The sequence below is a fragment of the Antechinus flavipes genome, chromosome 1 (assembly GCF_016432865.1).
Source record: "Antechinus flavipes isolate AdamAnt ecotype Samford, QLD, Australia chromosome 1, AdamAnt_v2, whole genome shotgun sequence".
NCBI classification, from domain to species: Eukaryota; Metazoa; Chordata; class Mammalia; order Dasyuromorphia; family Dasyuridae; genus Antechinus; species Antechinus flavipes.
The window spans coordinates 716,145,482-716,206,429 of NC_067398.1; the positions used below are offsets into that span (position 1 = coordinate 716,145,482).

A 60,948-nucleotide genomic window follows, 5' to 3' on the forward strand; every position below is an offset into this window, starting at 1 on the left:
ATCATATAGTATTGTTGTTGAAGTGTATAATGATCTTCTGGTCCTGCTTATTTCACTCAGAATCAGTTCATGTAAGTTTCTCTAGGCCTCTCTGAAATCCTCCTGCTGGTCACTTACAGAACAATAATATTCCATAATATTCATATACCACAATTTATTCAGCCATTCTCCAACTGATGGGCATCCACTCAGTTTCCAGTTTCTGACCACTACAAAGAGACCTGCCACAAACATTCATGCACATACAGGTCCCTTTCCCTTCTTTAAGATCCCTTTGGGATATAAGCCCAGTAGAGACACTGCTGGATCAAAGGGTATGCCCATTTTGATAACTTTTTGAGCATAGTTCCAAATTGCTCTCCAGAATGGCTGGATGTGTTCGCAATTCCACCAACAATGTATGAGTGTCCTTGTTTTCCTACATCCCTTCCAACATTGCACATTATCTTTCCCTGTCATTCTAGCCAATCTGACAGGTGTGTAGTGGTATCTCAGAGTTGTCTTAATTTGCATTTCTCCAATTAATAATGACTTGGAGCATCTTTTCATATGGCTAGAAATAGTTTCAATTTCTTCGTCTGAGAATTGTCTGTTCATATCCTTTGACCATTTATCAATTGGAGAATGGCTTGATTTCTTATAAATTAGACCCAGTTCCCTATATATTTTGGAAATGAGACCTTTGTCAGAACCTTTGACTGTAAAAATGTTATTGCTTCCCTTCTAATCTTGTCTGTATTAGTTTTGTTTGTACAAAACCTTTTCAATTTGATATAATCAAAATTTTCTATTTTGTGATCAATAATGATCTCTAGTTCTTCTTGGGTCATAAATTCCTTCCTCTTCCACAGGTCTGAGAGGTAAACTATCCTATGCTCTTCCGATTTATCTATAATCTCATTCTTTATGCCTAGGTCATGAACCCATTTTGACCTTATCTTGGTGTATGGTGTTAAGTGTGGGTCAATAAGGCCAGTTAATCTTAATTTGGGTTTATCATTCCCCTCTCTGTTCTTCAAATTCCTCATTAGGAAAACTGGGATAATATTATTCTAAACATCTAGCTCTTACAGGTAGGTGATGGAGTGAAGAAAATAGATTATTATCTCCATTTTAACAATGAAGAAATAAAATGAGAAAGACACACACACACACACACACACACACACACAGAGTTGCCCAAGTTCCCATCATTCTCCATTTCCAGTCTTTAGTTTCCTCACCTGTCAAATGGAGACATGGTAAACAGTGAGCCAGACTTGTGGTTAGGAAGAGATCTCAAGACCCACTTCTGACACATATTGGCTTTCTGATCCTGAGTAAGTCACTTAACTTCTTAGAACCCCTGGACAACACTCCAAGACTATAAAACAAGACTAAAGGTTTCTCATTTATTTGAATCAGTGGAGGATGTTTCTATGCACTGATAAAATTTTAGCCATCCACTAAAAACAGCAGCAGTAATAAACAAAGTCATCTACCTCACAAGGTTATTGTGACAAAAGTGCTTTATAAATTATGAGGGACTATAGAAATGAGGGACAATATACACATACATATATGTATATGTATATATACATATATAAAATACAACTATATATAGCAGATTTGAAAAGGAGTTATTGATATGCTTGTGATGTTAAGAGAAACCAAAGATGGCCTCCAGGGGCCACCTTTGGTATACCCCAACCCCTGAGCCATGGCAAACATATGGGATACCATTAATGAATGTTACAGATGGTGAGACAGATGGTGAGGACTGACTCTTGATCTGTATTTTTGGAGAGAATATTCACATCAGTGAGTCTATAGGGCCCCTAGAGATGCTAGAATTGAAAATGTTTTCCTCCTCCATAAACCTTTGTGCTCTGCTAATAATTTTGGTTCTCAAGTCAGAAAAAACACAAGTTTCACATCAGTTAGTGGAAAATGAATGCTGTTGCCAAAGCAAATACTTCCTTGATATCTAGAACTGATAGTGATATTATCTGCTGAGGTAAATATCTCTGTGGGTTTCATCAAAGAATACTATCCTGCTGTTTAGGCTAATAGGGCAATTATGGCCTTTGATATTCGAGAAAATATGTAGATCAGAGATGTTGTCTTTGAAGACTAGACTTCAAAGCAGTTCACTTTGAGCCTTAGATATCTCATTTGCTACTGTGTCAGTGGCTTCTTTCCAGGCTAACGGCCTTCTGTGAAAAATAGCTAGAAGCCCTGTGGTGTGCCTAGGTTTCCCCAACTACCTACAGATGACTTCAGAGTTGGGTCTTTGCTGCTTAGCAACTGAGACAGGAGTCTAAGCAATGTCCAGGTCCAGCTTAGAACCCCCCAATCAATCTGAGCTTAAACTCTCCCCCAGTCTCTGGAGACAGGGGTGCCTGGTGGTGAAGGCTAGGGTGAGAAATGCAAGGGAGAGCTCCAAATGGGACTGGAGGTGAGAGAATGAGTACGGAATAGAAGCCATGGTCCAACTCTCTCCTGTGGCTCCCAGAAGCTGTAGCATGCACAGGGGCCGTACTACAGAAAATCATCTGGGCAGACAGGCTAAACTGGGTTGAGAGAAACCAACAGACTTCAAACCCATCAGCAAGGTAGGGGAGTGTCTACCTGAAGCATACGAGGACTTCCCCCAACAGAACACTGGAGAAAAACAATCTGTTCCAACGGCCATGAAAGTGGCTGAAGCGGGAAGCTTGGTTAGACATCAGAGACTCCCGATTCATCTGCTACGTCCTGGCCAGCCCCTGGTCATCCTGGCTTTTGTCCTGCCACCGGACTGCAATGATTCAGGAAGAGAGAGTGGGCTTGCAATTCTGGGCAACTCTGCCTCCCTTACATCCAATTCATTCATGAATCCAAACATCAACCTGTGATGTTACTGGTTCTCTTCGGAAGTGAAGGACAAACAACAATCGAACATCCAATTATAGAAAATCCATAACAGGACCTGACTTCATTGTTACTATTATTTTTTTATTTTTGTTAATGTAATAGCAAATAACTGAATAGCATGAAATAGTAGATATGATATCAATATGATATCATCCTAGGCTTCCTCCTTCTCCCTCTCCTTCTCCCCCTCCCTTTCACTTTCCCTTTCCCTCTCCCCCTTTCTGTCTCCCTCTCTCCCTCTCTCTCTCTCCTTCTTTCTCTCTCTCTCTCTCTCCCTCTGTCTCTATTTCTGTCTCTGTCTCCCCCTTCCCTTTTCCTCTCTCTCTCCCTCTCCTCCCCCTCTCCATCTCCCTCTCTCCATCTCTCCCTCTCCCCCTCCGTCTCCCTCTTTCCCTTTCTCCCTTTCTCTCTCCCTCTGTCTCTCTGTCTCTCATCCATTTTCTTTCCCCTTCCCCTATAGCCAACTCATTGCCAAAAACTCTTGATTTTACCTTCATAACACCTCTCCTACATATCCCTTTCTCTGCTCTGACACTGTCCCTCGTCTGGTGCAGATCCTCACCACCTCACACCTGGACTATTTTATTTTATTTTATTTTATTTTTGTTATAGCTTTTTATTTACAAGATGTATGCATGGGTAATTTTTCAGCATTGACAATTGCCAGACCTTTTGTTCCAATTTTTCCCTCCTTCCCACACTCTCCCCCAGATGGCAGGATGACCAATACATGTTAAATAAGTTAAAGTATATGTTAAAATGCAATATATGTATACATGTCCTAACAGTTATTTTGCTGCACAAGAAGAATCGGACTCTGAAATAGTGTACAATTAGCCTCTGAAGGAAATTAAAAATGTAGGCAGACAAAGATAGAGGGATTGGGGATTCTATGTAGTGGTTCCTAGTCATCTCCCAGAGTTCTTTCGCTGGGTGTCGCTGGTTCAGTTCATTACTGCTCTATTGGAACTGATTTGGTTCCTCTCATTGTTGAAGAGGGCCACGTCCATCAGAATTGATCATCATATAGTATTGTTGTTGAAGTAAATAATGATCTTCTGGTCCTGCTCATTTCACTCATCATTTGTGTAAGTCTCTCCAGGCCTCTCTGAAATCATCTTATTGGTCATTTCTTACAGAACAATAATATTCCATAATAATCATATACCACAATTTTTTCAGCCGTTCTCCAATTGATGGGCATCCACTCAGTTTCCAGTTTCTGGCCACTACAAAGAGGGTTGTAACAAACATTCTTGCACATACAGATCCCTTTCCCTTCTTTGGTGTCTCTTTGGGATATAATAACACTGCTGGATCAAAGGGTATGTCCAGTTTGATAACTTTTTGAGCATAGTTTCAAATTGCTCTTCAGAATGGCTGGATGTATTCACAATTCCACCAACAATGTATCAGTGTTCCTGTTCTCCCACATCCCCTCCCGCATTCCGCATTATTTTTCCCTGTCATTCTAGCCAATCTGACAGGTGTGTAGTACATCGGGACTATTTTAATCACCTGCTGGTTAGTCTCTCCCCTATTCCAGCCCATCCTTTATGTAACTGCCAAGGTGCTCTTCAGAAACCACAGGTTTAACCTTGTAACAGCCCTGCCACCTCTTCAATAAACCCTACTAGCTTCCTAACAATATCAAATATGAAATCATCTGGTTTTTATAGCCCTTCAAAGACTGCCTCTCCCCATTAGCAAGGAATAGTTTATCCAATAGATGTATGGATAAGGGAAGAATTTATGAATTACATTAAATTTAAAGGTTAGAAGGAAAGCAAAAAACTGGAGAAAAGAATTTTCTCGGATAAAGGCCTCGTGTCTCAAAGATATAGAGAACTGAATCAAATTTATAAGAATTCAAATTGGTAATTGGTAAATTGAAGGTTGTCAACAAGCAGTTTTCAGATAAAGAAATCAAGTCTTTCTTTTTTATGTTATACATGTCAAAATATATGTTAAATCCAATGTGTGCAAACGTATTCATACAAATTCTCTTGCTGCACAAAATCAGATCAAAAAGAGAAGTAAATGAGCAAGAAAACAAAATGCAAGTGAACAACAACAAAAAGAGTGAGCATGCTATGTTGTGATCCACACTCAGTTCCCACAGTCCTCTCTCTGGGAGCAGACGCTCTCTCCATCACAGGATCCTTGGAACTGGCCTGAATCATCTCATTGTTGAAGAGAGCCATATCCATCAGAATTGATCGTTGTATAATCTTGCTATTGCCGTATGTAGTGATCTCCTGGCCATTTCACTCAGCATCAGTTCATGTAAGTCTCTCCAGCCTCTCTGTATTCATCCTCCTGATCATTTCTTGTACAACCATAATATTCCACAACACTCATATACCATAACTTATTCAGCCATTCCCCAGCAAATGGGCATCCATTCAGTTTTCAGTTTTTGGCCACTACAAAGAGGGCTGCCACAAACATTTTTGCAGATGAATCAAATCTTTCTATAGTATGGAATAGGTATGGAAATAAAGGTGCAGGAAAGATGCTATAAGTCACTATGGATTAGAGTAATGCAAATTAAAACAACTCATTTATTTATCAGATTAGCTAATGTGACAGAAAAGGAAAATGACAAATGTTGAAAGATATGTGGGAAAACTGGGCTACTAGTACATCTATGTCATGCTAGGTATAAGTTTAAAGAACCAGGAATTATTATCCTGAAAAAATACAAAACAACTTAGTGCAAGAAAGAGACTATCGTCCTAATATCTGACCCTCTAGCCGATGGCAAAGGGACCAGATTTGTTTTTGGCCCCAGAGGATGGGACTAGCATGAGGTTCCTAGAGGATGTGGAGGAGCAAGTTTAGGCTTGATGTCAGGAAAAAAAATATCCCCACAATGAAAATGTTTCCACACCAGAATGGGATGCTCAGAAGGATGTGGGACAGGGTAAAGGTACTGGGTAAAGGTGAATGACCACTTGTTGGATGTTGGAGAAGGGAATCTTGCTTAAGGACAGGTTAGACCAGGTAGCTTCTGAGGTCCCTCCCAGTTCTATGAATCTGTGAAAGTAATAGTGAGAATAGCAATATTCCCATTGTATGGATATGGAAAGTGAGATGAGTGTTATCATTTGTGAAAATAATAAGGTTCCATCTTTAAGGTTTAGAGGTGGAAAAAATGAGGTTCAGAGGTTAAGTGACTGAAAAGTCATAAGTCTGCCAGAGGTGACAGAACTGGGACTTAGAGTCAGAATTCCCAACTCCCAAGTCCAGAAGTCTTTCCATTAAATCATGGAGCTCATTAAATTAAATGTGGAAGGAAAAGAGGAAGAGAGGTAAGAAGAAGGCAGGCAAGCAGAAAGAAAGAAAGGAAGGAAGAGAGGGAAGATAGAAGAGAGGGAAAGAGGAAGGGAGGGAGGGAAGGAGGGAGAGAGGGAGGGAAGAAAGAAATGATGTATCTTCTTGGCTGTCATGAATCAGTGCCCAAATGATCACCATATGGCCAGGAAGCCTACAGGGCCATTTTACCACTTGGTACCAAAGGGCTTTGGCACTAGGGGATCTATATTGGCTCTGACTACCAGCCCGACCCACCTGTCTTCAGGCCAAGCTGTTGCAAGTCGGATCCCATCCAGTCCTGGAAGGTTCCCTGGGCTTTTCCACTCCTAATGTGGAGCTATTCTGTTTTTGGCTTCACTCTCTGTCCTTGTCCTTGGGCACAACAGTACAAGCAGGAAGGCTGGGACTTGCTCCTTCCCTCGCTCCTATTCCTGGGCACTTTCCCCATTTACAAAGAATCTCAGTGAGTTTGAGAGCAAATCAGTGTTTTGCAGCAGCTTGGTCTCTCGGTAAATGTTTTCATTCTTGGGCCATTACACATTCTGGCCCCAGTGCCATATTGGTCTGAAGATAGCACCATGCTCTCCCCAACCAAATCTGGCTGATAGAAAACTTGGCCGGCCTGTGATCGGTGTGATATTTTAGTATGTTCCTGTGTGTGTTTTATTCCCCAGGAGACTAAGAGCTGGAATGAACCTCAAAAGCATCAAGTCCAACTCAGATCTGAGCAAGAATCTTCCATCCAACTTTCCCAACAAATGGTCAACCAGATTCTGCTTGAAGGGGGAAAAGAAACAAGCATTTAGATAGCACCTACTATGTGCCAGGCACTGAGCTGAAAGAACTCCAGGGAAGGGGAGCCCCTACCTCCTAACGTAGCTCATTCCACTTGGGAATAACGCAGATTTTCAGGAAGTTTTTTTCTTACATCTCGAATGAATTTGTCTTCTTTCCCCACCGTACCCCAAATTGTACCTAATTTTCCCCTCACGGTCCAAACCGTGTCCAAACAGAACAAATCTGATCCATCTTTCAAATACTTTGGCCATCTAATCTCAATAGCTTAGCTTATTATAATTGTGTGCTCTGAGATCATAAGCCCATGGATCTAGAGCTGGAAGTGACTTCAAAGGGTTTAGATCCCAAATCCCAAATTTTATAGGTGAAGGACTGAGGCCCAAGGAGGTGATGGGATTTTTTCAAAGTCATTTTTCAGTTAAAGACTCCATTTGGGGTTTTCTTGACAGAGATACTAGAGGATTTTTGCCATCTCTTTCTCCAGCTGATTTCAGAGAGGAAAACTGAGGCAAACAGGGTGAAGTGTCTTGCCAGGTCACACAGCTGGTATCTGAGGTAGGATTTGAACTCAGGAAGAGAAGTCTTCCTGACTCCAGGCTTGGCACTCTGTCCACTGCGCCTAGCTCCCCTCTGTTAATAATAGTCAAATGCTAGAAGCCAGTTTTAAACTCATTTAATGCAAATGTTCTGACTCCTGAGACAAGATTTTTAGTATCATCCTTTCAAAAAGATCTCCCTTCAGAGGCGTGGTCTCCGTCTCTGTCTTTCTGTCTCTCTCTTTACACACACACACACACACACACTCAGAATAATATGGCATTGGTGAATAGGAATTGAGGACCAAATGTCACAGAATCTTTGAAGCCATGTGGTCCAAACAATTTTATCTAAGCAGAAATCCACTTGGCAACAGTCTGGAGCAGCAATAAATCCTTTTCTGTACTGAGATAGGACATAGGGCTGGGGGAATCCTTAGAAATGATCCAGTAATCCAACCCCTTAATTTTATAGATGGGGGAATCGAGACTCAGAGAGTGAGTTGCTTGAGTAGAGGAAAGTCAAAGATCTTGAATTCAAATCCTATCTTTGCTATTTATTACCTATGTAGTACCTCAGGTCACTGTCCTTTCCCTGGGCCTCAGTTCCTGCATTTGTGAAATGAGAGGGTTGGATTCTGTGATCTCCAAGTTCTCCCCCACTTGGAATCTCTAATTGTCTAAAAATATCCGGGTCCTGGCTGTATCCTCAAATACCACACTGCTTCCCCTTCTCTTGGGCTGTTTTTTGGTTCACTCCTAGTGACTGGACCAGATGATCTCTGACTCTGATTTGAAAGCCAACAAAACCCCAAATGGAGTCTTTAACTAAAAAATGACTTTGAAAAAATTCCATCACCTTCTTGGGTCTCAGGTACTTCACCTGTAAAATTTGGGACTTGGGATCTAAACCCTCTGAAGTCAAATCCCCTCCTTCTCCTTCTCTTCCTTCTCCCTTCTCTCCTCTTCCTCCTTTTCCTTCTCCTTTTTCTTCTCCTTCTCTTCTTCCTCTTTTTCTTCTTCTTCCTTCTCCTCCTTCCTGTCCTCTTCTCTCTCTTCCTCCTTTTCCTCTCCCTCCTCCTTCACAAAGTATCATGTAGATTCTTTTTCCCTTTTTTGTTTCATTATTTTTTCCAAAAAGATGGGGCAATGAATTCCTTAACTTATGGAGTTTTCATTTATGATTTCTTCCAATAAGGCTCTAAAAAACAGATTTTGAAGAAGATCATTGTGATTCAAATTGAGCTACTTGACTGCACCTTTAATCCCAAATCACTCTGGTTTTCATTGAAGGGTCCTCCCAGACCCTTCTTGCTCATTGTTTGGGTTTTGATGGCTCAGAATCAATATAAATAGCACTCTTGGCCAGAAACTCTGAGGATCTTCTCCTAGAGTGACTTTTTTGGGGGTTATATTCCATGAGTAATTCGTAAGTATAATAACCAGATAGAATATAAGATCCAAATATAAATCCCAGAGTGATTTTTTTGTGATGGCAAACTAGGCCACATTTTGTCTCAATTCTTACCTATCCCTTAATTACTGATTGGGTGTTGCCTCAGACATGCTGAGACCTGGAAAAGATCTTAGTTGTTTTGTTTGTTTGTTTTTTTGCTGAGGCAATTGGGATTAAATGACTTGCCTAGGGTCATACAACTAGAAAGTGTTAAGTGTCTGAGGCCAAATTTGGACTCGGCTCCTCCTGATTTCAGGGCTGGTGCTTCATCCACTGCGCCACCTAGCGCCACCTAAAGTCCTAAGATTTAGTTTAAAAAGGCCCAAATCTCCTACTGCCTCCGGAGCCATAACTGGTAGTCTCGACTTATGTCTTGCCACTAGACTCTGAGGAGTCTAGAGGAGAGAGTGAAGCTGGAAACTTTGGGCAGCTCTACCTCACCTCCAATTCACAGGCAAAACAAGATAAAACAAGCCTTGGGATTTCATTGGTCCTCTTAGAGAATGAAGGATGAACAACTGATGACAATAACAGACAATCTATGTCCTGGGACAAGCTATCTTCTGCTGGTCATATGGAGTTGAGCTATTCAGCCTTGGACCCTTTATAAGGTGGGAAGGAGTTTTATATTTACGCCCCCAAATAGATCACCTTTATAATTTACCATCTCTATTTTTGCTTCTTTGACCTTCAAGTCCAAATTTGGACTGATAAGGTCTCCAGAAGGTAGATGGGTATTAGCAGAAAAAATCTGAAGCATTAATAATACAATAGGCAAGCAGGGAGGGGAGGGGATCAGCCTTAAGTGAGTCTTTTGTTCTAAAGTAGGTTTTTTGTTCAAGTGGACTATTGATTACAGTCCCACCCCATGTGGGGATTTCTAGAAATCCCCGCCTTTCCCTATCTGATCCGAAAGCCAAGTTATGATGTCAACTCCTCAGGTTATATTTCCCCTATAAAAGATTTGTTCATACTATAGAGCTTAGCTAACTTCTTTTCAAAAGTAGCTCACTATGGAGTATTCTCTCTCACTTCAAAGTTTCTTCCTTTTAATGGCTTTTAAAAAAATTAATTGGTCATAATTTCTTTATGGCACAAACTGATTCTCTACTTTTTTATTTTTATGATTTTTATTTTTAAAATAATATTCTTCTATTTTTATTTTTTGTTATAATATGGGAGCCATCTCCCAGTGGCTGCTGGAGGTCTAACTCATAGCTATAGAATGGATCTCTTCATGTGAGAGGATGATGGTGATACAAGGAGACTGAGAGGCAGCTGCTGTTCTCTGACCCCTCTCTCCTCTTCCCTCTGCTTCCAATTTATTTCATTCCCAGTCCACAAGCAACACCTGTGTCAGCAAAGACTGCCCTGAAATTCCTTCAGATGTTCACAGCTGTGGAGACTCTCAGAGACTTGATCTGACCCTTCACCTAGGCATGGTCCTTAACAATTCCCTGTTTTTTTGTTTTATGAATATTCCCCCCCACAGCATGGTCAGTAAGTTTGTGCATTTGCTGTTACCTGAGTCTGCACACTGAGGCATGAAAGCAGCATTATCACCTCTGGATGGTTGTAGGATGAGATACTATCGCAGGTGTTGATCTTGTGAGATGTCATGGAGGCAAACTTTCAAAAGGAGAAGAGGATTGTAGTCAGAACAAGTCGGTCTCCTGGCTCGGCCTTTTGATGTGTTGCCTCATTTATTTACCTCAACTAAAAAAATCTTACCGGGGCTCTTCTCCCTTTCCTTCTCCAAGGATTACCAAAGAAAGTCTGAAGCATTCTACTCACAAACAGCTCTCGAATGTTGCTGGTTCTTCTTGTAATTCTTGTGTCCCATGTTCAGGGTGCCATATGTTGTAACGGGAGCCACCTACCAGTAGTTGCTGGAGGTCTAACTCATAGCTGTAGAATGGATCTCTTCCTGTGAGAGAACAATGATGATACAAGGAGACTGAGAGGCTGTTCTCTGACCTCCCTCCTCTTCCCTCTGCTTCCAATTTATCTCATCCCCAGTCCACAACACTTGTCAACAAAGGCAGTCCTGAAACTCCTTCAGATGCTGTGATCCACAACTGTGGAGGATCTGGGGGAATTGATCTGCCCCTTCACTTAGGCATGATCCTTAACAATTTTTTATAATTATTATTTTTATAATATTCTTCTTTAATTATACTCTCCCAAATCAATTGTTTTCCTGGTTCTATCTCTATTTATGAGGCCTGGAACCTATTTACCACTTCACTTAAGTGAAGACCAAATAAAATTGTGATCTGATCAGCTCCTGTGGATTCAATGATCATCTCTAAGCCAAAAACTGTCAAACCTCTGTCTCTCACCCTGGCCACTCTCCTTGGCTCTTGTCCCTAGCTCTAGTCTATATCACCGACTGTAGGACATTTCTACTTGGATGCTAGAACTCAAGATGCTAAAATGGAACTAATCATCTTTTCTCCCTAAACCTGTCTTCTACTAGGATTCCTTATTTCTTTTGAGGTTACTATTCTTTACACTGTTGCCCAGGTGTATTTGAAAATTTTTATCTTTATTGATCTCTTTTGGTATCATATCACTTTTATTTCAAAGACCTTGAAGCCCCCAATGAAGACCTACTATCTCCTGAGACAATCTATTCCATTTAGGACGATTCTAATTAGCAAGTTTTCCTCTAAGATCAAAGAAAACAATCGTAATACATCTTCCAAGAGAAAATCCTTCAAGAATTTGAAAACAGCTATTATATTCCCCTGATTCTTCTCTTTTCCAGGCTAAATTTCCCATTTTTTTCAACTAATTTTATATATAGGTCACAGAGGAGCAATAGCAATTTATAATAATAGTTAGCAAAGTGTGTGTGTGTGTGTGTGTGTGTGTGTGTGTGTGTAGTGCTTTAGAGACCCACAACGTGCTTTATAGAGTTTCTTATTTGATTATATTTTATTATAATATAATAATACATAATATTATATAATATTAGGCTTGGAATGAAAAAATCTGGGTTTGAATTCTGCCTTGATACCCACTAAATATTTGTATGACCAAAGGCAACTTGTCTGAGCCTCAGTTTCTCTATTTGTAGTATTATAATATAACATAATAATATATAATATCATATTGGGCTTGGAATGAGAAAATCTGGGTTTAAATCCTGCCTCTGACATTCACGAAACATTTGTATGACCAAAGGCAACTTCTCTGAGCCTCAGTTTCTCTACTTGTAGTACCTACCTTGCATGTCATTGTGAGGTTCAAATAAGATAATGTAAATCAAGTACTAAGTCCTATATAAATTTGAGATATTGAATCATCATTGGAAATATACTACAGTCTACTTGAATCCATCATATATATTGCATTTCGATCATATGCAACTTTAGTTCTGGGCCTTGGTCAATAAATATCGAATTTAATTGCACAAAATATACCACACTGTGAAGTAGATAAATGAATTCTTTCTTATTAAGGAAACACTTTGGAGAATTGGTAGCTTGGTGGCAAGGACACTGTGGGAATCAAGCACCTGAATTTTAGGTCCAACTCTATCATTTGCTAGTTTGGTGATCTTATCGAATATCAGTTTTTTTACTAATGCTTACTCTGAAAGGCTTGTTTGCAATATCTGTTTTCTTTCATTTATGTAAAGCACAATGATTCTATTCTAGCCCCTCATGTTAATTTTGTGTCATCCTTTCCTTCCTCTAGAATATTTTAAATTTGTTTAATTTGGGATTTGTCCATAAGCCTCATTTTTACTCTCAAAATAAAAATTTTATACACCACCAACCTTTTCTCCTCCTTGTATCACGTAAGCATTGATTTATTTACTTATTTTTTTAATGATACATAGATTTGTTAATTCTTCTTAAATTCATTTTGTTGAAAGAATCTGTTTATCAAATGCTTCTCTTCTCATTTATTTAGTGGGAATGATTCAAAGTCTCTCACTGAACTCAAAATCTTTTTTTTTTTTTTTAACTTATTGATGGCTAAGCTCAACTTTTCAGGACAAGTTATTTGAACAAAGAAAGCTGATTTCTACTACTTTTTGGACTGTTCCAGAATGTTCTTTATTTCTCATGGTCAGTGATTCTTACTGTTTTTTCTTCTTATATGAAGGCTCTCCTCTTGGATGCTTGCATGCATTTTTGTTTGATGTTGAAGCTTTGTACTTTGGTAACTAGATTTTTAGGAGAACTGTATTTCCCCTCTTCCTTAATTTCTACTTTTCCTCTGATTTGTTGCTATCATTCAGTCATTCAGTAATGTCCAAATGTCTGTGGCCTCCTGGACCATAGCATATCAGGTCCTTCTATCCTTCACTATGTGATGACAGTCCAGATGAAAGTCACTTAAACAAAAAGTAGAATGATATTAGGGAAGATCTTGAACCATTCTCTTATTTGGAGTAGGCAAAAAAGGGAGGAAAAATAACAGTGAAAGTAAAATCAGAGAATCAGGGCTTGGACTGCACAGTGGTTGATATGTGATAGTGCTTTGGGATCAATACTAAAATCAAACTGTTTCAAGCAAAACAGAGACTTTATATATATATATATATATATATAATAGCTTTTTTATTTAAAAAACACATGTGTGGGTAATTTTTCAACATTGACCCTTGCAAAACCTTCTGTTTCAACTTTTCCCCTCCTCCCCCCCCCCCAGATGGCAGGTAGTCCCATACATGTTAAATATGTTAAAGTAGATGTTAAATCCAATATATGTGTACATATTTATACAGTTATCTTGCTGCATGAGAAAGATCGGATCTAGAAAGAAGGTAAAAAAAACCTGAGAAGGAAAGCAAAAAATGCAAACAAACAACAACAGAGAGAGCAGAAATGCTTTGTTGTGGTTCATACTCATTTGTCACAGTTCTCTCTCTAGGTGTAGCTGATTCACTTCATTACTGGACAATTGGAACTAGTTTGAATCAGCTCACTGTTGAAGAGAGCCACATCCATCAGAGTTGATCATCATATAGTCTTGTTGCCGTGTACAATGATCTCCTGGTCCTGCTCATTTTACTTAGCATCAGTTCATTTAGGTCAGAGACTTAATATTGATCTTAAAAATTACTATAACAGAATTTGATGAAAAGAAACATAATCGGGCAGCTATGTGGCACAGTGGATAGAGTACCAGCCCTGAAGTCAGGAAGATCTGAGTTCAAATCTGGTCAAAGACACTTAACACTTCCTAGCTGTAAGACTCTAGGCAAGTCACTTAGCCCCAAAAGCCTTAGCAAAAAAAAAAAAAGAAGAAGAAGAAGAAAGAAAAAAGCAAGCAAGCAAGAAAAAACATAATTCTAAAAGGTATAATAAGATATTGAATCATCATTGGAAATATACTACAGTCACTGGCAAGACATAATAATTAGTCATTTTATTAATAATGCTTGTTATTGCTTGTAATGACTGCGCTCGCACCCAGGATACCCCAGAATCAGCCGGAGTCAGGATAAGCAAAAGTCCTCAATCTTTATTCTTGGTCAGCAGACGCAGGATTGAACAGGATGGAAGCAGATTCTCCGCAACTGCCTTCTCCTCGTCTATTCCCCCCCCTCCCTCCTCCTTCCCCCCACACCAGAGTGTGTCTCTGGCTAGCTTTATGCCACCCCCTAGTCCCTCCTACAATCCTCTGTATTCACCAATCATTGAACCAGTACGGATAGTGGAAAGGACCATTTTCCAAGCAGATACCCATAGAGTATTGTCCAATCAGAAATTAGCCTCAAGCGCTGGACAGTCCCGATCTCAGTGCATAATTCCAACCCTCTATAATTGCTATTAATTGTTTTTAGTAAAGTATGTTATTGATAAAAGAAGTCAATGCCACTCTCAAATGCCAAAGACCTTCATGGTGGTGGGCTCACAGCTTGTTGCCTTTGGACACTGGGTATTCCCAAGGATGGCAATCCACTTTAACTGATTAATAATTAATGAGAAAATGAATATTTTAATGAAACGTGAGCTCATTCTAATGATTGTATTGGTGATATGTGACTTGGATCACCCAAGTCTTAGTCAAGGACGTTTATCAATCTACATATCAGAGGGAATCTAGTTCTACCCCCAGACTTGACTAACCAAACACAATGAACAGGAATTTATCAATTCTCTCAGCCTGACTGGATCAGATTTTTTTCCCAAGATTTCCTATAATGCTTGATTTCTGGATAAGGAAGTGGAAAACTCTTTAATCCTAATTATCTATCTGATACTTTCAGATAATTTTCTTGTATGACTTCTTGCTGGCTTTTAATTTCACTGCTTCTATATCAATAATTTTCCAATAGTTTCACCATGTAATATTTTCAAGATCAATTGATTTCAAGCCTTCTTCTAATTATTGTGCTTTTTTATTCTGAGATTTCTTAGGGCACCACTGCATTTTTTGTGTTGTCTTTGATGATCTTTCTTTATCATAATTAAAATTTTCCACCTTCTACTCTAAACCAGAGATTCTCTTTTTGAATTACTCCTTAATAGCTCAAATTTGGCTCCGTATCTCTTCCTTAGATTCTGCTCATTTCTTGAGATTGTTTTGTAAATATTACAGTATTATTCTCCTTTCCTAGAGATTTCTCTTCATTTTCTTTAACTTCATGGTACTTTCATAGGGACTAGCTCTGTCATTTATTTCTTTTCTATTGGGAACTCCCAGATGAGAAATCCCTCCCTCCCACTATAGTTCAGTGCTTCTCTGCAATTTATAGTTCTAGAGAGTTGCTTTTAGCATTGAGAAGCTCTATGACTTGCCTTGCCTAGGATAACACAGCCAGGAGAGGAGATAGACATCTCTCTACCCACTAGGTTGCCTGTGTCTTTGTGTAATAATGGGCTGTTACGGTTGAGCTCCCTCCACTGTACCTCAGCTGCCTCTTTAAGGCTTTTATGAGGTCTTTTCTGTTTATTCACTTGTTTAATTTATCTGTGGGGTCCCTTTTTGAGCAGGGGTATGCTTTTTCTAAGGAAAATATCTTTCCTTGTCTTTCTCTTACTTTATTTGGTATCTGCACTGCCAAAGCAAGTACCCTTTTACTATATTTGGCCAATCTCTGGCTGTTTGGAGGTAATGAAGTGGAGTTGGGCTCCCTCCCAGCCTTGTCGTCAGCCATCTTGCCAACGCTCCCTTCCACTGCGTGACCCAGAGCAAGCTTTCTAAGTCTTATTGCTTTCATCTATAAAATGGGGAGAATAATCCCTGTTCTGCCTTGCTTTGTGAACGGTCACGAGATTCAGATGTGTTATTACCTAAGAGTGAAATGTAACTTTGGTGACTGTAACTGCCATCCGTGGTTACTTACAGGCAACTTGCATAATTCAGCAAACATTTATTAAACATTTCGTGTGGGCTTGCTGCAGGGAATACAGCAAAACTGTATTCTCAAGGAACCTGACCCCTAATAGGGAGGAAAGAGAAAAAGGCAAATGCCTGTGATAAGAGGGAAGGAGAGAGCAATGCAAAGGATCATGGGAACTGGAGGAACCTCAGAACCACCTGTTCCAATCCTCCTATTTCATAGATGGGGAAACCAAGACCCAAAGGAGGGGACATAACTTATTGAAAATCACACAAGTAGTAAAGGATTTTAATTCTGGTCCTCTCACTTCAGATCCAGCAAATGTTTTAATAGACCAGGTATTGATGTGCATCCATGGAGAGTTTTTCCATACCGGGACATGCTTTACACTGATAAGCTCCCAGGTCCAAGACCCTTCCCCTTCCTCCCTCCACTTCTCCATCCCCAAAAAGCATACTACAAAAATAGATTAAACTACCTGAGGCCAGAAGAACATGGCCTTTGGGCAATGGGAAAGTAATTTCCCCCTCGGATTGGCACATGAGCTAGGAGCCTGGGGGCTCCTTGGAATTTCTATGAGTAATCCCAGAAGTCTCCAACCAAATCTTTTGAAACACTACAAATTCTCATGAACAAAGACTTCTTAGATGAGACTCCAAACTGACACGCGCCCGAGAGCGAGCCGCCCCTTCGGAGAAGGGGACAGGATCCAGGTGGGATGTGTTCGAGGCAGTCTGGGTTGAAGTTGGCAAATCAGGGATTTGGAACCGGGTGGCCAGTCTGGAGACGGAACAGCAGCCTACCAGGCTGAGACACGCAGGGCAGGTCTCAGACTCCGAATCGTAAGATGTGGGACTTGGCAGGGACCTCAGATGACAGAATGTTAGCCCTGGAAAAAGCCTCAGCACATTTAAGACATGACTATCAGACTTGAGAGAAAGAAGCCTTAGAACAGAGGACATCAGGACGGGGAACGACCCAGAGCAGGGAACATCAGACCTGGAAGTTCCTTTAGACACCAGCTTCTTAAACTGTGGTCTCATGTCTGAATGTGGGAGTTGTGAAATTATGGTTCATTATCAGTAAATGTTTGATTTATATGCCTATTTTATATAGCTATATCTCTGGGCTCACAACATTTCTCAGGCAAAAAGGGATCTGGAGTGGAACTTACTCAACCTCAAGTGCTCTACCTTAATCAGGATATCGGGACTGGTGGGGCCTTGGACCTTGAAAGGGGCTTTAGAATAGTGAACATCACCTTTATACCTTAGGACAGAACATCAGATGAGGGACCTTAGAACAGAGATGAGGAGATCTTAGAACATAAGAAATAGAATACTAGGGCTGGAAATACCCCAGAACACAGAACATAGACTGTGAGAACTGGAAGGAGCCTTAAAATCACTTAGTTCAACTCTCTCTCTCTGATTTTATTTAAAAAAAAAAACAAGATCCGAGAGGGGATGTGATTTGTCCTAGAGCTTGTGAACAGGCAGCTCAGATGTGGAGGGGTCAGTACCAGGGAGGTCAGGCTAAGGGTAAACGTGGGTATCTTGGTAGGTGGAGAGAACATGGCTTCTAAGTCCCTCCTAAGTATAAATCAAGGCTCCTGTAACTTATAAAATAGAAAGAATTCCATGTACACTCCCTAGCTCATGCAAGGGGATGCTGGCCAGACCTCAATGTGCTCCAGGCACAGGCAAGTGGTGGCAGTAGTTCCATCGGTACTGCTTTTGTCATCCCCGTCTGTTCCGGGAGCCACCTGCTAGTGGCTGCTGGGGATCTGCTTCTGACCAGCAGAACAGATCCCTTCATGTGAGAGGGTAATATGGATACAAGGAGACCGAGAGGCAGGTGTGTTCTCCGACCTCCCTCCTCTTCCCTCTTGCCTCCCATTTATTTCATTCCCAATCCACAAGCTACTTCTGCTTCAGTAAAGGCTGATTTACAATTTCTTCAGGGGTGTAATGGTTCACAGCTGTGGGGGCTTTTGGAGAACCAACCTGCCCCTTAATGGTACAATCCCCCTTAACCCTTTACTGGTTTTCTGGGTTCCGCCCTTGGGCGTGGTCCTTAACATCCATCACTATGTGATCATCGCAGTTGTTACAGGAAGTATCCTTGTGCTTTAAAAAGTTGAGGTCCTATTCCCAGGCATCCCTGATCACCTGTACTTGCCCACTGTGCCAATCCGGTGCCCCCTCCAGTGGTCCTTCTCATATCTTTCTGGGCTTGGCAAATACACATAAGTGTATCGCCCTCATAAGCAGATGTCATGGCTGAGGGGTGTTAGCTTGCTGTGTAAAACCAGGCTCTAATTCCAATGTCCCCTAGAAATACGGGGGCTTCAAATTTCAAGGCTGACACCTCCCCTTTCTGCCGCCCCCGAGTGGCTAACTCCTTTTTCTCGTCTCCCCAGATGTCATCACTCAGACATCAGTCTGGATGTTGCTGCTTCCCTTCATCATAACTTACTTGGCATTCATTGGCATATCTCTGCCTGTGTCCAGTCCGAGCTCCATCCAGTCAACACCTCCACTGTCTTACAGCACTTTTCTATCAAGGCACCAGCTCATCCTCTGGTTACCTCAGCCTGGTCCCTCTTAGTCTGCATTTCTGTAGACTCCTAGAGGACCTATCTCCAATACTTCTCCACTGAATCTTCCTCAATTGCCTTTCTGTCTCATATTCTTTGAGATGGAAAGCATGTGAAGAATAATAGGATTGAAAGACTGAGCTTAAATTGACAATTTTCTTTCAAATTAAAAAAAAAGTCTAGTTTAAACCTTTTGTTTTTAGATGACAATCACTTCTGGGAAGTGATTCCCAGAATCCCAGTGATCCCCTCTTCCTTCAGATTCACTCTTGCCTTGTAAGAAATTAAAATAGCTTGAGATACTGATTGCATCTAGCCATGTATATAACATTAAACCCTAGTAGTTCCTCGCCTCTCCACCAGGGGGAGACAAGAATGATTTCGAGTTATCCCTTCCACATTGTGGGTATTAGGAACAGGATGATTTAGAACCTCCATAAAAAATGTTTTTGTCCCTTCCTCCATATCAGAGAAGGTCTGAATTTTTTCTTTTCCTCTTGTGAGGTGCTTACATTATTAAAAAATAAAATATGTTGATATTGATATTCTACAATACTATATATAATATAGTATATTTTTTGTGTATTAATTGTGAATTTTGTAAAACTCCCCCAAAATTTCCATTTAATTTCTTATGCCAACCCATAATACTGTGTAATATATAATACTGTAATAAGTGCTTTGATAACCCACAGTGGGGAAAGTAGAGATGTGGAAGAGATAACTGTATTTGTTCTCTGGGTCATTCATTGAACGTTCCATGACTCAGAACTCAATTTTTGGGTGGTTGAACAAGGTTATTTCTATTGTCAAATCTTCGAGGGAATTTTGAGAAATTTGGTTGCACAGATAAAGGTGCAGGGAATTCCTAAATCAATGATCCAAAGTTCCAAAGGATTCATGATGAAAAATGCTTTCCACCTCCAGAAAGAGAACTGCTGGAAGTGCAGAGGGAAGCAGACTTCATTTTTACTTTCTTTATTGTGTTGGCCTCCCTCTCAGTATGGCTGATGAAGAAATATGTTTTTCATGATGTCCTGTGGAAAAATGGGTATCATATTGCTTGCCTTCTCGATGGGCGAGGGAGAGAAAGAAGGAAGAAAGAGAAATTGGAACTCAAAATAAAAATAAACAAATTGACTTAAAAAAAATTCCTAAGTCAAATATGGAATCAAGAAGACCTGAGTTCAAATCCAGCCTCGGAGATGTATTAGCTGGGTGATCCTGGGTGAATATCTATTTGCCTCAGTTTCTTCAACTGTAAACAAGGGGATAATAATACACTCACCTCCTAGAGTTGTGGTGAGGATAAAATGAGATAATATTTGTAAAAATGCTTTGCAAATCTTAAAACGTTGTAAAAATGTTAGTTTTCATAAGGCTGCTAACCACTGGGGGCTTCTTCCTTTCTCAGTGAGTTTCATGCCAGGCTCACAGCTTTGCTAGAGAGCAAGACTCTCAAATCCTGCCTTCTTACTCTCTCAGATATACTAAATTCCAAATTCCTCATCTACTCAGCTTCCATGACCTGCTCTTCCATTCCATTCCACCTCACAGATACACATGGATGGTCATTACCTTGATCCTGTCATTTTCTACAAGTATTTACACATCCACATCTAAAAATCTTGAAATGCCTTTTGTTTGACCATAATTGCTAAGGCAATTAGGGGTAAGTGACTTGCCCAGGGTCACAGAGCTAGGAAGTGTTAAGTGTCTGAGGCCAGATTTGAACTCAGTTCCTCCTGACTCCAGGACTGGTGCTCTATCCACGGCACCACCTGACTGCCCCTTGCCCATAATCTTTTACTATTCCATCTCTCCCTCTCCCTCACCACCATCAACTCTGCATTTTCACTGTGGTCTCCAATGCCTTCACTCCTTAGTATTAGGACCTGCTTTGGCTATACCCTCCTTCCTTCTCCTTGGTGAATTAAACCACCTCCACACTATCTTCTACTCTCAGATCCCTTGTTCCCTTGTCTGTCAATTGTGCCTTGCCAAATCCCGGCCTCCCCACCCTCCCCTCCCACTAGATCATTCTGTGCCTTCTTTTCTGCTGAAGCTGGAGGAAGGAATGAAACTGTGCTGACTGGAGATGTTACAAATTTATTATCTGATCTCCACCAAGCCAGCTCTTTCCTAAATCAATCTGCCACCTCCTCCCTCATGGATTCCCAATCCTACTCAGAACAGCAGCTATTCTAAACCTCCTCAGACCTCCCCCACCAATGACCCAATTCCCATCCCCACCTCCAACTCAAGGCCTCACCTGTTGTTGAGGATCCATGTCAAACACTCGATTTTCTCCCTTTCTCTTCACTCATCATTCAGAAATAAAACTCTTTTTTCTTCTTTAAAAAGGAGTCGTGTTTAAAAGTTAAATGCTTTAGACAAGAAAAAACTTTTCTAGTACCAGCTTATTCATCGTTATCATCATCTTCCTCATGTTCTTCATGTTCTTTATCTTCTTCCTCCTCCTTTTTTTCTAGCTCTTCTCAGCCTTGATAATGCCTCCCTTTTTACCCTCATTAGGTTTTTCCTTTAGCCCAGTATGCAGCAATATCCTTTTTACATTTTCCCTTCAGTTTAGCTGCTTCCTTTCATAAGATGGCTTGTCATCGGCGGCAGTATTGTTCTACATTTCTCTCCCTATTTTGCGGGGGCATTTTTCCAATAGAAAGAGCAGGATGCTTTGGATTTTGGATGATATTTAGAACAGAATAAGAAAACACTGAAGAAGGCCTTTTTTGGTGCATTGGGATCCTTAAACTCTTTTGTTTCTCCTTTAGGTAGTATATAAGTCTGCCTTTCTCTTTCATATTGAAGCTTATCAGTTTTTGCCACTACCTCAAATTTTCTTTTCTCTTTAGCAAGTTATCGTCTACTTTTCTGAGAGTTTTTTTTTTAGAAAATTCTGAGACGTATGAAGAAATTAAAGTCATTTTTAGTCATATAAAAATGTAGTAACTTACATGAACTGATGCTAAGTGGAGTGAGTAGAATCAGGAGATCATTGTACATGGCAACAACAAGATTAAACGATGATCAACTTTGACGGACGTGGCTGAGATGATTCAGGCCAGTTCCAATGTCTTGTAATGGAGAGAGCCATCTGTACCTGAGAAAAAACTATGGAGACTCAATGTGGATCACAACATAGTATTTTCACCTTTGTCATTGTTGTTTTCTTGTTGTTTGCTTGGGTTTTGTTTTCTTTTTCATTTTTCCCTTTTGGGTCTGATTTTTCTTGTGCATCATGATCATTGTAGAAATATGTATGAATTGCACATATTTAACATATATTTGATTACTTGCTGTCTAGGGGAGGGGGGAAGGAAGGGAGAAAAAAATTAGAACATAAGATTTGGCAAGGGGAATGTTGAAAATCATCTATGCATGTTTTGAAAATAAAAGGCTTAATAAAAAATACTAATTAAAAAAGAAAAATGCTCAAATTACTATTGATTAAAGAAATACAAATTAAGTATACTGTAACCTATTTAACATGGAAAGGACTGCTTGCTATCTGGGGGAGGGGATGGAGGGAGGGAGGGGAAAAATCGGAACAGAAGTGAGTGCAAGGGATAATGTAAAAAAATTACCCTGGCATGGCTTCTGTCAATAAAAAGTTATTAAAAAAATACAAATTAAGACAGCTCTGAGGTACCATCTCACACCTCTCAGATTGGCTAAGATGACAGGAAAAGATAATGATGAATGTTGCTAAGAAAGTGGGAAAACTGGGACACTGATGCTTTGTTGGTGGAATTGTGAACTGATCTAATCATTTAGAGAGCCCAAAGGGCTCTAGTGCCTACCCTTCGATCCAACAGGCTATATCTTACATGGGTTTTATATCCCAAAGAAATCATAAAAGATGGAAAAGAATCGAATGTGCAAAATGTTTGTAGCAGCCCTTTTTGTAGTAGAAAGGAACTGGAAACAGAATAGATGTCCATCAGTGGCTGAATAAATTATGGTCTGTGAATGTTATGGAATATTATTATTCTAAAAGAAATGATCAGTGGGATAATTTTAGAGAGGCTCAGAGAGACTGACAGGAACTGATGCTGAGGGAAATGAATAGAACCAAGAGAATATTGTATACAGTAAGAACAAAATTATGCGATGATCAACTGTAATGGACTTGGCTCTTTTCAACAATGAGGTGACTCAAGACCATTCTAACAGGACATGGGATGGAGAGACAGATAGAAAACTATGGAGACCGAATGTGGATCAAAGCATATTATTTTCACCTTTTTATGTTGTTGTTTGCTTGTTTTTCTTTCTTTCTCATGATTTTTTCCCTTTTGATCTGATTCTTCTTGAACAGTGTGATGAATATGGAAACATGCTTAGTAGAACTGAACATGTTTAACCCATGTTGGATTACTTGCTGTTGTGGGGAGAAGGGAGGGGAGGAGAGAGGGAGAAAAACTTGCCACACAAGGTTTTGCAAAAGCGAATGTTGAAAACTATCTTTGGAAAAATAAAATCCTATTAAAAATGAAGAAAAAAATAAAAAATCCGGGGACATTTACAGAAGCATCCGGTTGCTTCTTATGTTCCTCTTGGCAGGTTTGCACAAGGATTGTCCCTCTCAGCTTCTTAGGATCACCTTTGCCTATTTTTGATGACTTTCTTGCCCAGATGCTGTCTCTCTGGAGCTCAATGTACTGCATTGTCTGTGAGAACATGAGCCAGATGTAGCCTCCTCACTCCCTCTGTTCTATACCATATAATTTGACTATCTTTACCCCATTCTAAAATGTCTATCTACAACCTTGACCCCAGCCCCTCCAGACTTCTCCCCTCCATCCTCCCTACTCCCTTATATCTTCCATCTCTCCTTGAGTAATAGTTCCTTCCCTACTGCCTACAAACATACCCAGGTCTCCCTCATTTTTAAAAAAGAAAATAAAAAGGAACCCCCTCATTTGATCTTCTCCTCCCTGGAAGCTACCGTCCTATATCTTTCCTCTACTCAATCCTTTGAGAAAACCGCCTACATGCTGTCATCCCCTCCTTACCAGAGGGGGCACAATTTAAGAATGGGATACACCATGTTGGAAGAAAGTCTTTAAGGTTAAGCTTTATTAATACTTTATTGAATGCTTTTTCGTACTCCTTAAACAAAGAGGATGATGGGAACTTACATTGGCTCCATCTTTCAGCCACTTTCCCTTTCTAAGCTGGTTTCCTCCTTGATAAGAATGGAACTGGGGTACAGGGAGCCCCCTTACACTTGAATGCTCTTGGTGGAAGATGGAGTCATTTGCAGGGACCCCAGAAGGCTCTCATCCCCTTAAGAATATGAAAAAACCTTGGGGTGGAGTCAGATTGATGAGGTTAGGGGCAGTCAGAGAGTTGTTAAAATCCCCTTTTGGTCGGCTCAGGTTCTTCGTGAAGAAATCCCCAAACCGGAAATAGTAATTGGCAAAAATGGAAATTTATTGTGGGACAGAGGCCAGTTCTGCTAAGAGACTGACTTCTCTAGTGGCAAAGTCCTTTTAGGGAAATGGAGGCTGGCACTGAGAGGAGAAGGCCTTAGCGGGCAGGGTCCCAGAAAGCTGCTCTGGACCTTCTGCAAAGAACCGAGTAAAAGGAAACCTGCTATGTGGGTGGCTCTTGGTGGGGGGCTGGGACAGCCTGAGCTCATCAGACCAGGATTTCTAATTGAAGGAGAATTTAGAATTTCCTGAATGAGGATGTGACTTTTCCAAAAGCTCAATGGGAGCTGATCTGCCCTTGGATCGTGTTGTTCTCTCATCCTGGGAGGACGGGCCCTCTCTCTAGACTCCTTGGAGCCTGGGGAAACGCTGACCTCTTCTTCAAAGGGAGCGATATTTTAAAAGGGAACACACTTTCAGTAAAGGGAACACAGATTCACTCCCCCTTCGAGATGAAACACATCTGGCCTTGAGGTAATTTGGACAACGATTCGGGATACAGTGAGTGACCTTGGACTTTCTAAATTAAGATCTTTCCCAGGACTCAATGTGGGGCCACACTCAATCCATGACTGAGGACTAGGTAAGAGTTGAGACAAAAGGGCAGCTAGATGACATAGTGGATGGAGCCCCAGTCCTGAAGTCAGGAGGACCTGAGTTCAAATCTGACCTCAGACACTTAACACTTCCTAGCTGTGTGACCCTGGGCAAGTCACTTAACCCTAATTGCCTCAGCCAAAAAAAAAAAGAAAGAAAAAGAAAAAAGAAAAGAATTGAGACACAAGATAGCCTAATTTACCAACCTCAAAGTATTAATCTGGAAGGGGAAAACCCTCAGAATTTTTGGCCAGAATAGAAAACAATTACTATTTACAATCATTCTAAGCCATCAGAACCTAGAGTCAGGAAGGCTTGGGTTGGGGTCTTATTGGCCATTCAATGAAAGCCAGAGTGATTTGGATTTAACAGTGGGTCAAGTAGCTCAATTTGAAACCCAATGGACTTTAAAAGCCTATTTTTCTTTCAGAGCCATATTTCAAGAAATCATAAATGAAATCGGCACAGGACAAAAAAGTCATTGTCCCAGTTTTAAGGGGCGGGGGTGTGTGTGCACACATATACACGTATGGAGAGAGAGAGAGAATAAAAAAATTAAAGAAAAAATCTAGTCCCACCCTCCGCCACAAATATCTCACACAATGCAAGCCACCAAAAATTGTATTCTTGGGGACAGAACATCCACATGTAAGGAGATGGCATCTCCAATGGAGAAAATGACCATGTACCGGGGAAGGAGGGGAGGTGGGGAAGAAAGGAAAGAAGGAAGGAAGGGAGGGAGAGAGGGAGGGAGGAAGGAAGGAAGGAGGGAGGGAGGGAGGGAGAAAAGGAGGGAAGAAGGGAAGGAGGAAGGGAGAAAAGGAGGGAAGGAGGGAGGGAGGAAGGGAGAAAAGGAGGGAAGGAGGGAGGGAGGAAGGGAGAAAAGGAGGGAAGGAAGGAGGGAGGAAGGGAGAAAAGGAGGGAAGGAGGGAGGGAGGAAGGAGAAAAGGAGGGAAGGAGGGAAGGAGGGGGGAGGAAGGGAGAAAAGGAGGGAAGGAGGGAGGGAGGAAGGGAGAAAAGGAGGGAAGGAAGGAGGGAGGAAGGGAGAAAAGGAGGGAAGGAGGGAGGGAGGAAGGGAGAAAAGGAGGGAAGGAGGGAAGGAGGAAGGGAGGAAAGAAGGAAAGGAGGGAAGGAAGGAGGGAGGAAAGGAGGGAAGGAGGGAGGGAGGAAGGAGAAAAGGAGGGAAGGAAGGAGGGAGGGAGGGAGAAAAGGAGGGAGGGAGGAAGGGAGAAAAGGAGGGAAGGAGGGAGGGAGGAAGGGAGAAAAGGAGGGAAGGAAGGAGGGAGGAAGGGAGGAAAGAAGAAAAGGAGGGAAGGAGGAAGGAAAGAAAGAAGGAAGGAGGAAGGAGGGAGGGAGGAAGGAAGGAAGGAAGGAAGGAAGGAAGGAGGGAGGGAGGAAGGAAGGAAGGAAAGGAGGAAGGAAGGGGAAGGAAGGAAAGAAGGAAGGAAGGAAGGGAGAGAGGGAGGGAGGGAGGAAAGAAGGAAGGAAGGAGGAAGGGAGGGAGGGAGGGAGGAATGGCAGCATCCCCAACTTCTGCTGGAATTGGCAGGGGAGCTCCCAAGGTGCAACTGCCCCCAGTCCCGGGGTTCTGGGGATGACTCCCAGAGACTGAGCTTCTACTGTAGGTCCTGAGGCAGTAGTTCCTCACTGTCAACTGTCCAATGGTCTCAAGTAGTAAGTTTGGGGGGACTTGGGCGGGGTTTGGTTATATTTTTAGCCCAAAGTCTTTGGTCAGACACGACAGACAGTTAGCCCAGACGCTCTCCCCAACGCCTGGCTCCGCAAGCACCCCCAGCGTCCAGGGAGGAGTGATTTAGAGCCCGAGCATGAGGCCCTTCCCTGCACCCCGACCTCAGGCAGGAGCCTTTCTGGGGCCTGGTTGGGCTTTTAATTCCGGGGGAGGGCCAGTGACGCCAGGAGGCTGAGGTCTGGACTTGAGCCGTTGTCAGCCCTTCTGGAAGGACGAAAAGGGGGGTGGGGGAGGGGGTGGGGACTGGGTTTGGAAGGCGAGGGGGGCAGTTTAAGGGTGTTGGGGGGGGAAGCTCGGCGTTGAGATTTCCATGGGGGGGCCCTGGGTGACCCTGTTTGGGTCACCTTGGCAAGAATCCTGGAGGGCTCTGCCGTTCCTGCTCCTTCTCCAGCTCCCATCAGGGAACAAGCCAAGGGGGCTAAGTGACTCCCCAGGGTCTCGCAGCTAGGAAGCATTGGAGGCCACACTTGAACTTGGGACTCCGAGCCCTCTTGACTCCAGGCCCTGGCGCCCCACCCTGAGCGCCCACTTTTGCGGCCCCCATTTCTGTTGGGATTTGACACCATCGGTCCAGTCGAACCCCGTCATTTACAGAGGAAGAAACTGAGACCCGGAGAGACCGGCCCTGGTCCGAGATGCCGCGGGGAAGTGGCCGAGTGTGGTGTGGACTCAGAGCTTCCAAGCCGCCCCTGGGGGGCGCCATTTCAGGCAGGGAGGAAAGGGAGGCAACTGGGGGTGGTCTGGGAGTGCTCCCCCCTTCCCCTGGTGCCAAGGCCCCTGGTCTCCCCTTGTCTGGCCCCTGGAGCAGAGCTCCGGCCGGGGAGGGGGGGGGCTCCCTTAGGGCTCCTCCCCACACTCTGCAACAACTTCAGATGCCGTCTGGTCCCTTCCGTGGGACAGTCTGCATGGGAGGGGGGGTGTGTGAGTGCGTGTATGTGCACAGAAGGGTGTGAGTGTGAAAGTGTGAGTGCATGAGTGTGCACAGGAGGGGTGTGAGTGTGCAAGTATGAGTGTGTGTGTGCACAGGAGGGGTGTGAGTATGTGAGTGCGTGTGTGTGTGGGCACAGGAGGGTGTGAGTGTGCAAGTGTGAGTGTGCGTATGCATGCACAGGAGGGTTGTGAGTGTGTGTGCACAAGAGGGTGTGTGAGTGCGCAAGTGTGAGTGCAAGAGTGTGCAAGGAGGGGGTGTGAGTGTGCAAGTGAGTGTGTGTGAGCACAGGAGGGGTGTGAGTGTGCAAGTGAGTGTGTGTGTGCACAGGAGGGGTGTGAGTGTGTGAGTGCATGTGTGTGTGGGCACAGGAGGGTGTGAGTGTGCAAGTGTGAGTGTGTGTGGACAGGATGGTGTGTGAATGTGCAAGTGTGGGTGTGCATATGCGTGCACAGGGTTGTGAGTGTGTGTGCACAAGAGGGTGTGTGAGTGTGCAAGTGTGAGTGCATGAGTGTGCAAGGAGGGGTGGGAGTGTGCAAGTGAGTGTGTGTGTGCACAGGAGGGGGTGAGAGTGTGTGTGTGTGTGCACATGAGGGTGCGCCCGCTAGTGCCAGTCTGTTGTTAGCCCAGACTTCAAAGCCTCCCCACCCCCACCCCCGCATCCCCCTCAGCCCAGCCAGCCCTGTCCTCTCCCCTTTCTGCCCCAAGCAGCCCCCCCTCCGCTCTTCCCCGTGGCCCACAGCATCCGGACCCCGATGGCCACTGGCTGGGGACCACGTGAGATCCGGGTCCGAGGACCCGGGCTCCAGCCATGGCTGCTCTGCTGTGGAAGCCCCGCTGAGCTCGGGCAGGTCACGCCCCCTCGGAGCTCTCCCGACAGCTCTGAACCCGAGGGGGGCGGGAGGGGGGAGGGGTGTCCCTGGGCGCCGCATGCCCGGGAATGAGGCCCCCCATGGGTTTCCACCTTAGCCCTGCTGCTGACTTTCTGCAGCCCCGTGGGCAAGTCTGGATGCCCGCGGGGGCCTCAGTTTCCCGTTCTGTAAAACAGCAGCCGGCCCGCGTCTCCCAGCTCTCAGTCTGGCGGGCCTGTTCCGTCTAGGCCGGAGCAGGAGGCGAGAGGAAGGCCCCCTTAGCGTTGCCAGGATTTCTCCATTGGATCCCAGGAACTTTGGGAAGCTTGTGCCTCCTTCCTTTAGTGGCCGTGACTCTCGCCCAGAGCCCGGCCAGAGTTCTGGGGTGCCCCCAGGGGCCGAGGGGCCGAGTCTGCTCCGGGACCCCTGCTTCGGGACCCCCACTCCATGCATTGCTCCCGTTGCTCCATCCCAAAGATTAGCGCCCAGCCTCCATTTCACATGAATCAGCTGGGACAGAGGAATATTCCCTCAAGAAAAACAAAAGTACATGTTTTCCCCTAAAACTCTGCCCTTCCCTCCCCCTCAGGCTCCCTCTTAGTACCTCAATTTCCAAACCTCTCCCTTCCGCCTCCCCCGCCCAGGAGCCTTTTCTTGGGACAAAGAGGAAAAGAAAGAGGGAGAAAAAACCCGAGCGACCAATAGATGGAAGCGTCTGACAGTCTATACGCGGCTCGCACCCCGGTCCCCACCTGTGCAGGACGGAGGGAGGTGCCCCTTCCCGCTCTCTTCGCGGCCAAATTTGGTCAATCTCCTCAATGCCCGGATCCAGTCCCTTTCCTCAGCTCTCTCCTCCCCAACATCCTGCTTTCCGGGCCCCATCGCTCCCCAGCTACAAATTCTCTGCTCCAGGGGCAGCCTGGCCCTCCACTTCTCCCCTCCGTGAATTCCCCGGAAAAGCTGGACTGACTGATTAATAGTCACCCCGCCCCCACTTTAAGTAACTGATAGAGGCCGATATTTAACCACATGAAACTGATCAATCACAGGTTTAAGCTCCTAAAACCCTTAGAATTGGACCCCACGCAATGGGAAGTCAGGAAGAACTGAATTCAAATCCTTCCCAGATATTACTAGGTTCTCCACATCTTGGTTTACTCACATGTGAAATAGGAGTTATAACAATAACTACCTCCCAAAGTTGTGAGGGTAAAGATCAAACTGAAAAGTGTGTCTAGTATATCCTCTCTCCTGCAGAGCTGGTTGTTAAACATACACTTGTATATCCTCTCCCCTGGAGAGCTGATTGTTAAACATATACTAGTATATCCTCTCCCCTGGAGAGCTGGTTGTTAAACATATACCACCAGCACCATCACTTCAAGTGAATGTGAGTTTCCAAAGTCAGGAAGTCCTTTAGGGTTCACCTTTTTGTCTCTCTGAGCACCAAGCACAGGGATATATAAATAGGAGTGTTAATATAGGCAGCCAGTATGCTACAGCTCCGTCTCCCCCGCATAGGCCAGCTGCCTCACTCCTTGGGGTTCTGGGGAACCCTGAAGGGCTCGGGGCATCCCTGCTCTCCCACTGTGTTCCCCATCGCCTGGTACCAAGGCCTGCCAACCACACTCAGGCTACTTAATCACTTCTCTACCAATTAGCTTGTATAAAGGGAGATTTATTTGGAAGAGGTAAGAACAAAAGCACAAATTATCCCCCTAAACCCAGGGGCTCACTCTCTCCCTGCCAGCTCAGTCCCTGGGAAGAGAAGGCTCGTTCTAAGTACTAGGTCCAAATGACATTGTTCCTACCCAGAAGGCCCTGGTCTGGAGCCTGGATGTCACCCCTGAGGTCACGCCGGCCCTCGATGCTGAGCAGGTCACAGATCCCAAGCTGGACTCGACCACACAATCCCTCCAGTGATTCACCCCCCTGACCCCCAAATTGATCTTGTTCACTTAAAATGGAAAAAAAAATAACCAGAGATGCCCCCATTCGAGACCCCCCCCACAGGGCTGTGGTATCATGGAAGGAGGGCCCCAAGGCTTCTCCCCTCTCTCCCCCAGCCCAAGGAAGGCAAAGAGAGGCCGAGGGGCCTTGTGGTGGATGTACCTCCTCGGCCCATCAGAGAGACCCCTCCTCTCTGGGGCTTTTGGGACCAATCACGGAACTTCCAGCATCTCTCCTTCCGATGCTGAGCTCGGCACTCGGGTTCTGCACACTGCCCGGACACCTAGAACAATTACTTGTTCAAATAGAATTTCTTTTTTTTAAAATGACTTTGGGAAGAATAAACTGCTCTGTTTAGCTTTCGAAGCCCTTCCTCTCCTGGCCCCAGCCGGCTTCCCAGTCTCCTCAGCCGTTCCTCCTCTTCCTCCAGCCTCCAATTCGGTCGAAGCGGCTTCTCGGGGTATCTGAAAGGAGAGGAAGGAGGGGTCCTCGGACCCCACGGCCCCAGAAGGAGGCGATCCTCAGGGACTAGACCAGTAATAATCAATAGGCCGACTCACCTGCTTACCCCAAACCTTAATTTATGAGTCCTTTATGCAGGAAGGAGAAAAGAAGGGAGTAAACATTCATACAGCCCCACTGTGCGCCAGATACTGTGCTAAGTGCTTTACAAATAGGACCCCATTTGATCCTCACCACAGTCTTCAAGGTAGGTGCTATCATTAGCCCCATTTTCAGTCGAGAAAACAGGCAGACAGGGTTCAGTGACTGGGCCAGAATCACAGGGCTGGTGAGTGTCTGAGCCTGGATTTGATTTCAAGTCTACCTCCAAGCCTGAAGCATTGTGGGGTGCAGTGGAGAGAATGTTAGTTTTGGAATCAGAAAGACCTGAGTCTAATCCCCCCAGACAGCTGTTAACTGTGTGTTTGACTCTAGACGAGGATATCTGTAAAATGGGACCATAATAACCCCCGGGATCAAATACTGCTATGTGTCAAAGTGGGCAGCATGTTGTAGATCTTGAGGCACTATATAAATGGCCACGGGCTCTTACACAAGCCAGTGTCTCCCATACATCACTCAGGACTCCTTCGAAGATGTAATGGCAGGAATAGCCCCCGTTGGAGGCTCCTCAGATTGAGTGACCCTGGGAAAGCCACTTCACTTTGGTCGCCTCAGTTTCCCTCATTTGTAAAATGAGCTAGAAATGGAAATGGCAAACCTAGTATTTTTGGCAAGAAAACCCCAAACGAGGTCATGAATGGGGACAGAGATGGACGTATACTCCTCAAAAGTTGAACATTTCCGCCATGGTGGAAGGAGGTCCAGACGAGGGATTGCGTATGGAGGGTGTTCAGATGCTTCTATTTGTGAATGACATTAAGCCCTAAGACACTGCAAAGCTTCCTGATCTGCTGGGATTAAGACCCTTTCACCAGCTTTCCCAGAGCTCTCTGGGCTGAACAACCTTCTGACCACCGGTGACCAGTGAGCCTGACCTTTCTTTCTTGAAGTTTTTCCGGTCTCTGTGGAGCTGGAGAGCTGTTTCATTCCATCAGACTCTATTTCAGAGGCTTGTTTCATGTGGTTTCCGAGGGAAACTGGGAGAGCTCGAGCAGATTCCTGGTTTTACTCTGCCATCTTGGCTCCAGCCCCAGAACACAAAACCTCCTAGAAAGGATCTTCATCGTTCCGAGGAGTCAGACTTGCCCATTCACACAGGAAGAACCAAGTGGATGACAAATGTCCACTGCCCAGATTCTGCACAATAATGTACATATGTCTAGAAAGACAATATAGATGGAGGGTGATCTGGGCTTAGAGTTGTGAGAGAAATTAATATTATACTATAATATTAATAACTTTTTTTTTGCTTTTTGGGGGGTTAAGCAACTTGCCTAGGGTCACAAAGCTAGAGAGTGTTAAGTGTCTGAGACCAGATTTGAACTCAGGTCTTCCTGACTTCAGGGCAGGCGCTCTATCCACTGTGCCCCTTAGCTGCCCCTATTCTATTAATAACTAATCATTAATTTGTGACCCACCCTTTTCCTTCTAATTCTATTAAGGCCCAATTCCTAGATGGGGTCAGTCAGTGGCTAAGGGTCATGACTAAGCCCACAAGATACGAAAGCTGGGTAGGACCCATCCAAATGGGACCCCAATTTCTGTTTAGAGAATTAACAAAATCATCTAGGAGAGTCTTTCCCCCGTCCTCGGTCCCCTTCATTTAGGGTAACCCAGCTCATATAGGAGAAAACTCTAGAGAAATCCAGATGGAGTCAGCTGCATGTCACGGTCAAACTGAAGACTTCCAGCCCCCCTCCTCATTAAAGCAGGGTTGAGTTTCCCTTGTTGGGAAGTTCCCTTGAAGAAGGGATTTCAGAGTCTCCCTTGGTTACCGAGAGAAGTCACTTTGTTGATTCCGAGCTGGCCTGATTAATGAATTGGTTATTAATTACCCAGAAACTCTCAGGGGTTTTCATTTATCACAGTGGACCCAGGGAGAGCAGTCTAATTTAGCTTTCAAACTTGCCCAGCTCTTTTGGCGATCCCCACTTCCCCATAAAAGGAAAGATCTGTCTCTTTGATGCAAACATTCTCTCAGTGTTATTGCGACCATTCCCACCCCTAAAGAACCAACGAGGAGTGTCCCCCAGAGGGCAGAGGTGCACTGTGGGTGGGGAAAAAAACAGGCATAAGATATCAGCAAAGAATTTATGGGGCCGTAGTGGAGAAGCAACAGATGGATAACCAGGGAGACGGCAGCCCGTACTCCTGTCATCAGAATGTCAGCGGAGAATGAGAGAGCTTCAAGAACGTTAGGTGGATCCGGTGTGGAGAACAGGGATGAAAAATCCTACAGAGTGGGCAAGCACAGATGGGCTGCATCCAACTGGGAACAGCCCACTCCATTGTAGAACTATTCTTACCGAGATCTGATAGAGAGGAGAAGGTGACGCTATGAATTAGTCATTGACGGCATCCAGTAATGTATTTATTTATAAAATAAATATTATTTATTTTATATCATTAAATATTATAAAATATATCACAAATATTAATAATATTTATAAATAGCAATATTAATAATAAATATTATTAATCATTTTATACTAATTATTACTAAGGTTATTAGTAATTTATTTTATATGGTGATAATGAACCTTTATCCAATAATAACATTGTCTGTGATTTCCCTCCCCCTCTTTGGTTGATCTTCGAAATGTCCTAAAAACTCAATCCTGTATGTATACATATATTGGATTTAACATATACTTTAACATGTTTAACATGTATGGGAGTGCCTGCCATCTGGGGGAGGGGAGGGGGGGAAGGAGGGGAAAATTTGGAACAGAAGGTTTTGCAAGGGTCAATGCTGAAAAATTACCCATGCATGTGTTCTGTCAGTAAAAAGCTATAATAATAAAAACTCTCATTCCTGAGGGCCTTTTAAATGGGCACCTCTTCTGTTTCCCAAGTGCTCATTACAGTTGTTCTGAAGACTCTTACATCAATAAGCAGCTATTTCCTGCCTGTTAGATACAGTCCGTCGTCGCAGTTTTATCCACTGTTTCCTAACTCTCTTCTTGAAGAAAGCGTTCAAAATAGGGAATCTATCGGCTGTTTTTCCCTTGTCTTTCCCTGGGCTCAACTTTGCTTTGAAGTAATTAAACATCAAAGTGTGTTTGGTGAATCAAATGCTTTTCTGTTTATTGAAATTTTTAAAAGCATTCTTTTCCCAGAGGAAAACAGAGACATGAAGGCTATTGTTGAAGAAGGTGTCCCCTCCTTAAGTTCCAATGGGATTCCTCGACAAAATGTGGTCTCTCTGGATGGTTCTCATTGCCGGGAAGGTTGTTCCTGATGATGAGCTTTCATTTTGCCTCTTTGCATCTTCCTCCTGTGGCTCCTCAGACACTTATGGACTGGGTCTCCCTGGGAAAGCCGCTTCACCCTGGTTGCCTCAGTTTCCCTCGTTTGTAAAATGAACTAGAAATGGAAATGGCAAACCCCTCCGGGATTGGCAAGAAAACCCCAAATGGGGTCACAAAGTTGGGCTGAGAAACAACAAACATATGTATGAATGTGTACAAAAGTACATATATACATATGTATACACACATATGAGAGTGTCTATATGGCATATATATTTATATTTTTTATATATGTCTGCATGCATACACACGTCTATTTGGTACATTAAGGTCATGAGCTCCGAGGGACGGCACCAGCATCGAGGGGACCACGAAAGGTCTCTTGCAGAAAGCAGAGTCTGTATCTAGACCTGAAGGAGGCCAGGGAATTCTGGGGCCGGAGCCAAGAAGGCGAAGCGTTCCGGGAGTGGGGGACAGCCAGTAACGGCATGGAGGGGAAGACGGAATGCTGTGTGCAGGGACCAGAAGGCCCGGTGGGCTGGCTCCCAGGGAACATCAAACAGCGCTAAGGTGTAAGAGTCTGGAGAGGGGAGAAGGCGCCACTGGGAACGGGATTTAAAGGCAAACAAAGGATTTTCTCTTCGGCGCTGGAGATAACCGAGGGCTGCTGGAGTTTCGTGAAGGGCCCGGAGGGAGGGACTGCTCAGACCTGCCCTTTGGAAAGCTGAGGGGAAGATGGTCTGGCAGCGGGGAGCCCCCACCCCCACCCCAAGCAGCTACTGTGATAGTCCCGGAGGGAGATAGGAGAGCAGGGGACGTCGGGGACTCACCACTCCTGGGATTTAGGAGGGAGATTAAGGGATCAAGGATGACCTCCGGGTTGGGAGACTGAGTGACGGCGAGGCTGGTGGTACCCTCAACAGGAACGGGGAAAATGGTTCAGGGAAAAACACAAATTCAGTTTTAGCTGTCTCCTAGCTAGAGAAATCCAATAAGGAGATGTAAGGTCACTGGGGTAAGGATGCTCCAGAGGAGCTGATGAGATAAATGAAATAAGATGGAGGGAGAAGAGAAGAGAGCCCGGGAGTGAGCCTTGAAGGACACCCACAGTTAATAGACACAGCCTAGGTGAAAATTCAGCAAAGGCAGTGTGGGATTGAAGGGGCGGATTAATAATGAGGAGGGAAGAGAGAATATCTGGAGCAGAGGCAACAACCTGTGAAAGAATCAAGGAAATTAAGAGAAACATTTGTTGTTGCTGAGTCTTTTCAGTCTCCGTGACCCTCATTGAGAGTTTTCCTGGCAAAGCTCTTGGAGCAGTTCATCATTTTCTTCTCCACCTCATTTTACAAATACGGAAACTGAGGAAACCAAGATTAAGTGACTTGCCTAGGGTCATACAGCTAGGAAGTATCTGGGGTTGGAACTGAACTCAGGCCTTTCTACACCACCTGGCTGCCCCCAAAAGAACCATCAAGGTAAATAAATCTGATCAATTGGAAGAGACTGTTACAAGGACGAAGAGTTGATATTCTAAAAGAAAGAAAAGAACGGGTGTCATCTCAGAACGCTGAGAGTTAGATAAGTCAATGGATCCATACAACACCTACTATGTGTCAGGTCCCATGAAAGCGAAGGAACAAAAGGCTAAAGATAGTCCCAGCCCTGTAAGAGCTTAGCCTTAAGACTTATACTTAGAAATAATTAGCAATAAATTACAACTAATTAGCTTGTTTTAACTCGAGGGAATATATAACAGCCCCTAAGATTCATGGGATCTCCTTCTTCAGCTTTTGGGAAATTTGTTTTAGACAAAAGTTACAGGTTCAATCACAAACACACAAAGCCTCCGATTAGAAACGTTCCTCCCCTAGGCCCAGATGGAGCTTTCTGCCCAAACTGACATTTATATTCATCCCTAGCTCACCCCTGGCCTTTCTGTGGTCCAAGCAAAATTCAGGTTCCTGGAAATGTTTGGGTACCGGAACAGCCGATTGTACAGAAAGGCCTAGGGCCAAACAGCCGCTGAGAGGGGCAATTAGGGGAAGAAAAGAGCCCTTCTTGGGACTTTCCCCAGCCCTTGACTCGAGGGGTACCTTGGGAGCATCAGCCTGGCTCTCCTGCTCTCAAAGGGAGCCAGTGGTCGTCTCTGTATCTCTCTTCTCTGGATGACCCACCTGCTTCCTGTTTTCTGAGCCCTGAACATCTCTGTGTGGCCCTGATATGGTGCCTTCATTTTCTTAGAGAGAGCCCGAGTCTCTTCCCTCAGGAGGCTTCCATCCCTCTGCGGCCGGCACTCCTGATGCTGGGACTCCTCTAGTATTCTCTACCCCTTCTCTCCTTATTGGGTATCTTCATCTTGCCAGCCTCCAGCCCCCCTTCCTCCCACTGCACTTAGAAGGTAAGCTCATGCAGGGCAGGAAGGGAGAGAGGAAGGGGAAAAGGGAAGAAGGGAAGGAGGAAAGGAGGGAGACAGGGAGGGAGGGAAGGAAAGAAGGAAGGAAGGAAGGAAAGAAGGAAGGAAGGAAGGAAAGAAGGAAGGAAGGAAGGAAGGAAAGAAGGGAGAGAGTATAGAAAGGAAGGAGGGAGGGAGGAAAGGAAGGAAGGAGGATGGATCTATGATTGGAGCCTGGGCAAGGGGAAGAGAAAAGGGGCAGGGGAATGGGAGCAGATTGTGTTAAGCCCGGATCACTAATTCTGTACATAGGGCTTCATCTATACCACCTCTTTTTTGTAAAGAAGGGCTCAGGAAAGAAATAGAGAAAAGCACAGAACAAAATAGGACAGGATGAAATGCAGAATTAATTATAACTACACATTTTAAAAGTGTTTGCACAAACAAAGATGAATTCAGTTCAAATTAGAAAGAAGACGATTAACCGCGGAAATATTTAAATTGAGTTTCTCTGACAAGAGACTTCTTTCCACATTTCCGAGAAAGAGAACCAGTGGTTTCATGATTGACAGATAGTTAAAGGCTCGGAGCAGACAGTTCTCAAAGGGAAAAATCCAAGGAAGCCTTAGTCACGTACAAACAAAAGCCTCAGTCACTAATGGTGCAGCTTTTGGAGGTGCTGCAGGAAACGAGGCCGGGAGTCCTCTCCCAGAGTTCCCTTGCACATCACTACGTCACCTTCCCGATGTCACGATCATCTTCTAGAGGAAGGGACAATCATGGTCAAACGGACGACGGCACTGCCGATGAAGCTGGGGATTGTTCCGGGGGGGAACTGACAATCATGTCCCCAAAGCCACAAACGTGTTCGTACCCTTTGACTTAGAGGGCCAGATGCCCGTCAATAGAGCAATTATGTTATCCTGAAGTGATGGAATACCGTTGTGCTATGAGAAATGGTGAAACAAACAAACCCGAGAACGACTTCTAGGAACTGATGCAGAGCGAAGGAGAACAATTTCTACAAGAACAATGTAAAGGAAACAGATGATCAGGGCAACAAGCAGCCACGATTCCAGAGGGCTTGTAACAAAAAAAATCTATCCACCTCCTGAAGGAAAGGTAACAGATGCAAGCTGCAGAACGAGGCACCCATTTTTTTTTTTTTTTAATGAGGCAATTGGGGGTAAGTGACTTGCCCAGGGTCACACAGCCAGGATGTGTTAAGTGTCTGAGACCAGATTTGAACTCAGGTCCTGGAGCTCTATTCACTGTACCACCTAGCTGCCCCGAGGCACCCATTTTAATTTGTTTTACTTGATTAAGCATATTTGTTACAAAGATTTTATTTTTCTCTAGGGGAAGATGGGAGAAAGAGAAAATAAATGCTTATTACTTGAAAAGAAATTTTTTTAAGGGGATCATTCATGGACCCTTTAAGGGATGTTTCTAGGAGAATGCTCAGGAGTAGGACGGCTCGGGCCTGTGCTGTGTGATCATTTGAAAGATGAAGACGTGAATGGCATCTCTAACTGGTTTCAGATGGCACAGCTGGCAGAGGTAACTAACATGGCGACGATAAAATCAGAATCCCACGAGATTTCAGCAGCTAGAAAATGGGCCAATTTTAATTAAGTGGAATCTGATGGGGATAAACGATAAGAGGCTCCAGGTGGTCTTAATATTGGGAAGCTTCAAGTCCTAGGTCCGACTAGGGGAATGATCCCCTTGGGCACACCACCATTTAACGACTCGCCCCACCTCCCAGCAACACTCAGAGACTAGAATTTGCAGAGTGATGGTCCTGCATTGGTAGAAAGAGTAAGTCTAAAACATAAAAAGGTTAAAGTTTAACTTTTAAGTTAACCTTTAGTTAAGAAGTACTGACCTCAGACACTTCCTAGTTGGGTGATCGTGGGCAAGTCACTTTGCCCTGTTTGCCTCAGTTTCCTCATCTGTAAAATGGACTAGGAGAAGGAAATGACAAAACACTCCGTATCGCTGCCAAGAAAACCCCAAATTGGGTCATGGAGAGTTGGATACGACTTAAGAAACAACTAAATAACAATCCCTCTGATATCATCAGACATTTATTTTTCCCACATATATTTTGTTATTGCTTTCTCTAGCTCTGCCAGACTAGATTGGGATCTGGGCCGGAGTCCTGTTGTATCCATGGATTAATCTGGAAAACGATGACTTTTTTGTATTAACTCCCCCAGGCGCGCTGGGGGATCCAGATCTCCCGAGCTGGTCAATTCTTTTCTTTCTGTTAAAACCGTCTCCAAGCCGTCTTTGTGTTCACTGTCTCCGCGGGCGCGAGCCCCCGCGTTTCACACGTCCCGCCGTGTTGGTACACGATCGCTCTCCTCCGCCCAGCTTTTCCCATCATAAAAGTGCTATTTATGCTTTCCTCTTAAAGTCAAGTCAGCCAGCATTTGCTGAGGGTCTCCTAAGCGCCAGCTTTTTGCTAAGTGACGGGGACACAGAAAAAGGAGGAAGACAGTCCCGGGCCTAAGAAACTCACTTCTCATGGGGAGATAGCATTCAGGAAGCCATGTCCAGGCAAGGAATTAAAAGCCATCAAAAAGGTTTCTCGTGGAACAAGTCTTGCTCGAGCCTCCATTGGTATATGGATTATGGGCTAGTGACTTTTGCCTTTTCTTTCCTTCTTCGCTTCTAACAGATGTCAAAGGGGCAGCAACGGCCCGAGGGACCATGGTCCTCCCGACTTACCAGGCTGCCCGCAGGCAGCGTTGGATTCTCTTAGCAGATTTGAAAGGGTAGAAGGGTCAGTGGGCTATGATTCAAGCAGTAGGAGATGGGAAGGGATGAAAAGAGACCTTAGGAGGTTGGAAGGGAGCTGGAGATTCCATGGGGTGTACACATATATGTATGTCTAATGGAGCTGGGAGGGTCCTTGGAACAGGGGGTGTCAGGGCTGGGAGGGGGCTTAGAACAGGGGGTGTCAGGGCTGGGAGGGAGCTCAGAACAGGGGGTGTCAGGGCTGGGAGGGAGCTTAGAACAGGGGATGTCAGGGCTGGGAGGGAGCTCAGAACAGGGGGTGTCAGGGCTGGGAGGGAGCTTAGAACAGGGGATGTCAGGGCTGGGAGGGTCCTTGGAACAGGGGGTGTCAAGGCTGGAAGGACCTTTCAACAACACAAAATGTTAGACATGGAAACATACTACAGATCTTGCTGGTTCCCTTGTCTTTGTGTTAGGAAAACTTAGGCCCAGAGAAGGGACTTACCCATGATCCCACTTACCCAAGATGGCAAAACTGGAATTGTCCTCCAGCTTTCTAGATTTGGAGTTTAATCTTTCTGTTGTACCACATTGTCAGAGCCAGATTAATTCTAGAGCCTCCCCTGTGTTAATTATTTCTCATTTATCCTATTGTTTGTTTGTATGTCGTCTCCCTCTTAGACTGAGAGCTCCTTAAGGGTTTTTGCCTTTCTTTGAATCCCCAGAACTCAGCACAGAGCCTGATAAATGGTAGGCGTTCAATAAATGTTTATTGACTGACTGTGAGATTGTAGGAAGCTTTGAATGCCAAACTAAAGAATTTTCCCTTTGGGGGGGACAGTGTTGGATGTGACTGATGAAGGTTTCTTTTCTTTTTCTTGCTGAGGCAATTGAGGTTAAGTGACTTGCCCAGGGTCACACAGCTAGAAAGTGTTAAGTGTCTGAGGCTAGATTTGAACTCAGGTCCTCCTGATTTAAGGGCTGGTGCTCTATCCACTGCGCCACCTAGTTGCCCCTGATTTTTGTTTTGTTTTTTTTTTTTTAATTAAAGCTTTTTAATTTTCAAAACAAGCATGGATAATCTTTCACCATTGACCCTTGCAAAACCTTGTTCCAAATTTTCCCTCCCTTTTCCCATCCCCTCCCTTAGACAGCAAGTCATCCAGTATATGTTAAACATGGTAAAATGTAAATGTTAAATCCAATATATGCACATATATTTATACAATTATCTTGAAAAATCAGGTCAACAAGGAAAAAATGAGAAAGCAAAAAAAAAGCAAACAAATCCACAATAAAAGAGTGGAAATGCTCTGTTGTGATCCACACTCCGCTCCCACAATCCTCTCGGGCTCTCTGATGAAGGTTTCTTACTTAGAGGTAACCTGGACGGAGTCGAGCTTTAGGGAGATTCTCCCGGTTCTGGGAGGCGCCGGCTGGGAGCTCCGGCCCGGGCCGGGCTGCCAGTGGATGGAGGGGAGGGGGCCTGTAATCCTTTGCAAACACCTCAGCGGAGACTCTCTTATCTCCGCGGCTATTTCAAGATCTGCAGATGCCCTTTCTTCCCTGGCCCCAGAAGCAGCCGGGCTCTCAGCGAGGAGTGTTGGATTTCAGGAAAATCCTTCGTCACCGACCCATTAACCAAGGGCCTTTCTTCCCTCTGGCGCCTGGACCGAGCCGGCCTCCATCCCGAGCCCAGCCTGAGCCTCTTTTTTAGGGCTGCCAAAATATTGCCTTTGGGCCGAAAAGGCCGAAACTCACTTTCCTATGAACACCTAATTTGGGGAGGGGTGTTAATAACTCATGTCTAATAGAGCCCTTTAAAGGTTCTTTCCTTGGCAAACTCCCAAGCAGGTGGGAGCGCCAGCATGATTTCTCCCATTTTTCAGATGTTAAAACTGAAGCCCAGAGAGGGAAAACGCGGTGCCCGTCCAAGGTCAGAGAGCCCATTGATGTTTAAGTCAGGACTCTGGGGCAGTGACATCAGTAGCATTGGAGACATAGAAGCTCTGGGGTGACCCTTGAACCCCCAAGCCCCCTGCCCCACCCCCACCCCAACAGGGTCCCCAGCTCAGCAGGGGAGCAAGCTGCCCCTCCCTGCCAGACCTTCCTTCCCTCAGAGGACCCCTAACCTATCCCGCTTCCCCCCGGGGCTCTGGTCTCCCCAAGCAGCATCCTTTGATCTCTCCTAAAAGCCGACCCAGCCCCTCGGTGGAGGTCTGCGTTTTTTAACGATGACCCCCCCACCTCGACATCCCCACTTCTCCTCCTTCCCCGGGGCTGCCAACTTCCAACCACAATAGTGACTTTGTGCTTCTGCGGTTCCTTTTTGTGTATAAATAAAATATTGTGGACATCCCTCCGCCACTCCAGCCACTCCCCCAGAATTTAAAAAAAATCATTCTCCTTGGAAGAATAAAAGAATAAAAGGAAAGTCCAATTAAACCGAGAAAAATAAACAAGAGGTAACCTTGAGGGGTTGGGGGGAGTTTGGCTGATACATCATTTTTGAGCCCCGTCTCTCCTATTTCTCCCAGTATTTATCACCTAGTTATAACACCTCCTCGGAGCAATGGCCCCGAGTTCAAATCCAACATCGGATCCTTAACACTTCCTAATTGTGTGACTTTGGGCAAGTCACTTAACCCCAATTGCCCGACAAAAATAAAGAATCTATTTTTTAAAGTGTTCAGCCATTATTCTGACAACTGATATTTCCTTGATGTTACTGATGAATATTTACTGTCAATTAATCATAAAATGGAAATTAGTAAAGCACTAAGCACAGATCTAGTGTTTAAGAAATGTTTATTCTCTTTAAAGGGAAATTCATTAGGAAGATTTTAAAAATTATTATTACTTTGACCTTGTCAGTTGGGTCCTGAGGTAGAAGCGGAAGAGCCTGGTCGGGGGCTAGGAAGGGACTGACATCGAGGTGAGAATCATTAAAGGCGTTAGATTAGAGTACAGGCCATTTGATTATAAAATAATCCCTCTTTTTGTTTCTCCAGTCCTTAGCCCGGAGCCTGGCACATAGTAGGTGCTCAATAAATGTTTGTGGATGGCTTGATATAAAGCAGAGAAGCAAACCACATAAGGCAGTCCAGCAATTTAAACCTGAAGCATTAGACCATCTCCTTTTTATATTTGTATATAACATATTATATATAATATATAATTATAGCAAATTAAACACACACACACTCACACAAACACACTCACACACACTCACACCAACGCTCACAGACACACACACACACACACAGACACACACACACACACACACACACACACACACACACTCCACCTCCCAAAAAAAGAAATGGAAAACCAAGAGACGGAGCTCAAAGGGTATCGCCCAACACTTCGATGCCGTCAGATCCTGTCCCTGATGGTTGGGAGCTTGCAACCGGCCAAATCATTCCTTCCTCTTCTCCCTCCAAACCACAGGGCCAGACCACGGTTCTAACGCTCATCCCCAGAAGACAATCCTCCTGCCGACCTCCGGCCTCACTTTCCACCCTATTAGACGCTTCCAGCTTGAAATCTCAAAGACCTTTTCAACTCAGACTGAATTCATTCTCTTTCCCCCAAATCTTCCCCATTACCATCCCCTCGGTCTCATCGTCAGCTCCTAAGTCCCTCTCGTCCAAGACTTACTCTCGCGTCAAATACTGTTGTTTTCCGTGTTCATAATCTCTAGAAGAAGCTCTCTTCTCTCCTGAGACCTGTGCGCCCCCGCCCCAGGGCAGACCCCCATCCCCTCCCTCTTGCAGGTGGAAGGTCTGCCCTTCTCTTCTCTCCCCATTCCAGTCCATTCAGCCACCTACAGGTCTGACCGTGTCACCCTCACTCAATAATCTCCACTGGCTCCCTCTGAGCTCCAGAATCAAGTCCAAAATCCTCTGCTTGTCTTTTCAGGTCCTTCATCACCCAGCCCATTCTTCTCCCTTATCCTCCTCCTGATCCCTGGCATTCTCACTGGCTGCCCCTCTGCCTAAAACCGGCTCCCTCCCCGTCCCCTCCTGGGAATCCTTTGAGTCTCCATTAAATCCCATCTTCCACCCAAAGCCTCCTTAATCTTATTCTATTTATCCTGAACAAAGCTCACTTTGTTTACTTGGGGTCTCCCCCATCAGACTGTGGTTCCTGGAGGGTAGGGAAGCCACTGGGGTTTTGCCTTTCTTTCCCAGAACTTAGCACAGAGCCTACGTGTCCCAGGTGTTTGAAAAGAGCCAACTGAGGCTACTGTGCTGGACTGGTCTGTCAAACAGAGATATTAGCACCCCCTGACCGAGGCTATCAGGGTCGTCTGGATTCTGGATCCACTTTGCCACTGACAGCTGGATCTCTTTTTAACAAAGGAGGATGAGGATCTCTGACGAGAGCCGAGTCGAGACCGAGTCGAGAATGGAAATTTCAGGGGAAAAGATCTGAAGAGGGAGGAAGTCGATTAAAAAAAAAAAAAAGCAGCGACTGAATAGGTCGCTCTCTTCTGCTTGTCCAAACATTAGGAACTCAGCTAGCAAAATATTTACCATTTCTCTGCTAGCAAATGTTTCAGTCGTGAAGTACGACCTTGTTTGGTTAGGAAAAAACCAGGAGCCCGAGAGATGACATGCAATGGTTCATCCATTATTTTTCCCGGCTCATGTTAAAAAACATGACGTCTTCCTTCACCACCTCATATGGTATGGAGTCGGGAGTCGGGGGGAGGGGGGAACCAGTTGTAGAGAGCTGATTGTTAAATCTCCAATGTGAGGAGTTCTACCTTGGAAACGGGCAAACACCATAAATCAGGGCTCGCTTTGTTGTTTTGTTGATTGTCAGCTTAAGAAAGTGAGGGAGAGAATGTTAAAAATGCAGATTAATTTTAAAATTCTCTCTTGTGTACTTTTTCCTTTTTCTGGAGAGCCAGTTGTTAAGCACTGGCCGTGGCTCTGCTTTGAGGACCGGCCCCTGGGAATTGTAGCTGGGCCAGTGAAAGGCCCCAATCCGGCTAGAAAGGCATCAGATATGGCCACTGTGGGCCCGAGGACCAGCCCAGCTAGGGTCCGAGAGGCTCGTTCCCAGGTTGGCCCTGTGGAGATGAAGTTCTTGGATGCAGAACTCGATGTCTTTCTACTCAGTCACAGTCCTGGATAAGGAATACGGAAACAGTTAACATGAAGCGTAGTAGGGCTCTGCAGGCGCTTAGTAGTAGTTGGGTAGTTCTTGGACCAACTTCAGTGTGGACCTTTGTTAAAAAGGTATTACAGGGGCAGCTGGGTGGGTGCAGTGGGTAGAGCACCAGCCCAGAAGTCAGGAGGGCCCAAGTTCAAATCTGGTCTCAGATATTTAACGTTTCCTGGCTGTGTGACCCTGGGCAAGTCACTTAACCCCAATTGCCTCAGCAAAAAAAAAAAAAAAAACCAAACTAATAAATGAATGAATAAATAAATGTATGGCAGCTTCAGTGTACATGAGGAATATGTACAATCTCAAAATATAGGAGCAAGCTGAGAAGTATCATTAAACATTTCTGGTTTTTGAGTAGAGGTCAAGGGGGTGGAGGGGGCCCAGCTTTGTTTTTTCTTCAGTATAATGAGGCAGTTGGACCGATACTCTACGAAGGCTCCTCCCTGCTCTGAGGGATTCTGGGATTTACCAGTCCATTTTGGACTGAACATAAATGAACTCGAATGTTCAGAAACAATTTCCCCGACGGAGAGTTTCCAAATGCTTGTGTGTTGAGCTAGAACGTTCCTTTCTGTTGGTTTTTCCAAGCCAGATCATTGACCCGTTTTGCCTCCAAATTAAACCAGGCTCTGGTGAGTAAGGGAGAGGGGGAAAAAACACGTTTGATGCAACTCAGCCTCCCCCACCCAGAGCGGATCAGCTTTCAGCCTCTGGGCCTGTGTGACGGGGCAGCCGGTCCGTGGTGAGCTGGCAGGTCAGACCACTCGGAGACTGCTCAGTGTGGGGGCCCCCCAAGCTCCTGGTGAGGGAGAGGATCAGGGCCAAGGGGCGAGGGCAGCAGCAACCCCTGCCTGCTCTTCGTGTCGGGTGGGGGGGAGGGGGACTGGGCCAGAGCAGCCTGGAAGAACACCCGGCTGGGAGCCGGGAGGCCGCGGCTGCCGGCTTTTTGTCCCTTTCCCTCTCTAGGTCTTGCTCATCTCCTTCGAAAGGAGGAGGGGTGCACCATGAGCTTCCCTGCCCCTCCCGGCTCAAAATCGCTCATCCTCAGCTGACAAAGGATGCTCCTAAAGCCTGGACCTTTCTGCTGCGCCAGCCTCCGGTTGTATAAGTGTTAACATATATAGAAATATATATAGGTGTGTGTGCATCTGTGTACGTGTGTATGTTGTACCATACATACATACATATGCACTGTACATTTGTGTGTGTATATATTATATATGTGCATGTGTATTTATTATAGGGCCTTCTCTAAACACACATAGACATACATGCTAAGTATGTATAATATATACACCTACATACACATGGTATACACATAATATACATAATATGTACTATGAACTATATAATAATATAAATGAAATATATATTTACTATGTAAGCATGTTTTATATATATGTGGTATGTGTATATATCTATGTTCTGTACACATATAATAGTGTGCATATATCTATGTACAATCAATATATCTATGTGTGTATGTATTATATACAGTGTATATAATACATATACACTTATAGATATATTGACTTATTATGTATATGTATATGATATCGCTCAAGATATGGGTGTGGAGACAGGAAGACCTGAATTCAAATCCTAACTGTGTGACTTTAGCCAAATGGGCTAACCTCCGTCTGCCTCGTTTTCCTCATCTGTAGAATGGGGATAATAAAGCACCCACTTCCCAGAGTCGTGTCGAAGTTCAAATGAGACATGGATCAAGTGTTTTGTAAAACCTTAATGGATTATATAAATGCAAGCTATTGTTATTCTTATTTTAATAATTAGGTGAGGAAAAAGTCTTTGATCAGGTTGGAAGGAGTGAAGGCCATTAAATGAAATTGGATGACACCATGGAGGAAATGTTTTGGGATTGGCTGAAGAAACAGTATGGATTTCTATAAAAGAGAAGGCCAGTTTGGAGATCAGAATCCGGTGTCAAGGTCCTGAGAAGAAATTGCTTGGGAGAAACTGGGTCTTCTTCCCGTGACCAGAAGATGCGAGAGTCAGAGTTGGGTTTGTAGTTAAAGGGCTCTCACACGAAGTGGTTATTCAGTTGTGTCCAGCTCTTTGTGGCCCCCTTTAGGTTTTCTTGGCAGAGATAATGGAATGGTTTGCTATTTCCTTCTCCAGACCATTTTACAGATGAGGAAACTGAGGTACATGGGGGTAAAGTGACTTGCCCAGGATCACACAGCTAGTAGAGGTCTGAGGCCAGTTTTGAACTCAGGAAGATATCTTCCTGACTCTAGGAAAGGAAGGAAGGAAGGAAGGAAAGAAGGAAGGAAGGAAGGGGGAGGGGAAGGAGGGAAGAAGGGAGGAAACTAGAAAGAAGGAAAAGAAAAGATATAGCAGAAGAGAAAGAGAGGGAACCAAAAGACGGAGGGGAAAGGAGATGAGGAAGGAAGCATCAACAAAGCCTTTCTGGAGAAAAAATAGAAACTAACAACAGCCAGATGAAAAATGTTCCAAATCCCTCACAACAAGAGAGAAATGTCCAATTAAAGCAACTCTAAGCACCTCGAGCCCAACAGATCAGCAGTGATGACAAAAAAAGAAAACTGAGAATTGCTGGAGGAGCTGTAAGAAAAAGGCGCGTTCACCAGTTGTTGGAGGAGCTACAAATCATTGGGCTGCCCTGGAAAGCTATTTGGAACGCTCCTCAGAATCACTAAACTCTGCTAATCCTGTGAAACCAAGACTACCGCCACAGGTCCATACTCAGCAGCTACAAAGTACAGTGACCGAAGTCAGGAAGGCCTGAGATTAAATTCTGCCTCAGTTTCCTAATCTATAAAATAGGAACAATAATATTCTTAGCAGAGTTCTTGTGATTATAAACCCTAACACACTATACAAATGTTGTATTATTATTGTTTTGCTATAAAGAAATCAAAGAAAGAAAGGCTCTCTATGCATAAAAAAATAGCCTTTTTTTGTCACAATAAAGAGCTGGAAACTAATGAAGATGTCCATCAATTAGAGAACGGCTGAGCAAATGGTCTGTGACTGTGATAGAATAATGTGCTATAAGATAGTTTCAGAAAAACCTGAGATGGTTTCTACAAACTAATGCAAAATGAAGTGAGCAGAATCAGCAGAGCAATTTCTATGATAACCATAACATTTTCTTTTCTTCAAAAAATGTTTTCATGAAAGCTTTTTATTTTCAAAATATACGCAAAGATAGTTTTCAACATTCACCCTCGCAAAACCTTGTGTTCCAAGTTTTCCTCCTTCCCTTCCCTTTCTCCTAGATAGCAAATAATCCAATAGATGTTAACCATGTGTAATTCTTCTAAACATATTTCCACAAATATCACGCTGCCCAAGAAAAATCAGATCAAAAGGGAAAAAACGAGAAAGAAAAAAAAAGCAAGCAAATAAATAGCAAAAGGAGGTGAAAATACTATGTTTGATCAACACTCAGTCCCCATAGTTCTCTCTCTGGATGCAGACGGTTCTCTCGGTCACAAGTCTATTGGAATTGCCTTGAATCACCTCATTGTTGAAAAGAGCCACGTCCATCACAGTGACCACCATATTTTCAAGGAAAACAATTGTAAAGATTTAATGATGTTGTTCAGTGCATCATCCGATCACAATTCTAGAAGCCAGGTAATGACATGGGTCTCTAATCCCTCGGCAGAGAAGTAGTGGTGCAGAGCAAGACAGACATTTTTACACATGTTCAATATGTAAATTTGTTTTGCTCGACTATCTTGTTTGTTATAAGGGAAGACTTTTTTTTTTAAGGGGGAGAAGGAGAATTTGGGCAAATGGTGAGATACCCCCCAAAAAAAGAAAAGAAAGAATAAAGCATTATAAAAAGTTTTTTTATCATTAGCCATCATCATGACTTTATTTTTTAAATTTTTCAATAGTATTTTATTTTTCCAAATACATGTAAAGATAGTTTTTGTAAGACTTTGTATTCCAAATTTTTCTTCTTCCCTTCCTACCTCCCCTTTCCTCAAGACAGGAAGTAATCTGATATAGGTTATAGATTATATAAGTTAAATAAATGCAAGAATAAAACATTTTTAAGCACTGTGTGTGAGGACAAACAGAAAAAGTGCTTTGGAACTAATGTATTAGATAGATGGATGGATGAATGGATGGATAGATAGATAGATAGATACTTAAATAAACCAAGCTATAGCTAATAGAAATTTGAGGGTGTGTATGCATTCCTCTTTTTTCTCTTTTTTTCTATAAATGCATGTGATCATGTTTATCAAGTTAAGAATAACAAAAAACACTAAAATCCCGAATTTAAAAAAAAAAGGCTTTCTAGAGGAAAAGACATTTGGAATGAGCCTTGAAGATTAGAATTAGAAAGATAGAACTAGTGGTGGAGAGTGAGAAGGGCTGAGTGTTTCAGGAAGAAGAAGAATATGAAGAAATTCTAAGAACTGAGTGTGTCTGAGGAAGAGTAGCGCATTCATTCACTTACTTACTCATGCATTCATTCATTCATTTATTCATGCATTCATTTACTCACTCACTCACTTACTCATGCATTCTTTCACTCCCTTATTCATGCATTCACTTACTCCCTTATTCCTGCATTCACTCACTCACTCATTTATTCATGCATTCACTCACTCCCTTATTCCTGCATTTACTCACTCATTCACTCACTTATTCATGCATTCACTCACTCCCTTATTCCTGCATTCACTCACGCCCTTATTCTTATATTCACTCACTCCCTTATTCCTACATTCACTCACTCCCTTATTCCTGCATTCACTCACTCCCTTATTCCTGCATTCACTCACTCACTTATTCATGCATTCATTCACTCCCTTATTCATGCATTTAAGTCATCTCTGACACACACACCAATACCTTCCTAATGCCTCCAGCAATTTTCCAAGACTTTAAATTGACCCCCAAGTGCTAATCTGTATTGGCAGAAGGAGTTTCCATACTGGGAGTTTCTCGTGCCTGTGAAATCACAGATCTGGCCCTGGGGGGAAAGAGAAAGAGAAAGAGAGACATGTAGAAGTCCACAGTAAAATGAAGTACATAGAATAGATTTCCAGGAAGCATAATTTCCTTGGAAGCAGAAGTGGAAGTGATGGATAGGAGGGAATTCCCCTCATAATTCCCTTTTTCCTCAATTAGACTATTTCATGAGCTGATCTTTCCCTATGGCCATCATTCTGGGAATGGGTTCTCTGCATGAGCCAGGATGGTATTGGGAGGATGTCTTTCCAGCTTGGTGGGTCTTGGAAGAAGCATAGACAGGCAGGGTGGCCCCCAGACTGGGAGGAGACATGCAGGAGGGCTGCAGGAAAATCTATGGAAAAATAATGGTGACCTCTCCTGCAGCCTCAACCACAGACTCCAGACTGCCAAGACAACCTTTGACCCCTCCAGCAGCTGCCAAGACATCTCCCAGACATTTTCAGGAACCCCAACATTTTTACTCAAAAGTAAGATTACAAAAGAGGGGGAAAAGCCCCTTTTCCTAATTCTGAGGCTTGATTTCTGACTCCCTGGTGACTGATCCATTGGCTTGACCCACTGACCATCCTTGTAGAGGTCCTGTCTGCTTATCAGAACCTGTGAGAAGGCCGTGCGTATAGTGAAAAGCGTTAACTCCGGTGTCTTGAGTTCAAATCTCTTCCCTGATGCGTATGTGATCTTGAAAAGTGCCTCATTTCCTTATCTGTAACAGGGTTTGTTCAATTTTTTCCACTCCCGATCCCTTTTTTGCCTGAGAAATTTTTAAGTGATCCTTGGTATATATGTACATAAAATAGGTATACGAATCAAACATTTACTGATAATAAATCATAATTTCACAACCCTCACATTCAGTTATGCAAAGCCACGTGGGGTTACAACCTACAATATAAGAACATTTGGTCTAGATTCCAATAGACTTGTGATGGAAAGTGCCATCCACATCTAGAGAAAGAACTATGGAGACTTAATGTGGATTGAAACAGACTATTTTCTTTTTTTGTTTGTTTGTTTTTTCTTTCTCGCGGTTTTTCCATTTTTCCTGTTTCTTCTTTCACAACAGGACCAGTATGGAAATACGTTTAATGTGGGTGTACATGTATAACTTACATGTATAACCTACGTCAGCTTGCTCACTGTCTTGGGGAAGGAAGAGAGAGAGAGAGAGAGAGAGAGAGAGAGAGAGAGAGAGAGAGAGAGAGAGAGAGAGAGAGAGAGATTTGGAACTCAAATCTTATAAAAACAAATGTTGAAAACTATTTTACATGTAATTGGAGGAAAATACAATTAAGGATAAAAGAAGAAGCTTTAGGTTATAAAAGGAGCTGGCTGGGCTAGCTGAGAACTCCTCTGGCTCAGAATCAGTCCCCAGCTGATTTCTCCATAGTTTCTCCATAGCAGACACTCCTTAAGCACGTACTGTATTCAGAGTGGTACTGGACCCAGCACTGGGACCAATCAGTCCGTCAGTCATTAAGGGCTTACTGTGTGCCACAATCACGCTGCTTGATGGGAATACAGAAAAAGCCAAAAACATGGTCCTTGTCCTCAAGAAACTTATATTTTTTATAATAGCTTTTTATTTTTCCAAATGCATGCAAAGATAATTTTCAACATTCATCCTTACAAAACCTTTCTTCCAAATTTTTCTCCCTTCCTCTCCACCTCCCCACCACAGACAGCAAGTGATCCAATATAGGGAACGTGGTCAATTGTTCTATACATATTTCCACATTTATCACGCTGCACAAGAAAAAATCAAATCAAAAAGAAAAAAAAAATGAGAGGAAAAAAAAAAAGCAAGGAAACAACAACAAAAAAGTGAAAACATTATGTTGTGCTGCACACTCAGTTCCCACAGTTCTAGCTCTGGGTGCAGACGGCTCTCTCTGGAATTGGCCTGAATCACTTCATTGTCGAAGAGCCAGATCCATCAGAATTGATCATTGTATAATCTTGTGGTTGCCGTGTCCAGTGATCCCCTGGTCCTGCTCATTTCCCTCAGCATCAGTTCCTGTGAGTCTCTCCGGCTTCTCTGAAATTGTCCTGCTGGTCGTTTCTTACAGAACATAACAGTCCATAACATGCATATACCATAACTTATTCAGCCATTCCCCAACTGATGGGCATCCATTCAGTTTCCACTTTTTGGCCACTACGAAAAGGGCCGCCACAAACAGTTTTGCACACGGGGTCCTTTTCCCTTTTTATGATCTCTTTGGGAGACAGGCCCAGGAGGGACACTGCTGCGTCACCGGGTGTGCAGTTTGAGAGCCCCTTGGGTATAGTAAGGAACTTATGTTCTAATGGAAAGAGAGAACTATGTACAAGGACATAAAGTGAACAGACGGAAGGCAATCTCCAAGGGGGAGGCCCTAGCAAAGAGGAAAAGCGGGGAAGGGCTTCCGCAGAAAGTGGGATTGGAGCTGAGTGCTAAAGGAGTTCAGAGGGGCTCAGCTCAGCTCCTCATGGAGAGCACGGACCACCAAGGCACCAAGGCAGGTAGCAATAATACATAAAATGACATGGTGTATCAAAAAAACAGAAAGCAAAGACCACGATGCAGGTGGAGGGGGCAAGTGAGAACAAGGAGGCAACCAGGGGAACCTTCCAGGAGGGGACCTTTGGTCTGCTATTTGGGTGGGTGGGTTGATAGTTATTTAGGTGGATGGATAAATGGATGGATGGATGGATGGGTAGATAAATGGATGATGGACAGATGCGGGGGTCACTGGATGGGTGGGTTAACGAATGGATGGTTGGATGGATGGATGGGTGGTGAGTAGATAAGTGACTGAGTGGATGATAGCTGGATGGGTGGGAGTAAATGAGGAAGCTCTGTTAGGCTATTGTTAAATTGTGCAAGAAAGTGGCAATGATGGCCCAGGCTACAGTGGTGGGAAAAGAGAAGGGAGGACAGAGTGATACCCCCGATGTCACTCCTGAGTGGGAACCTTGGCCCTTTCGTCATTGCGCACCCCTGGATGTAGACACTTGGAACGCTATGGACAGCGCGCCGTGTCAGCGTCTCCCAGGTGGTCCGGAACACCAGGCCTCAGAGCTGGGAGGGGTCTCAGAGATCCGTCTGATAGCCGGACAAACCAAGGCCCGGGGTGGGCCGTCCGGTAACCGGAGGGCAGACCAGGGCTCCTTTCCAACTCATCCCAGTGTTTTCCATCACTTTGGACAGCTCTAGGAACACGGCGTTATAAGAAGCCTCTCCCAAGAGCTGAGATTAGCTTCTGCCTCAGGCCCGATGTCAGGGACAAGACCCTGTCCCCCCCACTCCTTGTCCCTTGGGGCCGCCACGGGCAGATGGATTCCAGGGCTGGCACGGACCGTGGCTCCGGCCCAGGAGACAGTTCCTGGGCTAGCAGCCTAGAGACTCTCTATTCCAAACCCTCACTTTTCAGACAGGGAGATGGAGACCTTAAGCGGGGTCAGACCTGGAAACTCTGGCCCTTGAGTTCATGGAAGAACAGTCTGGCCCCACCTGGGAGTGCTGCTCCCCCAGGAGAGGGGGCTGCCTCGCCTCCCCGCCCACACTGGCCTGGGATCTCCCACTCCCCTCGTGCTCTCTTGGGGTCCAATCCCCCCAAAAACCTTGCAGGGCACAGGGAGGCAGGGTGCAGACTTCTACTGAGAGGAGCTGAGATCCTTCCTCCCACAGGATTCCAGAAAAGTCCCAATTCCCACCCTCACCCCCCAGTTGTAGCCTTGACCTTGAAAATCAAAGAAGGAGGGCTGGAAGGGAAGACCAGGGTCGTGGAAGGCCCGAGCCCAGAGAATCGAAGGCTCCAAGATGGCAGAACCAGCATTTGGGCCGAGCTGGGACACAGGCCAGGATTCTTTCCCCCAATCACACCTGCACTTTACGGAAGGTGGGAATCGGGCCTGAAGGCCGCTAACTCAAAATCCCAAACTCTCCTTGGAATCAGAAATAAAAAACAAAGGAGAGAGACTTCCACTCCGGGTGTACTGGAAGGTCAAAGGGTGGCGGGGGCAGGACCAACCTGTCCGTCTAGTAACATTTATTAAGCACCTGCTATGTGCCAGGCACTGTGCTGAGAAGCAGACGACAGCCCCCTCCCCTCCTCAAGGAGGCAGGAGCCCCAGGCCCGGAGTCTGGAAGATCAGTCTCCCCGAGTTCCAATCTGCTGGGCAAGTCACTTAACTCTGCCTCAGTTTCCTCATCTGTAAAATGAGTTGGAGAAGGAAACCAAACCAGTCCAGTGTCTTCGCCAAGAAACAGGATCACAGAGAGTCTGACAGGAGTGAAATGACTGAACATCAAAGTCTTCGAGGAACTCATAATCCCAAGGGATGACAGTAAGTCAACAAGTAAAAACAAAGCGGCTTGGGACAAGATAAGGAGTGAGTAATCAACAGAGGGGAGGCGGAGGATTAGGGCAGGCAGGGAAAGGCTTCCTGTAGAGTTCGGAGGGAGCCGGCACTTAGCAGAAAGCCAGGGAGGTCAGGAGGTGAAGATGAAGAGACAGGACACAGGGGACAGAACAGTAGATCCCCGGCCACGGAGTATGTGGGAGGTCTGAGCCTGAGAAAGCAGACTGGAACCCGGTTATGGAGGCTTCAAATCACCAAATAAGGGATCCCAGAAGCACTAGGGAGCTACTGGAGGTAATGGAGGAGGGGCGGTGACATTATCTTCCTCGTGCTTTAGGTAGAATCGCTTTTGTGACTGATGGGAGGATGGATAAAAGTGTTCACAAATTCGTGTGTTAAATTAATTAAAGTTACACATGACTTGAAGAACCTCAGAGCAATCAATTCATGAACCAATGATTCTGGCCATCAACCGGTTATTTGATGAAACGGTGTGTTCCAGTGTGGGGTAGAGTCAGCCCTAATCCAAGGAGGAAGGTGGAGGGATGGAGCTCCCAGAAGACCTTTGGTCTGGGATGCTGAAGAAGAGAATCCTGGGTAGGAAGTTGGGTTACCCTCAGGGACCCTGGAGGTCCTGTCCATTTTAGAGAACCTAGAACTGCAGGATTATACACACACACACACACACACACACACACACACACACAAACATACAATGTGTTTTTTAAATATATACGTGTGTAGCTGTACATATATACTTATACCCATATCTATAAATAGAGGTATATATACATATATTTCTTTCAACACTTATTTCCAGGTTCCCTACTCTGACACAGACCCCTTCTGTGCCTTAGATAATGTTCCAATGACTTTTTAAAAAATTTAATCTTTTCAAGGAAAAAAATAGATAATTTTTCTTTCTTCCCCCATTCCTTTTCCCCTGGGGAAAAAGAAATGTGTGTACGTGGGGGGGAACCTTTGTAATAAATATGCATTGTCCAGCAAAATAAATGCCCACTCTGGCGGTGTCCAAAAAGAAAAGTCTTAATCTGCGAATCTCGTTCGGGGGAGGACGCGTTCTTCACCGGTAGTCTCTTGGAGTTATGGCGGGTCACGGCAGAGTTCAGAGTTTGTAAGTCTTTCAAAGATGTTTACGATGTTTTTATTACCTGAATTATTCTCCTGGCTCTGCTCCTTTTAGTTCCTACGGTCGTGGAAGACTGCCCAGTTTTCTCTGAAACCATCCTCTTCCTCACCGTTGGTGTTCCTTCACAATCACAAAGCACAACTTGCCGGGTCATTCCCCAGTGGATGGACGCCCACTTGGTTTACAATTCTTTGCTGCGACAAAAAGAGCTGCTGTAAATATTTGGGTCCACATGGCTTCTTTTCTTTTCTTTGATCTTTCGGGCCAAGGAGCGGCGTTTCTGGGTCAAAGGGCATACACAATCGGGCGGTCTTCTGGGAAGGGTTCCAAATTTTTCCCCAGGACGACGAGACAGCTTACAGCTCGTCCAATAGTGCGATAATAATATGGCCATTTTCCCACAACCCCTCCGATATTTGTCATTTTCCCTTTTTGTCGGCCCGCCATGCTGAGGATCCGAATGACTCCTTACACAGCCCCCAGCCCAAATTTCATTCCCCGTTGGTCAGCCTTTCGGTAATGATCGGGGTGGTCCTTGGAGAGAGGAGTCAAAGCCAGCTGTCAATCAACTCTCAAAGGCTTTCCAGCTTGGGTTTGATATTCACAGTCACCTTTCTGGCCCCCGGGGAGAGTGGACAATGACTTCAGCCGGGACATCAGTCCATTGACAAATATTATTAGAAGCTGGAAAGCTGCACTTGGAGTCAGGAAATCTGGGTTCTTAGCGGGGTGACCCTGTGACGCTGGGCTCCAGATCTCAGGCTCCTCATGTGTAAAATATTGGGTGGCCTAAGTCCCTTCCAACTTCAAACCTAGAACTAGTCATTAAGCTCCTACTGTGCGCTAGGCACTGGGATGGCTACTGGGGACACAAAAAACGAAAACCGGGTCCTGCCTTCAAGGAGATCTGAGTATATCATCACTCTGTGAAAGTGCAAAATAAAAAGAAAGACAGAATAAAAGAATTGGAGGGAGGAGGGCAGGAGGGTATAATACTTAGGGGGATGAGGACTGGAACTGAGGAGTGAAGGAAGCTGGGAATTCTAAAAAATGGACTTGAGACAAGGGCCCTTTCCACTGAGAGTTAGGGTTCCCACAGTCCAGAAGGTAGAGCTAGCAGGTTCTTCTAAAAATCCTCCCAAGGATGAAAGAGAGAACTGGCGAGACTTACGTAAACTGATGCTAAGTGAAAGGAGCAGAACCAGGAGATCATTATGTACCTCAACAATGATACTATATGAGGATGTTTTCTGATGGAAGTGGATTTCTTTGACAAAGAGAAGATCTAACTCGGTTTCAATTGATCAAGGATGGACAGAAGCAGCTACACCCAAAGAAAGAGCACTGGGAAATGAATAGAAACTGCTTGCATTTTTTTTTCTTCCCAGGTTATTTCTACTTTCTGAATCCAATTCTCCCTGTGCAACAAGAGAACTGTTTGGTTCTGCACACGTAGATTGTATCCAGGATATACTGTAACTTATTCAACATGTAAAGGACTGCTTGCCATCTGGGGGAGGGGGTGGAGGGAGGGAGGGGAAAAATCGGAACAGAAGTGAATGCAAGGGATAATGCTGTAAAAAAATTACCCTGGCAGGGGTTCTGGCAATAAAAAGTTATTAAAAAAAAAAGATTAAAAAAATCCTCCCAAGGAAACTAAGGAAACCCAAGGGAGAAGAAGGGACGAGGATTTATGTAGCACCTACTAAGTGCCAGACACAGTTCTAAGGGCTTTTTGCAAATAGGTCGTTTGATCCTCACCACAACCCAGCTGAGGAAACTGAGTCAGAGTGAGGGTAAATGATTGTCCACAGTCACACAGCTGGTCTGCTGGGCCACCAGCTGCCAAAGGAAGGAGGCTGAATGAGAGATTGGGGGTCACAGAGGGAATCAAGGAAGAAACATCCTCTTCTGTCAAAGAAAAAAGTTAGACTATGCTAGAGGGGAAGGGGGAAGAGAAGAGACCATTTCCTAGACACCCCGGTCACCCCATTTGGCTCCCAAGGGATGGGCAAGATCCTGTCTTAATGCTTTCGGGAACTCCCTGAACCACGGTGGAAAAACCCATAAACCAGGAGTCAACAAACCTGATTTCAAAACTGGATTCCTGGCGGCGCGGCCCTCACTGCCGCGGCCCTTTGTCTCCCTACGATCTGGAACAAGGGCCGCGGCGCAGGAAGGCGCCTGTTTGTGAGGCTCGGGCGTCTCCCGGGGCCCCAGAGGGATTTGGGATGCTCGGGCTCCTGGGGTCAGAGGGCAGATGGAGTCCCAGCCGTCTGTTCATCACATACAGAGCGAAGAAGGGTGGGGAGGGAAGAGGAGAAGCGCTGAGGTAATAACAGGCTCAGCCCTGACTGGGATGGGACCAGGTGAGCCGGAGGGCCTGGGCTGAAGGACCCACCGAGAGATCAAAGAGAGCCGCTCCAGAAGGGAAACTGAGTCCGGAGCCTTTCGGGAACGAGCCCCCCCAGAGTCTGCCTTTCCCCAGTTTTCCCTTCCCAAGCCCAGCCGGTACCAGACACTGACAACAGGCTTTCATTTTGCCTGGATATTTTTGGTATCTGATTTTTGCCTCAAAGAGATCGGGGGCAGCTAGGGGGCGCTACAATGGGGAGTGTCCCAGCCCCAAAGTCAGGAGGACCTGAGTTCAAATCTGACCTCAGACACTTAACACTTCCTGGCTGTGGGACCTGGGCAAGTCACTTACCCCCAACTGCCAAAAAATTTAAAAACAATAAATAACCCCCCACCCCCCAAAAAAACCCCACAACATAAAGAGCTGTGGTGTTTGTGCCACTAACTTTTCTACTTGATAGGAATGCTATAAAACAGTCCCGGAAGTGGCCCCGGGGACCGAGGACCCTCACGCTGCTCCGGCCTAGCAGGCCCTCATTGTTACTGGCTCAGGCTCTCAGAGGCCCGTGACATCAGCAGGCGGCTGCCTCCACTGGGCACAGCGGGATGTAAGTGAGGCCCAAAGTCATCGCCGCCCTCCCTCTCCCCCAAAGCCACTGGGAGTCGGCTAAAAGGGTGACTCCGGAGAGAACGGAGCAGCACCTAGAGGGGAGCTCACACCCCAACCCAACCCGAGGGAGGGGTTCCGCTCGGCACTATCTGGACAGGAGGACTCAGAAAAGATGGAGTATCCTCTTCCCCCTGGTGCTGTGGGTAAAATGAGTCTTAGTCTCAAAGAAGGTGCCTCCAGCCCTGACATCCCCTGTTCTAAGCCCCCTCCCAGCCCTGACATCCCCTGTTCTAGGCCCCTCCCAGCCCTGACATCCCCTTGTTCTAGGCCCCTCCCAGCCCTGACATCCCCTGTTCTAGGTTCCCTCCCAGCCCTGACATCCCTTGTTCTAGGCCCCCCCCCAGCCCTGACATCCCCTGTTCTAAGCCCCCTCCCAGCCCTGACATCCCCTGTTCTAACCCCCCCACTCCAGCTCTCCCTGGGGGGGGAGGGGAATCCGTTTCCCAGCTGCCCCTGAGCGCCTTCCTGCGGGGGAGGGGAGGCCTGACAGCGCCCATTGAATCCTCATGATGTCACCTGGCCCATGGGCTTCTCATCCCTCAGGAATGCGCCTGTTGGTGTTTCCCTTGGGGGGGGTGTGAGTGATGACCCGTGGCCGGGGGTAAACAAGCCTGGTCCCATTGCGGCCCAGCCTCCCCTCGGGCGCTGGCCCCCAGCCAGCCCCGCTCCGCTGTCCGGGCTTCCTGCCACTCCTTCCCCGCAGAGCCCCGCCCCTAACGTGGGCAGCCGACTGACACCCCCTCTCCCCAGCTGGTAAACCGAGTCCAGGAAGAAGTGGACCAGAGCGTGGAAGGTCCGGCTCCTGGGCCTCAGTTTCCCCTCCAGAAAGAGGAGCTTGGACTAAATGAGTCAAAACTGCTGCCCACGGGGTGTTCCCAGTCAGGACTGAGCGAGGGCGTCCCGGTCACTCTCGTGCTCAAGAGGCTGCTGGATCTCCCTGTTGCCCCTAGAACTGAATCAAAGGCTCCGGGGCCTGCTCTGCATCCAGTCTCATCTTGGGCAAAGAAGGCTGTTTTCTCCTCTGTGAGAGGGGACGACTTCGCTGCTCCCACCGCCTCCAAATCCCTGGCCACAAACTCCTGTTTGGCTTTCAAAGCTTCCTTCAACCCCGCAGTCCCCACACCCGCACCTCATCTCCCACCTCCACACCTTTGCACGACTGCCCCCCTGCCGGGAGCGCCCTCCTTCCTCTCTCTGCCGGAACTCCTCCCTCCCTTCAGGGCTCGCCCCCCCCCCAGGTCCCCCCGGGGCCTTCTGCCGCATTACATATTTCTCCCTGCTTCTGTGGTCAGTGGGCTCTTGGCTGCCCGGCCACAGTGTCCCGAACACCGGACCCGAGAGAAGAGCCCGTGTCCGCGAGGGCTCAGGAGTCACTCGGCTCTTTGCCTTAGTTTCCTCCTCTGTCAGATTAAAGGTAGAAATTAAAGGCAAACACTCCGGTCTCTTTGCCAAGAAAACCCCAAATCCAGCCAAACATGGCTGAACAACAACATTTGAAAATGCCTTTTCCCCACTCGAATGTAAGGGCGAGAACGGCCTTCCCCTTTGTGCATCCCTCGCTGGCCAGCGCCGGTGATTGGCCAATGGACCGACCTCCCACAATGCCTTTTCTCACTTCCGCCATGTTGGATTCTCGCTTCGGGTCCCTGTCTCAGTACAGTGGGGGCCGGACCCCCGGGGTGCTCCTGACAAACACTGGGAGCCCGGCGGGTCAAGAACAACAGCCGGAGGCCACCAGTAGGGGGGTCCCAAGGGTGTCCACCATACGGGGAGGGGGTGGCAAGCTCTCCTCCCCAGACTGGGAACCTCAGCTGGAGAGGAAGTCCCGGTCTGGCAGGGAAGCGAAGGGCTTGGGGATCTCCCACCCTGCCTCACGCACTTGGTTTTGCCTCTTTGGGACTCAGTTTCCTCATCTGTAAAAAAGGAGGAGCTTGTTTTAATTGGCACGAGACCCCTCGCAGCCTTTCCCAGCCCCACCGGGACGCGGCCCTGACAGGGTTAAGGCTCTTTCCCCCCAAACCCCAGACGCTCCTGGCTCCTGCTTTGAAAGCCCCAGGATGTTTGAAGGCTGAGCAGGCTCGGATTTTCCCCAAAAAAGGTCGGCGCTGACATTTCCGAGCCCGGGCCGCTCCCAAACTGCTTGGGTCATTTCTCCAACTTTCCAAAACAGGCCTTCTCGAGGAGGCCACGGCCGAGGCCGGCAGCTGTCGGGCACACTGGAGTTTGCTTTGGCAGGGGCAGAAGCCGGGCAAAAATAGGACTCCGGACGTGATGGCCGCGGCTCTGTTAGGAGCCCAGAGAGCCCTCCGAGCGCTCCAGCCCTGCGGCCCAGAGGGGGCGCGGGGCCCTCTGGGGAGGGGCGGGCCCACGGAGCTGCTGACCCCAGGGGCTCATGGGGAGGGACCACAGAGGGTCACACTCAGGTCCAGCTCCCAGGGAAAAAGCTTCCCGGCAATTAGAGCCGTCCAGACCCACAGAGGGCTCGCCCCGAGATGGTGGAACCGGGGCTGTCCGTGGGGCGCCCCTGAGGCGGGGAGGGGTCTCCCGGCAGAGGCTCGCTGACCGCCTGAATGACCGGCCCCTCGCACCGTGCACGGAGAGGCTCCCGGGAAATGCCGGCCCAGGATCAGGGAACACGCTGGAAAAGGGGGCTCCGAAGCCCCGACTTTACAGATGAGTAAACCGAGACAGAGAAAGTTTAAATGACTTCCCTTATCACAGATAATACAAATGCCTCAGGCAGGATTTGAACCCATAGCTTCAGTCCAACTCCAAACAGAATCCGAGGGAGTCCTATTTGGGACAAGAGA

The 60,948-nt window shown here is 45.3% G+C and overlaps 1 pseudogene; it reads right to left on the reverse strand.

Moving 5' to 3' along the window:
- Positions 1-21,331: 21,331 nt before the first annotated feature.
- LOC127548720 (high mobility group protein B1-like) lies at positions 21,332-59,762 on the reverse strand (annotated as a pseudogene).
- Between the last annotated feature and the right edge of the window lie 1,186 nt (positions 59,763-60,948).